The 72089-nt window shown below is 36.5% G+C and overlaps 4 protein-coding genes across 4 annotated transcripts; 1 reads left to right on the top strand and 3 right to left on the bottom strand.

Annotated features, from left to right (window-relative positions):
* Positions 1-1484: 1484 nt before the first annotated feature.
* ihhb (Indian hedgehog signaling molecule b) lies at positions 1485-12776 on the bottom strand. Its single transcript, XM_067374463.1, has 3 exons — positions 11718-12776; positions 5274-5535; positions 1485-2539 (listed from the first exon to the last, which is right to left on the bottom strand). The coding sequence occupies exons 1-3, from the start codon at positions 12015-12017 to the stop codon at positions 1854-1856; spliced, it is 1248 nt and encodes a 415-aa protein (XP_067230564.1). The 5' UTR covers positions 12018-12776; the 3' UTR covers positions 1485-1853.
* Positions 12777-19932: 7156 nt separating this feature from the next.
* Positions 19933-43340, bottom strand: nhej1 (nonhomologous end-joining factor 1). The gene is made up of 8 exons (XM_067374464.1): positions 43015-43340; positions 41951-42143; positions 40713-40931; positions 38359-38497; positions 38215-38273; positions 23979-24174; positions 20762-20844; positions 19933-20182 (listed from the first exon to the last, which is right to left on the bottom strand). Exons 2-8 carry the CDS (start codon positions 42116-42118, stop codon positions 20093-20095), a joined length of 954 nt encoding a protein of 317 aa, XP_067230565.1. The 5' UTR covers positions 42119-42143; positions 43015-43340; the 3' UTR covers positions 19933-20092.
* Positions 43341-44237: 897 nt separating this feature from the next.
* On the bottom strand, positions 44238-54726 carry atg3 (autophagy related 3). The gene is made up of 12 exons (XM_067374465.1): positions 54536-54726; positions 53668-53709; positions 53533-53582; positions 51117-51187; positions 50887-50994; positions 50745-50794; positions 50545-50632; positions 50427-50461; positions 50191-50346; positions 49923-50050; positions 49673-49741; positions 44238-45326 (listed from the first exon to the last, which is right to left on the bottom strand). The coding sequence occupies exons 1-12, from the start codon at positions 54605-54607 to the stop codon at positions 45245-45247; spliced, it is 951 nt and encodes a 316-aa protein (XP_067230566.1). The 5' UTR covers positions 54608-54726; the 3' UTR covers positions 44238-45244.
* A 1081-nt stretch (positions 54727-55807) lies between these two features.
* On the top strand, positions 55808-67792 carry gpr161a (G protein-coupled receptor 161a). The gene is made up of 6 exons (XM_067373879.1): positions 55808-55936; positions 58601-59047; positions 61488-62206; positions 63928-64035; positions 64293-64415; positions 66114-67792. The coding sequence occupies exons 2-6, from the start codon at positions 58689-58691 to the stop codon at positions 66389-66391; spliced, it is 1587 nt and encodes a 528-aa protein (XP_067229980.1). The 5' UTR covers positions 55808-55936; positions 58601-58688; the 3' UTR covers positions 66392-67792.
* The last annotated feature ends 4297 nt before the right edge of the window (positions 67793-72089 follow it).

The following is a 72089-nucleotide window of genomic DNA, read 5'->3' as shown; positions in this document are numbered from 1 at the left end:
GCGCTGAAAAGGTGTGGACTGAGTTGTTTTTGCGTCTGAGCTTATTGCATATGCATTTGTAGGAGTTTCCCTTTCAGATGCAAAATTTATGGGAGGAGAGTATTTAAATGAATCACGCAACGCTATTTACTAATATTTGGTTGCCAAGCCATGTTGACCTACATATACATATACATATATATATATACACAAACATTATATATATATGCAGAACAAGCATGCAGAAGTAGACGTTTCTGAATGACTAGTGTTTTAATTCTGCCAAATCTGTTGCGTTTTTAGGGAATTCTGTGTGCGAAGATTACATTTATATTTATGCGTTGAGCAGATGATTCTGTGTGTGTGTGTGTATAGGCCAACATTGCTTGGCAAACGATATTATATACGTGTACATGTTTGTCAGATTACATGTAACAAGTTGCGCCTGTGTCGACCCACACCTGATAAGAACATCAGCTCTGCTTATTTGCGACCCAATGCTAATTTGCACTGCTCTTGGTAGATTGCGTTGGTTGTTATGTAAATGATTTGACTGCGTCTGTGTTATTTAATTTGTGCGTCAGCAGTAGATCAAAACTTGCCACTACCATTGGCGCATTTGTGGAATTGCGCTCTCACGCTAATTTGCCCCGTTCAGTAAATTTGGCCCTTTCTCTCTTATGACCACCGGAAATAATCACTCTAATTTTTACCTTTTTTGGAACGTTGTGGAAACACTATAGTGGGTTTTTCTTTTGCTATTTGAACGCAAAAATTATATTTGCTGTCAACTCTCGTTCACCACAATACAAGTTTACCCAACTACGACTTTTGCTTCTTAGAACCCTGCAAATGTAAAAAGGGTCCATGGCTTGAGTTTGGGGCGGGATTACTTGCATCAATAGCAGATTACAATTATTTTGCAATTCTGCTTGTAGTTGCAGAAATTACACACTTCACCTTTATTAAAGGGATAGTTCACCCAAAAATGAAAATTACCCCATGATTTACAATGCCCTGGCTCTCCTAAGCTTTATAATGAATAAATAGAGGATGAAATTTTAAAGCCCAAAAAAGTGCAACCATCCATCATAAAAGATAACCACATGGCTCAGGGGGGTTAATAAAGGTCTTCTTAAAGCGAAGCGATGCATTTGTGTAAGAAAAATATCCATATTTAAAACTTTAAACACTTAAATGACTGGCTTCCGGCAGACGGCCATATGCACGTCGACTTACGCCAAAAGAGTAACCCCTTACGCGATGTAGGAGTAGCATAAGTTTTGACGCCTCTCACTGTTCAAACAAATAGGGCTGTGAAACGAACTCAAGCTCCGCTTCTCTTATATCGAAATCCTCTGACATTTTTCTTTAAAAATTCTCATTTACATCATTTGTCAGGTCAGAGTTTACTCTTTCGCCGTAAATCGATGCGTCTGGACAATTATTTTAGTTTTAAATATGGATTTTTTTTTTTTTTTTTTTACACAAATGCATCGCTTTGCTTCAGAAGGCCTTTATTAACCCCCCAGAGCCATGTGGTTATCTTTTATGATGGATTGGTTGCACTTTTTGGACTTCAAAATCTCATCTTCTATTTACTGCTATTATAAAGCTTGGATGCATCAGGATATTTATCAATATAACTCCGAATGTATTCGTCTGAAAGAAGAAAGTCATATACACCTAGGATGGCTTGAGGGTGAGTAAATCATGGGGCAAGTTTCATTTTTGTGTGAACTATCCATTTAAGTAGTTAAAAAGTCTGCTTTCGGTATGCATTGCATCGTAGCACTTAGCACCATCCCCTAAGTCACAAACCCTGAGCATTCAGTCAACTCTCTTCGCCCATCTCTGCGTTTCTTTTCAATCCATCATCTTTCATTTTCTTCTAAGGCCCAAGGGTGGAATAGTTCAGAGTCTAGCAGTAGTGTTCCCACACTGAGTAGGACCTGAGAGTACCAGTGTAAGCCGTTCTTAAGGATCCGATCCGGTCCGGTCCAGCTGTACAACAGGCGCAGAGGCGCAAATGCCCAGTGAGCTAGCCGTTGTTTGTTTACCGCGGCGTAACATGAGGTGACCACGCCATTCACCACCAAAGTCCCATGGGCAGTGAGTGGGGCGTAAACCCCCTGGTCCTCCCGCACCTCCACTCGAGTGATCCGTGAAACACGCTTCCTGAGTTCCCCTTCATCGACGATCAGCAAACACTGCCCGGGCTGGGCATCACTGGCAAATATCGCCCGGAGGGCTCCCGGCGTTGGCCGGCCCCCTCTGGAGCAGTTTCCAACCCAAACAAACAGTAAATGAGCTGCTGTTAAAGAGACGTTGGCCCCATCCTCAGTGCTGATCACATAAAAGTGCTTCTGGGTAATAGGGCTACGGTCCAGAAAGGTGAGGACTTCGCTGTAGACGAGGTCGCCAGTCCCATCACTTCCCATTGAGGCCAGAACAAGATCTCCTGCTCGCAGGTCATGGATTGGTCTATGTGTGCCGTCCTCCATTGTCACCAGAGCCTCTCCAGGGAAACAGCCTCCTGTGTTTATTGCTACTGAGTGATCTGAAGAGAAGATTGAGAAAGGAATGGAAGAGAGGAATGAAAAGATGGAGAAAGAAAGGAATAGAAAATGATTCATTAAGGAAATAATGAATGGATTCAATGTCCTGTTTCTAATCTTCACTTCTGAGTCACTGATATACCTCTGGCCCTTCGACCCTTCATTCATTGGTTGGTCCTACGGTGTTTCCCTCAGTGAATGGTTGAGTTGGTTAATAGGATCAGTGTGGCATCCTCAAAGTGATTGGCCAGGGTGGCAAATATAAGGCCTTTAACGTCCTCTTCATTGGGATGTTGGTGTGTGAGTGCCTCCTAGTGGACTGATTCTGACTTTACTGGCACTGCCAGCAATCTTGCCTCTTTAGACTCCACGTTTTTGTACAAATTACAAGATATACATAACATTATACAATATATATATATAAGCTAGGTATAAAAACCCTGTATTCCTTCTGATCATGTCAGGGACAGCTGACTTGCATAACGGTCTGGGCAGGAAGGACAGAAGAAAGAAGAACAAAGGGCAAGAAAATGGTGGGAAAAGAAAAAGGAAAAACAGAGAAACAGATAATGAATATTAGAGATTTTATTATGAAACTCAATGTATGTAAATAGACAAAATAGTAAATCACACCTGTATAAGAGGTATGCTAAAAAAAAAAAAAAAACAAGAAATAGCCAGACTTATACGTAATCTGCAGACTATTCTAAAGGAAAATCTGCAGATTGGATTTAAACATGGTAAAATGCTTTAAATGTAGATGCTTACTAATATCTTAATTACGGTCTGAAATCTTCAATAAACAAGCATGCAGAAGTAGACGTTTCTGAATGACTAGTGTTTTAATTCTGCCGAATCTGTTGCGTTTTTAGGGAATTCTGTGTGCGAAGATTACATTTATATTTATGCGTTGAGCAGATGATTCTGTGTGAGTCTGCAAATGGCTAATGCATTTCACAATATTATGTTGCAACAAAGTCTGAAAGAGTGAATGAGTTTGAGATTGTTACCTTACATCATAATGATATAATTGAAAATATAACAATAAGATACAGGAATATTAAATTGACAGTCTGCTTCCCCCACAGTTTCCCCCCTGTTAGATTAATAGAAATCACTAAAAAGATTAAATAGCATGTATGCTAATAGCTAAATTGGAGATGCTAAAGCTACATGAAGTCTGTGTAGACTTGCATGGAAATAAGGATCAAGGTAAAGCACAGCTGGAAAAGTAAGAAAGGTAAAGGTAAATGTTAGAAATGGTGAACAGAGGAGTGAGTGCATTCATCAGACGGCCCAGTGCTGCAAGATTGTGCTGTTTTAATCATGTGAAGCAAAGAAATTATACCAAGATGAATCAAACATGGCTCTCTTCATTAGAAAAGCCATACCCCGCAGTGTGTGCTGAAACAGGAATCTAATGCGATTCCTTCTGTATCTATAGATATGCTCTCACAGCCCATCTCTTGCCCTCATTTTCTCACATTACATGGCTGTGAGATGCTTTGTTAGTTTTGGTTAGATTAAAAAAATGTTAAAAGTAACATGAAATCAAACTTTATCCAATTTAAAAATCTACATAAAAATCCTCATCAAAATAATTTTCAGTAGGTCTGGCATTGAAATGACTTTCCACTTTGCTCTTCAATGCATTTATTTGATCAAAAATACTGTAAAAACAGTAATATTGTAAAATATTATCACATCTCTGCATCTCTTTAATTCTTTTATATTTTAAAGGCGCTAAAGAGGATGTTTTGTTTTATACACTTTTGCAATATTACTTGAAACTGTCTTTACTTACTGATAAAAGACTATTTATTAGGTGCACTGAAAGGAATAATATTAATATACATCATCTGTGCATGAGGTAGGGCCTAAAAAACGAGCGCAGCTGCGCGCTCCAGTAACTTTCCACACTCCACAGGCGCCGCATGCAATGTTTTTGTCCGGAGACAACAACTGCAGATTATGAGTTACCTGCAGTGAGTCCGACATAATGAATCCACTAACACGACACAGCGAATGCCGGTGGTAAACACTCATGCTCCGATACTCGTGCACGAGTTTTGGGAGGCATTCCTTTGAAACGAGCTGTGAAGGAGGGGGGTTGTTCTTAAGCATGCGCTCATTTCAAAAACTCAGTAACAGTCTTTGGATTCTCAGTCGACGAAAAGATCCTCTCTATCACCTTTAATATATTGCAATATATTCCTGTGATGGCAAAGCTGAAATTTACACATTAAAGTCTTCAGTGTCACATGATCCTTCTGAAATCATTCTAATTTGCTGCTCAAGAAACATTTCTTATTATTATCAATGTTGAAAACAGCTGTGCTGCTTAATATTAATATAATATTATAAATATAATCTTATATGATACATTTTTTTAGGATTCTTAGATTAACAGAACAACACTGATTTGAAATGGAGATATTTTGTAACATTAGAAATGCCTTTACTGTCATTTTGATCAATTTAATATATTTCCCCATGAATAAAATTAAGTCCCAAAGTTAACACACTTTATTTCTCACTGAATATCCTGTTTAACTCAGAAAAAAAATGTGAATGGTATTTCACGGTGACTTGCTAATGAACAAGTCACATGCTAATATCCCACCATGATTGTTTTCCTTTCTTTTCCCAGCCTTCATTTGTAAGAACTAGTCTGTTTCTCACTTGACCTTTCCCCCCATTCACAACTTCAACACAAACACACAGCCCCTCTCTCACCTGATTTGACACTGCAGTGTATGTGGCCTTTGGATTCGTAGTAGACCCAGTCGAAGCCGGCCTCCACCGCCAGACGGGCCAGCATGGCGTACTTGTTCCGGTCGCGGTCCGAGGTAGTGATGTCAACCGCCCTGCCCTCATAATGCAGAGACTCTTCAGAGTGATGGCCGTCTTCATCCCAACCCTCCGTCACACGCAGACGCACGCCTGGCCACAGGTTCATCACAGAGATGGCCAGGGAGTTCAGCTTATCTTTACAGCGCTGCAAAAGAAAAATTATGAGAAAAATTTACTAGAATGCATACACATGAAAAGTGATCAAATGATTACCAGATAACAGGGTTATTATCGTTAACTAAACTAAAACCATAAAAAATTGGTTGAAATAAAAGATTAAAAAAAACTTGCCATGCAACATTTCTAATTTGAAGTATACTGTACAACAAATATTTTAATAAAAATAAAAACTATTTAGATGTTTAACTCATAAAAATATATATATTAGATCAAGTTTTAGTAATTTTGTTAGAATTTTTTGTCATATTATATATATATATATAATATTAAAATATTAATAAAATCTATCATAGTATATCGAATAACTCTGCCAGGAAGCTAATGCAGCAAATGCCTGAGTTTAAGTATGATCTGTTGTTCTTTCAGGCTAATCATTTACATGCATTTAATGTGAGCCATAAGGAAATTAGTAATGTAAACATTACAGTAACCATGATTACGGTTGCACATTTTTTACATTGTCTGGGAAAACAGCAACTTCTTAACAGAAAAAAGAAAAAAAAATTCACAGTCACAATGTCTCACAACAAAATATATAAAAATGTACTTCTGGTGGTTTATGTAGCGTAAATGACCAGTGTGACAGTATTTAAAGCCAACTGAATACTGAACTCTGATACATAAGTTACCAATTAAACAAACAGAAGGAGGCTTTGCGTGCCTGAGTAAGAAAGAACACAAGGCCATTGTCTTGACTTTGTGAATTTCCTGCAAGAAATATGGATTTTAGGACGCTCATGTCAAAAAGCCTGTGGCAAGTAGTTGCTAGGTGAGAAACGCAGTGAGCAATGGCAAATATAATCCTGACAGCCATTTGTAGAACTGACGCATTTGTGGTTAGCACAAACACACTCTGCCCGTGGGCTGATAAATCCCTGTCTCAACCAGAGGCCACGAGACATGCAAGGTCACTGGATAACCACCAACTAAGTGGTCACAAATTGCTTACTGAGTGACGGCAGAGATTCTTTGATGTCGCCATTCTAAGTCCTCACTACATAGTTGTGCCATCAAACCATCTATTTCTGTTCTCTGAATTGGAGACCTACCTTTCCACTCAATAGCTGCTCTACAAAGCTCTGTGGACTATCTGTTTAAGACTAAGCTCTGTGATTTAATGTCTCTGTGCTATTAGGATCTATCTTTCAGAGCTGTGCTTGGTCTCAATGGATACTGGGCCATCAGAGTCCAGGCTGGTATGAGAGAGGAATGGAGATTTGAAAATATAGTGCTATTGTGTTTGGTTGTTCTGTTGAGTCTCTGAGAGTCACTGAATCCAAAACAAGTACAGGAGCAAATGCTTAGACTACAGTCAAAGCATCAACAATGATAATGCACTCTCCCACACTCAAGTATGCTTACTTTTATGCAAACCTGTATATATATGCAAAGCCGCATGGCTTGCTTTCTTCCATGAAACCTAAAAGGAGGCGTTTTGAAGAATGTTCAAACTGCTCTTTCTCAAATGATAAACGCATTTGGTAAACACAGCAGGGGCTATCGAGTTTCGAGAAAAAAAATAAAAACATCATCATAAATGTCGTCAACTATTCACTAAAAAGTCTAAACTATAAAGTGCTGCAGTAATGAGTTCTAAAACTCAGAGATGAGTTCCATTATTCTGCAGTCAATGGGTTTTTGGCTGAAATAAGGTCTGTGGTGAACACAAGCTCAAGATATGTTCACGTTTTATTCTACAACATAAGAATCAGTAATCAGTAATCACTCATCTACTAACTAGTCCACTTTTACAGCTTATATTCACACTCTTGCAAACTATTATAACTCAAACTTACCAACTTGTAGATTTTAAATAAAGATCAACAGAGTTATCAGAGACAACCATAAAGTCATAACTGTGGTGAACTTTGTTTATAGCTTAACTTTAGCTTTTTACTTCTGACGTTTGTGTTTAGGCAAATTTCAAAATTCAAAATGTTGTGTTCATGTGTAAAGATTTACTTCAAGGTGCAGTGTGTAAATTTTAGCGGCATCTAGCGGTGAGGTTGCGAATTGCAATATAGAGAAGCTACAGTGGCCAACACAGGACAAACATTTCATCATCGTTTGAGACAGCAGAGAGTATTCAGTAAAGCAAACACGCTCTGTAGAGCAGTTTGTCCGTTTAGGGCTACTGAAGAAAATGCCGGCGCAAAATGGCGACTTAACATGTAAGGGGACCGGCGGTGTATGTAGATAGAAATGGCTCATTGTAAGGTAATAAAAACACAATGGTTCATTATGTAAGGTCTTTATACACCACTGAAAACATAGTTATGTATATTATATTGCATGTCAATAGATCCTCCTAAAAATTTACAAATCCACATTGCACCTTGGTTACAGAGCGTATTTCCTGCAATAATCTACATGCCAATGGAAAAATCCTATTGGATTTTGTTGAAGGAATCAGGGTGATGATGACTTCTGGGATGGTCTATACAAAAATCACCCCTGGAGCACTCTATAGATCTCATAATTCATTCATATTTGTGCATATTCAAACTTCCTGATTGGTCATGTGATGTGCGAGAACCAATGCCGTTTGGCATCTGATGTCAAGCCTGGCATGCTTTGTCTTCACCTGCAAGTTTGAATATGCAGACACACAAATGAGAATAGAAGACCAATATTTTCATTATATGGAATAGAGCAGCGTGAACATTCTTCAAAACATCTCATTTGAGAAGTTATACAGGTTTCATTTCTTGGTGAATTTTTCATTAAAGAACAAAACCTTCACTGAAATTTAGGGGACCAAAAACCATTTTGGAAGCATCTTTTTGTCCACTCCACATACAAAAAAGCAGAGCTTAAATGACATTTTAAAAATGTCAAAGGGATATTTCACCCAAAAAAATGAAAATTCGGTCATAATTTACCCACTGTTTTCCAAACTTGTATACATTTCTTTGTTCTGCTGAACACAAAGGAAGATATTTTGAAGAATGTTTGTAACCGAACATTCGCGGGGTACCACTGAACAGGCTTTTTTTTGTTGTTCTCCCATATGGAAGTCAATGGTGCCCCACAACTGTTTGGTTACAAACATTCTTCAAAATATCTTCCTTTGTGTTCAGCAGAACAAATAAATGTATACAGGTTTAGAAAAACTTAAGGGTGAGCAAACAATGACAGAATTTTCATTTTTGGGTGAACTATCCCGTTAAGTTTTCCTCATTCCAAAAGTTGAAACAATGAGCTCCTGGACCTTGAAGAGTTCCAGTGAATCTTTAAAAGACCTAGACTGATAAACTCTAAGACTGTAGAACCGGTTTATGGTGACCTGCAGAAGGAAACGGTAGTTTATGGTTAACTAGAAATATGTGCATTTGGCATCATTTCAGAAATGCCAATCTGAATGGAAAAATATGCGTTTTAGTTATAAGAATCCATATATAGATATTTATGAAGATTTTCCTGAACACGTCTCCGGATTGGATGATAAGAATAGCGTCTCGGAGAGCTGTAATAGATGCCTATTCACATAGCGGTGTGGATTTCAGCTTTTTTCGTTGTGGTTGCAAAAGTGAACTGGACTTCATAAATCACCCCGTGAACTCTGTTAGTTTTGCTTTCAAAGCGTAGATCGACGGGTTTTCAGGAGGAGAGCCTTCACACTAACCGCGGGCTACACAAACATTCACCCCGCGCGCACCGACGGCACGGGGCCCTGAACACTCGCTCCTGTATGAGAGCGCCGGGGCCGCTCGCCGCCGAATCAAAAATAAGGTGGAGAAAAATATGTGTGTAATTAAGGCTTAAATGCATGTGAAGCCGACTATTTTTACACACGTACGCTACAAAAACAAACAAAAAAATAACAGAATAAAAAGGAAAAACAGACCAGAGGTTGTCTCCAGCCGTCGCCGCAGTTTGGCCCTCATAAATCGCGTGAAGGTCAGGTAAACGAACGCAGCGCTCGCCGGAGAGGTGACAGGTAAAGACGGGGTGAGATCTATGAGCCCCTCCTCAGTTCCCACATGGCTCTCCTGGACATTAACGTGTGGGCATTCAGAGGAAAAGAGCTGATATAAATACTTTTAGGTGAGGGGGAGATTGGAGTCAAATAAATTCCACTCGGGACCACATCAACGTCGTAAAAAATATCTGACGCTTCAAAAAGGGGGGTGTATGCCGTTAATCACGAGCGGTCGTGTTTAAGCATACGGGTAAACATTAAAACAGTCACAGGTCATGCTCAATCTACAAGGGCAGTTTTAATGTTTTCTTTTCCAATCGTGCTTAAAACAGCGACGGCACTGTTTTAATTAAACGTTTCAGGTTTCCCTTCCCTTCCATTTTATTGACAGTCACCCCTTTTGCGTTCATTCATTCACATAAATTGAGCGAGAGCCCCGTGGGAGAAAGTTCAAATATGTGGTTATAAAATAACCCGACGACTACCGTGTCTTTAATTTGACGAAACCTGCCCCCATATTCTCTGTCGTGAAGACTGAAGACCCAAAACCTTGAATGAACCCAAGGATTTTCACTTTTGGGGGGGGGAACTATGGTCTCTATCCCCATACATCCACAACCATTTTTTCATCTATGAGACCGTAGTAAAAGAAAAGTGACCTGAGCAAAGGCTCCTCAAAAAGGCCATTGAATGTTGTGTAGTCTGCAAATGTCTGGGCTGGCAAGTTAAGGGTTGTAGGTACGAACCCCACAGTCATAAACTCAACATTCTGCTGACAATAAACCACATGCTGTTCCAGGGGGTCTGTCCCTGTTTTAAGTCACTTTGGATGAAAGTCTAATCTAAATGGCAAATTATACATTTGCAGATTTCCTCAGAATTATCTCAAAGATTTTTAGCAACTTTCCAAAACATAACCCACACCTTTATTGAAATCCACAATAATTTTGACAGTTTGACAATATGGCAGTGCCCTGATTTATTGGGCACAGAAAAAAAGGTCACTGTACTGTCAATTAAATAATGACATACATAGTTCAATAATGATTGAGGATCTGGGCTGGAAACTTGAACCATCACCTGATCCTTCATCACATATTGACCCAGATGTTAAAAGTCACTTTGGTTGAAAGTTTAAACCTGTGTCCAAATTCGGTCCTGAATGGCGACTGTCCAGCAGAGTTCCAGCAACAAACCTGCCTGGAAGTTTCTAGTATGCCTACTACGGTCTTCATTAGCTGGTTCAGGTGTGTTTAATTGGGTTTGGAGCTGAACACTGCAGGACAGTGGCCCTCCAGGAGCAGGATTGGACAACGAATACTTTGCAGACCTTCGATATTCTCTGAATTATCTCAAGGATGCCTACCTTTTCTGATGCCGAATGCAAGTTTTAACCTATGTTGCAGTACCCTGAACTAATGCTCTTGATCTTAAAACAAACTTTACTGTACATTAAATAGTAGCAGTATTATTAGTAAACTACTGCGCAAGTAAAGCAGAGGGTAGTGTAACCTAAGAGCTGTAGGCTCAAACCTGATTGTTCCATGAACTACCACCATTGAACCATTGATTAAAATGCTTAAAGGGATAGTTCACCCTAAAATGAAAATTGCTCATCATTTATTCACACCCAATCTGTCTTTCTTTCTTCTGTAGAACACAAAGATGTTTTTAAAAATGCTTGTAAAGAACAGTTTTGGTTACTTGACTTGTATTTTAAGGACAAAAACAAAAAAACAAACAAAAAAAAAACAGACACTTCTCAATATCTCTGTTTTCTTCCACAGAAGATAAAAAGTAAATCAAAGTGTGAGCGTTTCATTTTATTTTGATGGTCCCTTTAACACATTCTATAAATAATGTTGCACATACATGTCAACCAACTCTCGTTAGAGTTAGTTAGTAGGCTGGTAGGGTTAGGGTTAGAATAAGTTGACATGTACTTGCAAAGTTACGAATAGTCGGTAGAACTTATATGGGGTTAGCATCACAATAAAGAGTTAGCAGATATTAAGCAGACAGTCTACTAATAATCAAATGAGTGTTAGTTGACATGCAAAGTTACTTCTAGTTCAAAAGGGACCGTAAAAATAAAGTGTTTTCATTTTTGGATGAACTCTCTCTTTAACCACAAGTCCTTTTGGATAAAAATCTCAACTGAGTTATAATTGAACAATTAGCCGACCTAAACACTTCTGTGTGAGGACCCCATGTGTCTGCCTCACCTGAGTCATCATGCGGTCCGCACCTGTGTTCTCCTCATCCTTGAAGATGATGTCTGGGTTGTAGTTGGGCGTCAGCTCCTTAAAGCGCTCGGAGCTGCGAGTTATCTTCCCCTCATATCTCCCACTGGCTCCCAGTGTTTTTTCGGCTACGTTTGGACTGAACTGCTTATAGGCGAGCGGCGTGAGTTTCCTTGTAGTCCGTCTCTTGCCGTAACCTCTGCCCGGTCCACAGCTGTCGTACGCAGGCGAGAAAGCCAAGATGAAGCCGGTGAGGAGCGCCGCTGCTGTGGAGAGTCTCATGCCAACCGGTGCAAGCGGGCACTCCAAAAGATGGAGTGTCAAAGATGGTGAAGATGATGGTAAAGCGACCCTCCTCCCCCCAATCTCAGCTTCAGTCCCCGCGCAAGATCACCGGAGGGGGAGGAGGACCAGTCTATTAGGACACCTGGCGCTCACCATCCTTTTACGCACGGAAAGACACCCCGGCAGACGTTGGGATCCTCAGGCGGTTGGTTGACGGAGAGGTTGGTGCCAGCTCGTCAGTCCTCCTCTCAGGTCTGTAAAACTCGCTTTCTCTCAGTCCAAGCGGAGACAGGGGGAATAAATAGAGAAGTTCCGTTTATCTTGGCACGCGCGTTGAGAGTCGCCTGCAGGCGGGTCCTGGTTGCGCAGAGCCGCGGTCAGAGTGCGCGTCCCCGCAGCGGTTTCTGGCTCCCGGCTCGGCTGTTTGACTACTGCGCTGTGGCGCGCGGCTCTCAGTTGAGATGGAAATGGAAGTGACCCGAGCTCAGATGCTACTGAAGCAGCCGCACCCTGCCAGTCCTGCCCTCTGTCTGTCTCTGCCCTCCTCTCCACCCCTCCGGGCAGACGCGCTTTATCAGCCCTGCTGCTGCTCTCCCCCTGTACCGCAACCGGCGGCTGCCAAGACGCGAGACAAACAGCAGGCGCATTACAGGTCTGGACTCTCGGACCCTGATGTGTCCAGTCTTTTGAACCTGTGCAGCAATGCTCTCTACTGCCTGTCAACGGTACGTCAGCACTTAAACAAACACACAAACTATTCTTACACTGAATCTTTAATATGGCAAATTACAAGACAACTGATATTTATATTATACATTTATTATATATATATTAGTTATTATATATATATAATTTTTTATTGATGCTCATTATTAAACCATTAAGTGTATTTACATTAATTCTTAACATTAATAAACGCAATTATTATATTTGTTAGGCCTATTCCGTTTATTTCACTTTTATTTTTCCACTTTTACTTGTGAAAGTAAATTGACCATTTATTTATTTATTTTTTTGTAAACTGATTTGGTTAAGGTAGACCATGCAAAAAAGAAAAAGAAAAGAAAAAAAAATTGTAGTTTCTAAATTCTATAAACAAATTTAAATTTTCTATTTAAAAAAGAATTTGTCAAATTCAAAAAAAAATAATTCTTTTTATTTATGCTTATTATTGAACCACTTAAATTGATAACTTATTTAAAGGCACACTATGTACATTTTTGCTGTTGGAGGTCACCTATTCAAAACAAAGGCGAGATGATGTCGAGATTGAGCGTGAAATCTTGGGAATTGTCATCTTCACCTCACAGCCAGTGGAAGAGAATCGGGACAGGACTCGGGCAGAAATCATGTTCATGGATGAGATTATTAACGTTACTGTAGTATGAAGCAGAGCGGGGCCGAGTGCTGCGGGAGCGGAACGAGGCTGCTGAAGCGATTGCTAATGAGAGAAGAGCGCGACACGGCTCGAGAGCAGCGGAACTTTTATTATGCCACAGTCGCCGCTTCCGCTTCTGCTGGTCAAGCACAAGCATGCCACATGAGTCCTGAAAAGTGAAGCCAAAGCGTCTCGATCGCCCCCAGGTGGCTGGATGCAGTATAGGTCATAAACCCCGACCTTACCATGTATTACAGTGGGATGTGAGACCAATTAAATTAAATTACACTTCAAATATTTTTTTTCCAAAGACAATATCTGTCTCATTAGGCAGTTATCATCACACTGGTGTTAGTTCAAGTGTTCATTCTTTAAATAAGTTTGGTTTTAGTTAGTTATTTGATACTATAAAAACAGGGGTGAGATGTCATGATTGACAGCTGAGGTTGAGCGCTTCTCTGAGTGAAGTAGTCACTGAGGCGCCAACTGACTTTTTTCTGTATTTTCACGAGGTGATTGGAGCCTTAACTTTAATTTCTACATTTCCATAACTATTTCACACCAACATAATGAGTTGTTCTGAGTCTGGGTGGGACTTTGGTATCGTGGCTCCTCTTTGTGCTCACTACTGCGCAGACTCGGGTTTCAAGTTCACTATGCGCAGACTCGAGACTCAAGATGTCAGCGCCATATAGACACTGGCGGCTTCACGTACTACAGTGGAAGAGAGTGAAGGTGCGTCGTCCATATTTTTTCCACAGTCTGTGGTCAAGCGTATGAGGTAACGCAGGATGTTTTCTCATATTAGATACATTTGAGTGTGCTGCTGTGAGACACTTGTTGCACACTCAAGTAATCTAGATCGATTTTAGAATATATTATTGCTGGATGGCTTGTGTTGATAAATGGCATGCAATTAAATACAAACATATTGTATTATGAAGAAAATGTTGTATTACTTACTAAAAATCAAGCTGCATCTGATTATGCTATGTTAGCTACTTGACAAAATAGTGTTTTTCTCTGAGGCATGGTAAAAAGTATGGTACTCGCAGAAAATCAAGAAAACTAGATTTAAACAATAAGACTAAACTGTTGAGTTATATAACAATAATTCGTTTTCTGTCTTTAAATGTATCCAAACGGTTGTTCTCTTTTCTAATAAAACATGTAATATATTAAAGGGATAGTTCACCCGAAAATGAAAATTTGATGTTTATCTGCTTACTCCCAGCGCATCCAAGATATAGGTTACTTTTATTCTTCAGTAGAACACAAATGATGATTTTTAACCCAGTCAAATAATGCGAGTGAATGGGAACTCTATCAATAAGAGAAAATTTGCAAAGACAAATCCAAATTAAACCCTGAGGCTCCTGACAACAAATTGACGTCCTAAGACACGAAACGATTGGTTTGTGCGAGAAAACAAGCAGTATTTATATTATTTTTTATTATCGCACGCTGACAATGATAGTGATGTCTCGCGCATATACTTCAATGAGCGCGAGACATCACTTCCGCTGTCAGAGCGCGATCAGACCTCACTAACCGAGCGGTGAAGGCAATTGGACATTGTGGTGTTTTAGAGGTAAAAAATAATATAAATACTGTTTGTTTTCTCGCACAAACCGATCGTTTCGCGTCTTAGGAAATCAATGTGTCATCACGAGCCGCAGGGTTTAATTTGGATTTGTCTATGCAAGTTTTCTCAACTCTTATTGATAGAGTTCCCATTCACTCGCATCATTTGACTGACAGACGGCAACGGTTGGAGTTAAAAATCATAATTTGTGTTCTACTGAAGAAAAAAGTTACCTACATCTTGGATGCCCTGGGGGTAAGAAGATAAACATCAAATTTTCCTTTTTGGGTGAACTATCCCTTTAAATCGTCTTTGGTGTTTCCATGGTTTCTACAAAATAAAACCGGAAAATCGAGGGTAATGCGGATATGACGTCACTGATAGGTGACACACAGACAGTCGGACACGTCCAGGTCCTGGTTAAAAATTGCTTATTTCTCTGGATTTAAACATTCTTGGAAACATTTCAAGTTAACAAAATATATAACACTGTTCTAGTAGTTTTTGGATATTTTAATCCAACATATTGTGCATTTAATTGATAATGCAATCATGTGAGTTATTTAGTTTATTTCAAACTTTTTTTTCCAGCATTGGATGTCAGTTGATTATTTAATTCTTTTTTTTTTTTTTTTTAACTCATTTACTTTTTATTTGTAAACTGATTTGGTTAAGGTGGATTATGAAAAAGTGGGACAGTTTTTGGTACATTTGTGACAGAACACTTATTTTAGTTAAAGTGGGACAGATCATCAGCAAAAGAGTGGACAGTGGTTTAAAAAATATGTTTGAAATACTCTAATAAAAAAAAATAAAAAAAAATCTAGTAATTTTCTGCTTCTTAAAAATAGAATTTTGCCAAATTAATTATGTCCCTGCTGAAAAAGAAAGAAAAAACCTTAAGGTTGTCAATGTGTTTGAAAACTGGTAGAGGTTTAGTTTTCTGGTGCAAAGTAGTCTCTCTTGAGGTCATTTGCAGCTACACAAGCTTGTAGTCTAACTGATCCATGATTTAAATTAGCTTAGACCTGCTGCTGACCATGGTCTAGCTAGAAGTCATGGTCTACCGTATGTAACATGGTTCATGATGTTAGTGTCCCACCTCTCAGAATGAGAAAGATCATTGTGGCAATTATTAATTATGAATTGACTTGCTTTTTATTACTTTCTGATGTTTAAAAAACAAATCACTCAAGGAAATTATCTGTCCCATTTACCTGATGTCTGAATCCATATTTATAGACATATTTTTAATAAAAAGAAGAAAAACTGATCCACCAGTAGTGACTCACAATGCGTTTTAGCATGCTAGATGTTTTCTATTTAATAAAAAAAAAAAAAACCTTCTCACACATGCAGAAAATTACCAGAAAATAGTCAAGTCTCCATGAGAAGTGCCGTGACTGGTGGTCAATTTTAGTTTTACTGACAGACACTGGAGACATGACATGGTGTGCCGTCCTTCCCAGGAACTCTAATGTCTTTAAAATAACACTAATGTCTTCTCCACTGAAGACGAATCACCAGTTAAATGCCAAAACTATTACCAAAGGATACTGGTAGGAAAATTATGACAGCGCTGTGTCTCCTACATTGGCGTAGACATTTTTTTTTCTGGTCCGCTGTGACCACACTGTTGACAGCTTGAAGATGTTACTGGTATTGCTGAATACATTTTAATTAGAGAGCGTTTTGGCCAGGCAACAGAAAATAATCTGTGGACAGCAAAAATACTACGGTAAAAATACTCTTGTATCAGTCTACAACTAGATTTAAAGCATAGTGTACTTTATATTTAACTCAGTAGGTCTTAAAGTAGTCTTGCAGAGTCAGACTGTACTATTGGCATGATGTCTGGTCCACTTTACAGATTATTCTAACATGGAGGCAGCATCTGGCTAACAGGTAAAACACTTAACCACAATTCGTTTTTCATGTCATGTTTAGGGATGGATAAATGAACAACACTGACATAATAGAAGGGTGTGAAACAAAGTGGCAGCTTATTCTAACAAAGGCACCGCCAAAACCAAAGAAATTAGAGGAAAATGTGTGTTGGGTTTGTGGTTAGAATTTCCTGATGATTTTATGGAACATGACCCGGAAAATTAAGCAGAACGTACATTTGTGCTCAAGGATATCCCATTTACTTCCTAGTTAGGACCTCAAATTAAACTATGAATATCTAATGCCACAAACCTTACAAACTTTGAGTGACTTGTCTTGTCTTCTTTCTGGGAAGCACTAGTTGTAGCAGTCCTGTAAAACACAATGTTGTTTCCCCCAACAGACTGATAAAAAAAAAACTGCATCTTGACTTTCTTCTGCATAGAAAGTAGAGCTGCACGATTCTGGATAAAATGAGAATCACAATTTTTTGGTTTCAAATAGAGATCACGATTCTCCCACGATTGTGAATATACAAACAAACAAAATAACATGTAATTTACTAGAGGTTCTGACAAAATATAAATTGCTGACTCTTAATTGCTGGAAAATGTTTGAATAAATTATATAAAAAAATAGTTTTTAAAGGTGCCATTGAACGTTTTTTTTACAAGATGTAATATAAGTCTAAGGTGTCCCCTGAATGTGTCTGTGAAGTTTCAGCTCAAAATACCCCATAGATTTTTTTTAATTCATTTTTTAACTGCCTATTTTGGGGCATCATTAGAAATGAGCCGATTTATGCTGTGCGGCCCCTTTAAATTCTCGTGCTCTCCGCCCACGGAGCTCGCACTTGCCTTAAACAGTGCCTAAACAAAGTTTACACAGCTAATATAACCCTCAAAATGGATCTTTACAAAGTGTTCGTCATGCATGCGTCGGATTATGTGAGTATTGTATACTGAAAATAGCGACGGCTCTTGTCTCCGTGAATACAGTAAGAAACTATGGTAACTTTAACCACATTTAACAGTACATTAGCAACATGCTAACGAAACATTTAGAAAGATAATTTACAAATATCACTAAAAATATCATGATATCATGGATCATGTCAGTTATTATTGCTCCATCTGCCATTTTTCGCTATTGTTCTTGCTTGCTTACCTAGTCTGATGATTCAACTGTGCACAAATCCAGACATTTATACTGGCCGCCCTTGTCTAATGCCTTTCATAAATGTTGGGAACATGGGCTGGCATATGCAAATATTGGGGGCGTACACCCCGACTGTTACATAAAAGTCAGTGTTATGTTGAGATTCGCCTGTTCTTCGGAGGGCTTTTAAACAAATGAGATTTATATAAGAAGAAAGAAACAATGGAGTTTGAGACTCGTTGCTTGTTATTTCCATGTACTGAACTCTTGTTATTTAACTATGCCAAGATAAATTAAATTTCTCATTCGAGGGCACCTTTAATGAATTCAATTACTCATTAATAAATACTTGTTTCATTGCTGGATGCAGTGTTTTTGAACTAATCATTTGAATGAACGATTCAATGACAAATACATTTTTTAACAGTCAGTTGTCGCCACCTAGTGGAATTAGATGTTGGTACAACCGTTATTTGATGTGCCAAGTTTGTTTCAAAAGGTAGTTTGCTCTATTTTGATCGCTATCGTTGGCATCGGTGTTTAGATGCTAACTTAAATCTTATATCTCAGTACTTCTGTGAAAATGTGAATATTTGTAACACAGAAATAACTAATGTGTGATTCAAAACGGCTCTCTCTGGCTCTGGCAGCATGAACACAGATTTAAACGTTCCGGTGTGATTTTGTCAAAGGTTTAATAAACGCGGGAGAATCGTTGTCATTAATAAAGTAGGATCGCGTGTGTGCTTGGATCGAGATCGCAAACTTTTTATGATTAATTGTGCAGAATAGAAAGTAGCCACTCAGATTTGAACTCGCAATTTGCAAAACACATCTTACAGATTAAAAGGTGGAGTGTCTAAATTTTAGGAGGATCTATTGACAAATGCAATATAATCTACATAACTATGTTTTCAGTGGTGTAGACCTTACATAATGAACTGTTATGTTTTTATTACCTTATGATGAGACATTTCTATCTACATATACCGCGGGTCCCCTTATACGTTAAGTCGCCATTTTGCGCCGACATGTTTCTACAGTAGCCTTAAACAGACAAACTGCTCTACAGAGCGCGTTTCATCACTATGTTTTTGTTGTTCTTCATCATTGGTGTTTTTAGAGGCAGCTTGCATCGTCACTACGTTGAATGCGCACAAAGAAGTAGTAGTAGTAGTCGTCTGGTTTGTTAGAAGCAGAGACCTTCTTTGTTAGAAGTAAGAAGAAACCTCATTGCTTGACTGGCTACTTTCTGCCGTCTCAGACGACCACATCTTTGTCCTGTGTCGGCCACCCTAGCTTCTCTATATGCTTCAAAAAGGGAGGGGTGAGCGGTGGACTGAGCAATTCGCAACCTCACCTCTAGATGGCGCTGACATCAACCCTAGTCTCACCTAGCCAAACCTTCAGACTGACGGCAGAAGGTCTGGACTCCATCGCAGCTTTCAATGGCCAAGGACCACCCAAGAGGCCATCTGACTAACATGTAAAGCAACCAATCAGTTTGTTTTGTTCAGCGTCAAATGTAAGGCGATGTCCCTACAATAACATAATGTCGGGACAATAACAAACTGGCAAAACTCTTGAATGTCATTTAAAGACTTTATGCCGTGAACTTCACATATTTTTGAAAATCCAGCGTTTAGTTGAACTTGATGAGGGGGTTTGACAACACAACGGGAGGGCCGTTAAAGAACGCAAAACACACGTATCCTGGAAATCCTGTAGAAATCTACTAAACAGAATATGACTTCAAACCTCCCCTTTTTTTTTGTACCTTATACATCAGATGTTCAGCCAATAATCCGTGGGCGTGATGTCTGAGGCTGAGACTATATCAACCCAACCAATTGACCAAGAGAGAGCTTCTATTAAGGAAAGCAATATTTTATTCATTACTTTTAAGACACAAAAACTTTAAGATGGGCATACAGAATAAAATCCAACATTAAAATTTACAGATTCACTTACATATCCAACCTATAAAGAATAAAAATGTTTATAAAGCATTCAGAAAATAAAAGGGTCCTTATGTGGTGCTATTTGATTCAGAGGAATGAATTGTCACCGAAAAAGCCCCACTGCTTTCTTCTTCTTCGCCCGTGAGGTGGAACGTTCCTCAGAACCCGCAGCAGTTGAAGGTAATGGGACAGTCTGAAGGAATCATTCAGAATTGGTTTTAGTTCCCTTAAAGGAATATGCTGGGTTCAAAATTACTTAAAAGTTAGCATTCCTGTTAATTACTGCAGAAAATGATTTTGACTCATAGCTTTATTTGTAAATTGGAAAAAATAAAATAAAATTATGGACAGTTAGCACTTAAATGCAAGTATAGGGGGAAAGCATGCAATAGCTGCTCCATAGACATTCATTGTAGGTGCATTTTTGTACACACGTTTTGTATTTAACACAGAAAATTACTTCATATCAAGTTGAGTAACATTTTTGTAGTCAGATTTATGTTAAAATTGCCCTGAAGAACACAGGCCTTTTTGTTGAACTTCCGGAACTTTTAAAATCAAACATAATGGTCAAACTTTACCAGCCTAAGGCTCAGCAATGTTGGGTTCACGGTGCAAAAAAATAATTAAAGAAGCCACTTACATGTTCTCTAAAACACAGGGTTCATGGCACTACAGTAGATTTAATTGAATATTTATTTTGTTACATTTTGGCAAAAATAAGTGTAACGACAAAAAACAACTAACATATGGCAGAAAGAAAAGACCAAACCTGTTTACTGTCTGCCACCAGAGGTCTTCCTGATGATCCTTTGACACAATTCTGTTCTTGAGAAGCCAGTGAAGACGCCACACCTGCACAGCACAGCAAACAAGACAAACACCACTCAAAAATGAAATCTGTCATCATTTATTCAACCTTGTTCCAAACCAATATAACCTTTCATCTGTGGAACACGAAAGGAGACAAAAAGGCTCCAAAACTACAAAAAAAAAGCACCATAAAAGTGTTCCATACAAATTCTGAAGCCATACAATAGCTTAGAGTGAGCGACCGTAATTTAAAGTTGCTATATGTAGAATTCAGAAACCCTTGTTATTAGCGACACCGGTGGCCATTAAGTGAACTGCAGCCAGCAACTTATTACTCATGCTAGCACTCAAATTTAACGCACAAGAGACGTGATACAATGCCCCAATATATTCAAGGTGGAGTACTTTTTTGTTCTTTGCTTCGAAGTAAAAAGAAGTTAATACCTTTGCAGTGATATACTGTTAACGAACATCCTGACGCCGTCCACGATGCTGAGAGCAACAATTAGTTGAATGAGTAAATATCTGCTGCACACTTTCCTCTCAATAACAAAATGATGACAACAAAAATGACAGCAGTGAGAAAAAGTAAGTTAAGAAAGCATATGATTATAGGAATCATGTCGACAGATGAGATTTACACTCTTATGATAGTTTGAATATAAAGTATGTTTGAGAATACAGACAATATAGACCAGGCTAAGTGAGACTATAGTTTGAATTAATCCCTTTACTTTGCATGACGCATAGCTTACAGTACACATTAGCTTTTTCTGCATTATCCTGAATACTGTATAAGCATTTCATGTGTAATAGAACGGAAGAGAGGCGCTCAGGAACGCACATAACTGTCACATCCTTTGGATTCTCCTGTCCTTCACATAAAAATCAGTCTACAGGCTTTTATAGACAACCTAGTGTTGTATTCATAAGTAAATTATATTGTGGACTACTATTTTGAAAAAGGAAGTCTGAACTGTTGTGTAATGATGTAATGTGTGTGGAGAATGGAAGTGAATGAGTAAACTTGATGGATGAAGTTGGCAACTCCTGTCTCGTGTGCTTTGTTACTTATTAAAAGGTGCCATAGAACGTCTTTTTAAAAGACGTAATATAAGTCTAAGGTGTCCCCTGAATGTGTCTGTGAAGTTTCAGCTCAAAATATACCATAGATTTTTTTAAATTAATTTTTTAACTGCCTATTTTGGGGCATCATTAAATATGAGCCGATTTAGGATGCGGCCCCTTTAAATGCTCACGCTCCCCGCCCACGGAGCTTGTGCCTACCTTAAACAGTGCATAAACAAAGTTAACAGCTAATATAACCCTCAAAATGGATCTTTACAAAGTGTTCGTCATGCAACATGTCTAATCGCGTAAGTATGGTATTTATTTGGATGTTTACATTTGATTCTGAATGAGTTTGATAGTGCTCCGTGGGCGGCTAAAGCTAACATGATGGAGAGATTTATAAAGAATGAAGTTGTGTTTATAAATTATACAGACTGCAAGTGTTTAAAAATGAAAATAGCGATGGCTCTTGTCTCCGTGAATACAGTAAGAAACGATGGTAACTTTAACCACATTTAACAGTACATTAGCAACATGCTAACGAAACATTTAGAAAGACAGTTTACAAATATCACTAAAAATATCAGGTTATCGTGGATCATGTCAGTTATTATTGCTCCATCTGCCATTTTTCACTATTGTTCTTGCTTGCTTACCTAGTCTGACGATTCAGCTGTGCACATATCCAGACGTTAATACTGCCTGCCCTTGTGTAATGCCTCGATCATGGGCTGGCATATGCAAATATTGGGGGCGTACATCCCGACTGTTACATTGGTGTTATGTTGTGATTCGCCTGTTCTTTGGAGGTCTTTTAAATGAATGAGATTTATATAAGGAGGAAACAATGGAGTTTGAGACTCACTGTATGTCATTTCCATGTACTGATCTCGTTATTCAACTATGCCGAGGTAAATTCAATTTTCAAGGTCTTGTTTTTTAAGTTTCATTACAAGCTGTTCACACATTGGCAATACAAAAAGTGATTAATGCACGAAAATTCCTACATATAGCCTCTTTAAGCATCATTTAATCACCAAAAATTGCACCTGCCACTGCAACTGTCAAATCTCATTAAAGGGATTGATCACCCAAAATTCATCATTGGCATGTTTGAGCTTCTGTTGTTGCGATATGTGATGTGCTTCATGTATGCAAATCGATCATTGTTTAGATGCAAATATAAAGATACTTAAATGTAATCTGTTTATCATAATCCAATCATATCTGTTCACAAGACTTGGATTAAAGCATTTGATTCATATGGATTGGTTTTACGATACCTTTATGACCTTTTTTTTGTATCTTCTAAGTTTTGGTTACCTGGACTTTCAATGGAGAGACAGAAACCTCTCAGGTTTCATTAAAAACATTAATATTTGAAGATTAACCAAAGACTACAGGGTTTGGACAAGGATGAGTAAATGATGACAGAATTTTTATGTTTGCATAAACTATCCCCTTAGGTCACTGTGATTTTTTGCCAGGTGAGACATGTTCCTAGATCAACATATTTTGTTGATCCTGGAATAACATTCCTGTCCAAAAATTTAGTCCTAACCCTATCCCTAACCTCTACCTAAGTTCAGAGGGAAATTATAGCTGAATAACACAGATTTTGAAGCACATGTAAGCTTAAACTTGACATAAACTGTACACTTGTCCCTCAAATCTGATTGGTCGATTGTAATGTTCCAGGATCAACAAATATGTTGATTCAGGAACAAGTTGTACTTGATGAAATCACGTTCACCTATCCCCTAAACATCGACATATGTCTATTAAAATGTGGAGCCTTTAGAAGGAACACACCAAATTTGACATCCATAATGTTTGGTCATGAGACACAACAACAGCCAATGATATTTGATACCGCTAATGTTAAGCTTGGCCCTACATGTCAACAGGTGCCAATTCTCAGTGGATAATGCAACAACGTAACGTATAGCGTAACAACACTCATTCTTTCACCCATTCCACACTCCTTTTAACAGGACATTCTGGAAAACATTTCCTTTTGTGTTCCACAGACGACAGACAGATATATGGGTTTGGAATTAATTATTTTACCCATGTTTTAAGCTCAGTGTCTATGAGGCAGTAACCTGTGGGGAAATCAGTGATTTGTAGTTTTTCAGGTACGTGTTGTTCAGCGATGTCGTTGCCTTCTAACGCATGGCTGCTGTCAGGAGAGCGTTTACGTTTCTGACCCGTTTTCTCAGAGCTCACGGCCATGTACAGGGCCTGCAACTCTGAGTCAAAACCCAAACTGTCCAGCGTCACACCCATCTGTGGAACAATCTAAGAGACAAAAAAGAGAAAGAATGAGCAAACCATAAAGAAAGACAAGACCTTCAATTCTAATTACTTATTAGTCTCCATAGAGGAACCGTCTTGGACAATTACTTTTTTGAGTAATATTCATTTCTTTAGATGGAAAACTTTTTTTAATGGAAAATTACTTTTGAAAAAGGGATATGAGTGTATACATGGATATGAAATTTAGTGTGTGTAAGAGATTTCTTCTTATTTTAATAGGTTTTAAAATGTAATTTATTCCTGTGATGCAAAGCTGAATTTTCAGCATCATTACTCCAGCCTTCAGTGTCACATGATCCTTCAGAAATCATTCTAATATGCTGATTTGTTGTGGAGATATCAATTACTATTGATGCTCAATTATTTAAAATAGTTCTTAAAATAAAGACTAAATACTTGCTACTAAATACTTTTGTGGAAACTGATTTTTTGATGAATATAATGTTCAATGCATCTATTTGAAATACAAACCCAATTCCAAAAAAGTTGGGACACTGTACAAATTGTGAATAAAAACAGAATGCAATGATGTTAAAGTTTCAAATTCAGAATACAACATAGATGACATATCGAATGTTTAAACTGAGAAAATGTATAATTTTAAGGGAAAAATGAGTTGATTTTAAATTTCATGGCATCAACACATCTCAAAAAAGTTGGGACAATGCCATGTTTACCACTGTGTGGCATCCCCTCTTCTTTTTATAACAGTCTGCAAACGTCTGGGGACTGAGAAGGGAAGTTGCTCAAGTTTAGGAATAGGAATGTTGTCCCATTCTTGTCTAATACAGGCTTCTAGTTGCTCAACTGTCTTAGGTCTTCTTTGTCACATCTTCCTCTTTATGATGCACCAAATGTTTTCTATGGGTGAAAGATCTGGACTGCAGGCTGGCCATTTCAGTATCCGGATCCTTCTTCTATGCAGCCATGATGTTGTAATTGATGCAGTATGTGGTCTGGCATTGTCATGTTGGAAAATGCAAGGTCTTCCCTGAAAGAGAAGACGTCTGGATGGGAGCATATGTTGTTTTAGAGCTTGGATATACCTTTCAGCATTGATGGTGCCTTTCCAGATGTGTAAGCTGCCCATGCCACACGCACTCATGCAACCCCATACCATCAGAGATGCAGGCTTCTGAACTGAGCGCTGATAACAACTTGGGTTGTCCTTGTCCTCTTTAGTCCAGATGACATGGCATCCCAGTTTTCCAAAAAGAACTTCAAATTTTGATTCGTCTGACCACAGAACAGTTTTCCACTTTGCCACAGTCCATTTTAAATGAGCCTTGGCCCAGAAAAAACGCCTGCGCTTCTGGATCATGTTTAGATATGGCTTCTTTTTTGACCTATAGAGTTTTAGCCGGCCACAGCGAATGGCACGGTGGATTGTGTTCACCGACATTGTTTTCTGGAAGTATTCCTGAGCCCATGTTGTGATTTCCATTACAGTAGCATTCCTGTATGTGATGCAGTGCCGTCTAAGGGCCCAAAGATCACGGGCATCCAGTATGGTTTTCCGGCCTTGACCCTTACGCACAGAGATTGTTCCAGATTCTCTGAATCTTTGGATGATATTATGCACTGTAGATGATGATAACTTCAAACTCTTTGCAATTTTTCTCTGAGAAACTCCTTTCTGATATTGCTACACTATTTTTCACCGCAGCATTGGGGGAATTGGTGATGCTCTGCCCATCTTGACTTCTGAGAGACACTGCCACTCTGAGAGGCTCTTTTCATGTTGCCAATTGACCTACTAAGTTGCAAATTGGTCCTCCAGCTGTTCCTTATGTGTTTAACTTTTCCGGCCTCTTATTGCTACCTGTCCCAACTTTTATTGCAATGTGTAGTAGCTCTCATGAAATCCAAAATGAGCCAATATTTGGCATGACATTTCAAAATGTCTCACTTTCAACATTTGACACGTTATCTATATTCTATTGTGAATAAAATAAGTTTATGAGATTTGTAAATTATTGCATTCCTTTTTTATTCACAATTTGTACAGTGTCCCAACTTTTTTGGAATTGGGTTTGTAGTAAAGATATTTATAATGTTACAAAAGATTTCTATCACTTGCTGAATGAAAGTTTTCTCTCTTAAATCTTGTCACATAATAAAAGAAAAAAATAATTTACAAAATATTTAATAAAAAAAATAAATAAAATGTTATATCTAAAGAAAAAAATAGTAATCATTAATATATATAAAATTTATATAAAAATCTTTCAGTTACCTGAAAGAAGCGGTTTTACTATACATAAAGATGGCCACCATGTCAAGATCACATGAACGGTCAAACACTACTTTATCTAAGAAAAGAAATTATCTTTTGCCTGAGGAAAATGAAGCATTTTTAATTAAAAAAGTATGCATTATGATCATGGGAATTTGGAAGTGAAATGTTCTTAATTGTCATGAAAATATGCAGAATGGAAAAAAAAAAAAAATCTTAATGGTAAAGGATGGGTGACACCAAGTTCAACAGGGTAATGGTAAAGATGACTGCATTCACACATTCCCCAAACACATTCTCTTTCACAACAGAGAGGACAAATTCTCAAAATTAGCTCGCCAAATATTGACCTGGTGAGATTGGTGACCACTAGATGAATGAAGGGCCCCTAAATATACGTGTAGACGTTTGGGGTTTACATTGATTTATTTTTATTATTTGTTTGTTGAAATATCATAAAAATAAATGAATGCTTTGAGTTCCTCTTTGGGGACAGAGAGGGCAATGTGAGGAGAGAAGCCACAGTTCATGAGTGTGCACTTCCTGTCTCCCCTGAAATCACTTCTCCTCTCCTGATCTTTGCAGTTTTTCTTCTTGTCATATCAATTGATCAACTAAAGTTTTGTTTTTTCAGAAAAAGCATGAAGCTACACGATCACACCGATACCAGGCCAGATCATTTACACAAACGCAGATATTGAATCATCCACCATCATCTGTGTGCGTCAAAGAGGGGAAGTGTCAGGAAAAAGCGGTTCATGTGTTAGTGCATCATGTTGATACACCTATTCATAGCTGGTAAACAGCATTGGCTGGTTTTTAGTGGTTTGTGAAAGAACCAATAGACTCTAATGGAAGATTCCAGAGAGTGTCCCAGTTCTTGTTTTGTGCTCAGTACTTCTGGTGAAGGCAAGTATGCAAGCAAGCATATACTGCAATTCTGTCAAACCCCTCCTCCTAAAAGATATCCATTACCTCTTTCTCTCAGTTCACCCATTGTCTCATACTCCCTAGTTTTCTTTGCATACTAAGATAAACATCATACTATTATCATACTTAGATTAGGGATTTGAACAAATTTGATCACCAGCATTGGCTCGTTTATAGTGGTTTGTGGAAGAACTCTAAACCAATAGACTTCAATGGAAGATTCCAGAGAGCGTCCCAATTCTTGTTTTGTGTTCAGCACTTTTCTGGTGAAAGGCAAGTAGTGTGTAGTAAGATATTGAGACATACTATCACTTCATAAAATTGCAACTTATTTTAAAACTCACAATTACTTAACCTTTAGGTTCATACATTTAAACAATTCTGAGGTGGTTTCTGCCTTGCATAATTATTTCTTGTCTGAACAACATAAAGAAACTATTATCTCACACTATCTATTCTGTTACTATTATTACAGTCTTATTTATGTGCATTTGGTTGGTACACCCTACTCAAAGACAAATCAGTGCCACTTGATTTTGAATTTGACATCACAGCAGCAGAATTCTTATTAGCTGTTATGAAAAAGACTTACAAAACATGTCTAGATCACAAATTTCACCACAAAAGATTTGTAAGATTATTCTTCTCAACTAACATTATTGTTCTTAACTGCATTAAAGGATTAGTCCACTTTCAAATAAAAATTTCATGATAATTTACTCACCCCCATATCATCCAAGATGTTCATGTCTTTCTTTCGTCAGTCGAAAAGAAATTAAGGTTTTTGATGAAAACATTCCAGGATTATTCTCCTTATAGTGGACTTCAATGGCCTCCAGACGGTTGAAGGTCAAAATTACAGTTTCATTGCAGCTTCAAAGGGCTTCAAACGATACCAGACGAGGAATAAGGCTCCTAATCTAGCAAAACGATCAGTCATTTTTGAAAAAAATACAACTGTATATGCTTTATAAACACAAATGATCGCCTTGCACGTGCTTCCATATTCTTCTTACAGAAAAAGATGAAACTGGCGCCGCATTCGTTCCGTAAGTTGAATAGGGAGGGTGTAGGACATACAGCATAAGCTTTTTGAAGAATACAGAAAGCGGAAGCATGAGCAAGGCGATCATTTGTCTGGTATCGTTTGAAGCCCTCTGAAGCTTCACTGAAACTGTAATTTTGACCTTCAACCGTCTGGAGGCCACTGAAGTCCACTATAAGGAGAATAATCCTGGAATGTTTTCATCAAAAACCTTCATTTCTTTTCGACTGACGAAAGAAAGACATGAACATCTTGGATGACATGGGGGTGAGTAAATTATCAGGAAAATTTTATTTGAAAGTGGACTAATCCTTCAAGCACATACACTACTGTTTGAGGTTGGTAAGATTTTTGAAAGAAGCCTCTTATGCTCACTATATTTGATCAATAATACAATAAAAACAGTAACATTGTGAAATTGTATTATTATGATTTAAAATAACTACTTTCAATTTAAAGATATTTTAAATTGTAATTTATTCCTGTGGTGTCAAAGCTGAATTTTCAGTATTTTTTTTTTTTTACAAAGTAGTTTTATAAATGTGGATGGAAATGTGCTTAAAGGGTTAGTTCACCCAAAAATGAAAATTATGTCATTAATGACTCACCCTTATGTCGTAAGACCTCCGTTCATCTTCGGAACACAGTTTAAGATGTTTTAGATTTAGTCCGAGAGCTTTCTGTCCCTCCATTGAAAGTGTATGTACAAAGAAAAACTGAAATATCACATGGTCCTAAGTATTCAGACCCTTTGCTCAGTATTTAGTAGAAGCACCCTTTTGATCTAATACAGCCATGAGTCTTTTTGGGAAAGATGCAACAAGTTTTTCACACCTGGATTTGGGGATTCTCTGCCATTCCTCCTGGCAGATCCTCTCCAGTTCTGTCAGGTTGGATGGTAAATGTTGGTGGACAGCCAATTTTAGGTCTCTCCAGAAATGCTCAATTGGTTTTAAGTCAGGGCTCTGGCTGGGCCATTCAAGAACAGTCACAGAGTTTTTGTGAAGCCACTCCTTCGTTATTATAGCTGTGTGCTTAGGGTCATTGTCTTGTTGGAAGGTAAACCTTCGACCCAGTCTGAGGTCCTGAGCACTCTGGAGAAGGTTTTCTTCAAGGATATCCCTGCAACCAGTCATCCTGTCCCTGCAGCTGAAAAACACCCCAACAGCATGATGCTGCCACCACCATGCTTCACTGTTGGGACTGTATTACACAGGTGATGAGCAGTGCCTGGTTTTCTCCACACATACCGCTTAGAATGAAGGCCAAAAAGTTCTATCTTGGTATCTTGGTCTCATCAGACCAGAGAATCTTATTTCTCACCATCTTGGAGTCCTTCAGGCAGTCTTTCATGTGTCTTGCACTGAGGAGAGGCTTCCGTCGGGCCACTCTGCCATAAAGCCACGACTGGTGGAGGGCTGCAGTGATGGTTGACTTTCTACAACTTTCTCCCATCTCCGACTGCATCTCTGGAGCTCAGCCACAGTGATCTTTGGGTTCTTCTTTACCTCTCTCACCAAGGCTCTTCTCCCCTGATAGCTCAGTTTGGCCAGATGGCCAGCTCTAGGAAGGGTTCTGGTCATCCCAAACGTCTTCCATTTAAGGATTACGGAGGCCACTGTGCTCTTAGGAACCTAAAGTGCAGCAGAAATGTTTTTGTAACCTTGGCCAGATCTGTGCCTTGCCACAATTCTGTCTCTGAGCTCTTCAGTCAGTTCCTTTGACCTCATGATTCTCATTTGCTCTGACATGCACTGTGAGCAGTAAGGTCTTATATAGACAGGTGTGTGGCTTTCCTAATCAAGTCCAATCAGTATAATCAAACACAGCTGGACTCAAATGAAGGTGTAGAACCATCTCAAGGATGATCAGAAGAAATGGACAGCACCTGAGTTAAATATATGAGTGTCACAGCAAAGGGTCTGAATACTTAGGACCATGTGATATTTCAGTTTTTCTTTTTTAATAAATCTGCCAAAATGTCAACAATTCTGTGTTTTTCTGTCAATATGGGGTGCTGTGTGTACATTAATGAGGAAAAAAAATGAACTTAAATGATTTTAGCAAATGGCTGCAATATAACAGAGTGAAAAATTTAAGGGGGTCTGAATACTTTCTGTATCCGCTGTACACTTTCAATGGAGGGACAGAAAGCTCTCGGACTAAATCTAAAATATCTTAAACTGTGTTCCGAAGATTTACGGGTTTGGAACAACATGAGGGTGAATCATTAATGACATAATTTTCTTTTTTGGGTGAACTAACCCTTTAAATGTGCAGAAAATACAAAAGTACAAAAAATTAATGATGTGTTTTTGTTTTGGAAAAGAGACTTTTAGCCAAAATCAAGTAACACACACACACACACACACACACACACACAAGCACACACAATCTATAGTGAAACAAATAAAGGCAGGTGAAGTCTTAAAAGGGCATCATGGATTAAACCCAGTGAAGAGCTTCATTTTATAGTCCTCTATAAATCTGTCCTCACTCTCATTCAGTCAAACCCCTCCTCCTAAAAATATCTATTACCTCTTTCTCTCAGTTCACCCTGTCTCACACTCCCTAGTTTTCTTTATTAGTGGTGCATACTAAAACAAACAGCCCATTATTATCATACTTAGATTAGGGATTTGAACAAACCTTAGAACAAATTATGTGGCTTGTTGAGGAGAGGTGTGTTTACTTTTCTACATGTCAATAAAATGCATGAGGGACTGAGCCATATTTTTGTCTTTGGCCAATAAGCAACCTCCCAGAACACCCTAGCAACCGCATAGCAGCACACCAACCAAATATCACATAGCAACACCTTGATAACCATGCAAGTATCATGGTAGCAACTTTTTTTGTGGGAGAGCACCTCAACACTTCCTTTAGAAATCATAGAAGTGTAGTAAAGTTATCTCTTTTTGCTATCTATTTTTACATTTTCTATGATGTTTCCATCGATTAAATTTACGAGAGGCACTCGTGTTTGATGGGATGTTACTCTTGCTCTGGCTGGCAGGGCAGCTCTTCTCAGGGGTTCAAAGTAGGCAGAGTAAACCACAGCCCAGCTACAGCTAACTAATTACAGATCCGAGCTCACCCTGTGGAAAACTGGAGCAGAGTTATACGGAGGGAGAAGGAATAACAGAAAGGGAGACATCTGACCTCTTGAAGCTGTCCTGAATGGGTTTCATGGTTATCAGATTGGGGTGATTATAAAGGCCAGGAGCCAAAGGCATTAAGGCATGGAAACCTGACAGATTCTAGCGGCTAACAATAAAACACACACTCAAACGAGTGTAGCAGTTACAGGGGACATGTTTCCTCATAATTTCCCCCAAAAAACTCCTCCCAAAATTCTGCAAAATTCATACTACATTCTTAAAAATAAAGGTTCTTTCTTGGCATTCATGAATCAGTAAAGATCGTTTAAAATGATAGCTCACCCAAACATGAAAATTGTGTCATCATTTACTCACCCTCATGTTGTTCCAAACCTGTATGAGTTTCTTTCTTCTGTTGAACACAAAACAACATATTTTAAAGAATGTTGGTAACCAGACAGTTGATGGTAGCCATTGACTTGCATAGTATTTTTTTCCTACTATGGAAGTCAATGGTTACCGTCAACTGCTTGATTGCCAACATTCATCAAAATATCTTCTTTTGTGTTCAACAAAAGAAAGAAACTCAAACAGGTTTGGAACAACATCGACCAAAACGCATCTTAATGCCAGGTGGAAACAGGGCCTAAGATACAGGATGGTTTTGCTGGTCTTTAGGTTCAGTACGCTGGATGGGCCGGTGTGGCAATGAGAAGGGTAACTCCATCAGTGCCAAACCAAAACTGGTTTCTAAGCTCACCCGGTCAAATTTTCTCTTTTTATGCTTCAACCCTAAAAAAACCAACAGTGTGCGTCATTGAAACACATTCACACAGAAATGTATTCAACCCCAAAAGACCTGCAAAGAGGACAGCACATTCACTAATATGGACCCTAAAACAAGTCTTTGTGTTAATCAAGCAAAGTACATACGCCCACTGGAAACACAAAGTAAACGTTCACACTCTCCTTTCCCCTCAAAAACCTGAGCATGCGTCACCGGCGTGGGGTAGACATTCACAGACTTTTAAACTCAACTTTACAAACTCATGGGAACATGTCTTCGATAAGTTTTGACCGCCAAAAGACAGCATTTCAAACAGGCCTATGCCTATCTATCCATCCATCAAACACACACTCTCAACCAGGCTTCTGCCGATCAGGAATCTCAAGAACGGACTCCATTTTTCCAGAGACTCGCTATGTTTGTTTGGCATTTCAGTGAGACATTTTTCCAAACACACCTCCATTTTAATTCTGACTTGGGTCTTAAATGATTCTTCAGTGTGGAGTGGAATTTCCCATTGTATTGCGAGACAGCAGCAGTCAAATGACTTTGATATGTCCAAAAAAATCAAATAACGTGCAAGCTCACATTTCAATAGACACAACAAGTATTTCTGCTGTAGAAAATAATGGCAAAAGCCTCAAAAATAGGGGAAATAGCCCTGAATATCAAATTCAAAGGGCAAATATTGCCACTTAAAAAATAATATATATTATATATATAATACTTGTCAGTAAGATTTTTTAATGTTTTAAAAGAAGTATCTTCTGCTCACCAAGCCTGCATTTATTCATATATTTGGTTAAAAATACAAACAAAAACAGTAATATTGTGAAATATTATTCCAATTTAAAACAGCTGTTTTCTATGTTAATATACAATAAAGTGTAGTTTATTCCTGTGATCAAAGCTGAATTTTGATCATTACTCCAGTCTTCAGTCACATGATCCTTCAGAAATCATTCTAATATGATGCTCAAGAAACATTCATTATTATTATCAATGTTGTAAACAGTTGTGTACAATTTTTTTTCAAAATTCTTTGATGAATAGAAAGTTCAAAAGAACAGCATTTATTTAAAATAGAATATTTTCTAACATTATAATTGTCTTTACTGTAACTTTTGATCAATTTAACTCATCCTTGATGAATAAAAGTATTGATTAATTTTATTTCTATCCCCCAAAAATAAAAATAAAATTCTTACTGACCCCAAACTTTTGAATGGTAGTGTTTAATGTTACAAAAGATTTAGATTTCAGACAAATGCTGTTCTTTTGAACTTTCTATTCATCATAGCATCATGAAATAAAAATGTAAATAACTGTTTTCAACATTGATAATAATCATAAATGTTTCTTGCACATCAAATCATCATATTAGATTGATTTCTGAAGGATCATGTGACACTGAAGACTGAAGTAATGATGCTGAAAATTCAGCTTTGATCACAGGAATAAATTACACTTTACTGTATATTGACATAGAAAACAGCTGTTTTAAATTGGAATAATATTTCAAAATATTACTGTTTTTGTTTGTACTTTTAATCAAATAAATGCAGGCTTGGTGAGCAGAAGATACTTCTTTTAAAACATAAAAAAAAATCTCACTGACCCCAAACTTTTGAACGGTAGTGTAATATGTTTATAGATTCAATTGTTTCCATGTGCATAATCTGTATGTAGTGTACATTTGTTAATTGAGATCCTCATTGTTTTTATGACCCTAGTATGATATACACTACAGTTCAAATTCTGGGGTCAGTAAGATTTTATACTCAAAGACTGCATTTATTTGATCAAAATACAGTAAAAACAATAATATTATGAAATATTATATTACAGTTTTTTTTATTTTATTTAATAGACATTTTAAAATGTAATTTATTCCTTTGATGGCTAAAATGAAATTTTCAGTCCCCATTACTTCGGTCTTCAGTGTCACATGATCCTCCATAAATCATTTTAATATTATAATTATTATATGTTAAAAAAGGGTTAAAGGTACAGTATGTATTTTTCGCCACTAGAGGTCGCTTAGTCAAAAAAAGGCATAGCTTGACAACGCCGTGAATGAGCGTGGAATCACGGGAGTTGTTGTCTTCAGCTCCACAGCCGATGGAAAGAAATCCAACGGTTTTGAGCAGAAATCATGTTCATGGATGAGCTAATGTATTAAAGTTTTATCAACTTTACTGTGGTATGAAGAAGGGTGGGCAGAGAGCCGCAGGAGTGTTTGAGTGTTTTGAAAGTTCTGTTAACGTTACTCTGTGTGTTCGCTCGGTGGCTGGTATAACCGAGCGAAGACTTGTTGCACTTTGCAGTAATCAGGATCGATATTAGATTGTCATTAATAAAAACTGAATGACTTAAATGACATGCAGTAAGGGATGCAAAGGGGTATTTTTTAGATATTTTGGAAAGTTTTTGGAAATTTACCAGAAATGCTTTGCATCCCTACATGCAATTAATTTAAAAAAAATATATATTTTATGATGGAAAAAGCTCTCTCTGATTATGCTATGTAAGGTACTTGACAAAATAGTGTTATCTCTGAGGCATGGTAAAAACATGGTACTCGTGGTAAATCAAGAAAACAAGCGATTCAAACAATTAGACTAACCTGTTGAGCTTTATAACAATAATTAGTTTACTGTTGATGAATGTATCCAAAAAGTTGCTCACCTGACTATTAAAACAGAATATATTAAAGCGTCTTTGGTGTTTCCATGGTTTCTACTAAAGTAAAACTGGAAATCGAGGGTAACGCGAATATGACGTCAGTGACAGGCGACGAAATGACATGGTCCGTGTCCTGGTTAAAATTGCTGATTTCTCTGGATTTAAACATTGTTGGAAAGGTTTTGGATAATGTAAGTATTGTGTAAGTATTGTCAACAGAATATATAACATTGTTCTAGTGATTTTTGGATATTTTAATCTTATATATTGTGCCTTTAATAATAAGGAAAAAAAAGGTATCATAATGTTAAAAAAAAGGTTGTGCAGCTTAATATTTTTATGGAAACCATGATACATTTTTTTCAGGACTCTTTGATGAATAGAAAGTTCAAAAGAACAGTATTTATTAAAATCGAAATCATTGTAAAATTATAAATGTCTTTTACTTTTGGTCAATTTAATGTGTCCTTGCTGAATAAAATGATTAATTTCTTAAAAATTAAAAAATCTACCTGACTCAGTGTGTGTATATGTTATGTTATGTTATGTTATGTTATGTTATGTTATGTTATGTTATGTTATGTTATGTTATGTTATGTTATGTTATATATAAAGATGATTACCTGATCATCTGATAACAATCAAGCTTTGGAGTAATGCCACCAGTTTAAGGGGCAACTGGTATCTCAGTGTGAGTGTGAGTGGGTGAGTAGACTCATATCCTTTTCTCACACCACCAAGTCAAGCCACACATATCTGACTGCACATTCACCAGGCCAGTGAGAAATACCGGTGGATTCACACAAACACACGGACAGAGATCAAACACGCGCCTATAAAAGGACTCGACTCACGCAGAAAAAACGGCTGCCAGCACAAATTAAAGCTTATGTCTGAATCCAATAAATAACTCAGTGATTCAGCCACAAGAACATTACTCATCAAGAGAACAAAAAGTAGCCCATAAACACAAATATATAGTTCTAGTCTAATTTATGCCTGTGAGGTTTGGCTCCTCCCACTGTGGTCAGTGTGTTTGTAATGACCGTAAGGCAGAGTGGTCAGAAGCGTGATAGACTGGCAATCTTGCTTAGTGGTGGTGTGACCAAAACACTGGTACGAGTAGTTCTATATGAAAGTACACTCTTAGAAAAAAAATAAGGTTCTATATAGACCCTTAAATGGTTCTGTCAGGTGCTTCATATTTAGAACTATTTAGGGGTTCCCATCATGGGACCGTTTTATGGATTTAGTTGTTGTCTGACTCTGCTGACACAATGAGTATTTTTCTGTCCATTGGTCATGCCTTAACTGCAATTTCTATTATTGCATCCTTCTCATGGGCATTTAATAATTTTTGACTTTTCAGTCTGAGTTAAATCTCTTTTTTGGCTCATTTTGCCTGTAAAAGAAAAGCTGCCTAATAATAATGCACACCTGAATATGAGGCGTTTTTCATTTCCAGCCTACATGAACAATTATATATCACTTATAAATGATTAAATACAACTGAATATTATATTATATTATATTATATTATATTATTAGTTATTTATTATTACTAGTTTTTATGTTATCAGTTTTCATTTTTGTTGAGGGTTTTTGTCATTATTATTAATTACTGGTTTTTTTTAAAATATGTCTATATAGTTCTTATTAATTTTTTGTTTTAGTTATTTTAATACATAAAACAGAAAGAAAATGAGAAAAGTTGCTTTGGAACCTTTGGTTTTTTTAAATAATTTATTTAATTTTACTGCAATTAATGTTTATTCTATTTCAAATAACAGATTTTTTTATGGTCAGATTTTATTGCATCCATTAAAGCACAGATCCATCTTTGGATCATTCTCAAGTCATTTGAATGTCTTAAAATCATGTAAACTTTTAAATTACATTTTTCATTCAAACTGTTAAACTGATAAGTTTTTTTATTACAAAATATGTTAGAAAAATATCAAACAGCAACATTTTCAAAAGTGCATGATTTCAGACTTTTGGATCCCACTGTACATCTACCATAGTAAAATGGTAGTATACCATCATATAGCCCAGTCCTAATCACACACGTTACCAAAAAGAGCAGGAAATACCCAAACACACACACACACACAGCTATGACGGGAAAATAAATAAAACTACGGTGGCCGAGAGAGCTCAACGCGCTGCAAATGAGAAAACATCTTCATCAGTTTGACAACACATGCGCTGCAAACTCCACAACACTTACAAATAGTGAAACGCGCTGCAAATAAAGAAAACATCTTCATCAGTTTGACAACACATGCGCTGCAAACTCCACAACACTTACAAAAAGAAAAACGCGCTGCAAATAAAGAAAACATCTTCATCAGTTTGACAACACATATGCGCTGCAAACTCCACAACACTTACAAATGGTGAAACGCGCTGCAAATAAAGAAAACATCTTCATCAGTTTGACAACACATGCGCTGCAAACTCCACAACACTTACAAAAAGAAAAACGCGCTGCAAATAAAGAAAACATCTTCATCAGTTTGACAACACATATGCGCTGCAAACTCCACATGTTTTCTTTATTTGCAGCGCGTTTCACTATTTGTAAGTGTTGTGGAGTTTGCAGCGCATGTGTTGTCAAACTGATGAAGATGTTTTCTTTATTTGCAGCGCGTTTTTCTTTTTGTAAGTGTTGTGGAGTTTGCAGCGCATGTGTTGTCAAACTGATGAAGATGTTTTCTTTATTTGCAGCGCGTTTTTCTTTTTGTAAGTGTTGTGGAGTTTGCAGCGCATGTGTTGTCAAACTGATGAAGATGTTTTCTTTATTTGCAGCGCGTTTCACTATTTCTAAGTGTTGTGGAGTTTGCAGCGCATATGTGTTGTCAAACTGATGAAGATGTTTTCTTTATTTGCAGCGCGTTGAGCTCTCTCGGCCACCGTATAAAACACTATCCAGTCAATAGACGGTTCAGTGTGAGGCAACGCAACAACAGAGCTGTCACTGCAAACACTCTTTGAGTTCCACAAACCACACCACAGCCTAATTATACACTGTGTGTGTGTGTCCGTGTGTGCTGACCCTCAGCTCTGAGTCAAACAGATCCAGTCTCTCTTCCTGTCTAGCACTTACTGTTTTCTCTCCCGTAACAAACCCTAGAAGCAGCACAGTGACCTGGTTCTGAGCAATCATGGGGTCACATGCATGCTAGTTCTGACTGACTAAATTTAGCAGGAGACTGAATGTAAAAATGCTTCGCACCTGCGTGAAGAAGTTCTCCCTGTACTGGTGCACGTCAAATGGCTCTGTTTGTAGTCTGGCTGTGAGGTCAGAGATTTAGATGAGCGTCAGTGAGCTAAAAACAGACAAGAGAATATGCATCAAAACCGCAAATGCAACCGTTACCTCTACTCAGGACAGCTCCGTTCTCCTGATAGTCCTGTATCTCCGCATCCTTCCGAGCCAAAAGAGCAGCCAGATCCTCCACTTGCTGCTGCAGGACTCTACTCACTGCCAGCAGGGGGCGCACCAGCTGCCTGCACACCTGATTCACAAGCAAGTTGGACACCGACTACTTGGACACCGACAGTATCATATTTCATAAATTAATTTCTAAGGGCTCTAACTTATCAGCATGATCAAAACTTTGCTGAAAAACTTTCTGTGCATAATGTACTACATTCCTTCTGTCATCTGATTGATAATTTATACTTTTTTTAAGCAAGAAAAATATAATTCTAAAAATGTTCACCTTCAGGTCATAGTTTGTGTCTTTTTGCTGTGAAATCTTCAGTTAATGTAAGAATAACTTATTGTTAGTTATATTTTTAGTATCATTTCAAGATGAACATCTTGTGGACTTGAGCAACTTAGGTTTGCAACTTAGGCCACTTTACTTTTTTAAGAAAAATCATGTTAAGTATCAAATATGATACAAAAGGTTTAATAGGAACATTTATTTGTTCATCTCTCAGTCATCATTGTATTGCATTGCATTTTATGTTTTGACCCCAACAATAAAAACTACAGAGCTTTGCTCATAAAACTAAGCAATTACTGTAAATACCTTAAAATGTATTATTGGTAGATATAGAAAGACAACTGATATTGATATTCATTTTATGCAAGTAATCTATACTATAATAAAGACCTCACTGATTTAAATTACAAGCAGAATCAGAATATCATCTACATTTTTGGCCATATAAATATCAGCAACTGCACCAAATTTGCATATTTTTGTTTTGTTTGGGCCTCTGAATAAAAATGAGGCGTTTTCCCCTCAAGTATGAGCTCCATGTTCTCATTATATTGTATTATATGAGCTGAAATTGATATACAAACTTTGTTTTAGATTTATTTTTTAGATTTTGTCTAAAAGTTCACTAAAATGTTCTATTTAAAAAATATTTAAATGTTAAATGGAACTGTAATGCGGTCTACACAAACCTGGAACTACTTGATAGATGTGCGTTTACTTGAAAATAACTGCACACCTTAGAACACTCGGCAACCAATCAGAATCAAGTGTTCAACATCCCTGTAGTATAAGTAAGAGATACTCCACGGCTAGCTGTGCATTAAACTATTTTAATGCAAAAACCATCAGACATGAAGCGGAGTGCATTTAAAGGGTTAATTCACCCAAAAATTAAAATTCTGTCATTAATTACTTACCCTCATGTCGTTCGACACCTGTAAGACCTTTGTTCATCTTCAGAACACAAATTAAGATATTTCTGTTGAAATCCGATGGCTCAGAAAGGCCTCCATAGCCAGCAATGTTATTTCCTCTCTCAAGACCCATAAAAGGTAATAAAGACGTCGTTACAAAGTCCATCTCACTACAGTGGTTCTACAATAATTTTATGAAGCGACGATAATATTTTTTGTGCGCAAAAAAAAAAAAAAAAAACTAAATAACGACTTATATAGTGATGGGCCGATTTCAAAACACTGCTTCCTGAAGCTTCGAAGCGTTATGAATCAGTGTATCGATTCATGAGTCGGATCGCGTGTCAATCCGCCAAACTGCTGAAATCACGTGACTTTGGCGATCAGAATCATGACTCGATACACTGATTCACAATGCTTCGAAGCTTCAGGAAGCAGTGTTTTGAAATCGGCCCATCACTATATAAGTCATTATTTAGTTTTTTTTTTTTTTTTTTTGCGCACAAAAACTATTCTCGTCGCTTCATAAAATGATTGTAGAACCACTGTAGTGAGATGGACTTTGTAACGACGTCTTTAGTACCTTTTATGGGTCTTGAGAGAGGAAATGACATTGCTGGCTATGGAGGCCTTTCTGAGCCATCGGATTTCAACAGAAATATCTTAATTTGTGTTCCGAAGATGAACGAAGGTCTTACAGGTGTCGAACGACATGGGGGTAAGTAATTAATGACAGAATTTTCATTTTTGGGTGAACTAACCCTTTAATATTTGGCCGAAAGGGTAAAAATTACAGTTATTTTCATCGGTTGCAGCTCGTTATATCTAGTTCGCTGTTTGCTTTAACTCACAGACAGCTATACACTAGTGTGATAACATTACATTTATTTGCGTAAATTAATTATAGCAAAGAATTATTTATTGAGAGAGAGAGAGAGATGAGAGATGTGTGTGTGCGCTTCAGTGAGAACAGTGATTAAACTGACTGGAATTACTTGTGTATTAAACGGTTAAGGCACACCTTCCAGACAATCTGAAGTATTCAGACAGATCATGGTATAAGAATAGATAAGTAATGTTCATACCATGGATACAGGTGTTGTGGTGCAGCGGAACTCCCAGTAGAACGGCAACCCAGCCAGCTCACTTTTGAGTTTGACTGTTAGATTTTCTCCATGCCTTTCAAGAGCAACGTGTGCAGCAGACGTCTGATCATCATCTTGGCTGGAGAAAGAAGGCCGTGCCACAGAACACAGATGAGAGAAAAAAGCCTTTGTTGGTGCTCTTAGACGCTTATTCAGATCCTATTATACAGATAAAAAGAGAGAATAAATTAGTCTGAAATACTGACAGGCTAAGAATGCAATATATATACACCATCATTATACACTACCAGCCAAAAGTTTGGAATAATTATGATTTTTTTTTTTTTTTTATGTTTTTGTAAGAAGTCTCTTCTGCTCACCAAGACTGCAGTTATTTAATTAAAAGTACAGTACATTTAATATTACAGTAAGATTCTGAAATATGAACAGTTTTCTATTTGATTATCTTTTAAAACATAATTTATTCCTGTGATGGCAAAGCTGAATTTTCAGCATTATTACTCTAGTCTTCTTCATATTGGTGTTTGTGTGTGTAAACCGTAATACACCACCATTTAAAAGTTTGGTGTAAGTAAAATAAGTAAAATATTTTATTCAGCTAGGACGTTTTAAATGTATAATGCTACAAAACATTTCTGTTTCAAATAAATGGGTTTTTTTTTTCTATTCAGCAAAGAATCTTGAAGAAATTGAATTAGTTTCCAAAAAAAATATTAAGCTGCAAAAACTTTTAAAAATTGAGACCCATTATTAATAATTGAGTATTAATAATAACTGGTATTAATTAAGCACCAAATCATATCAGAATGATTTCTGAAGAATCATGTGACACTGAAGCCTGGAGTAATGATGCTGAAAATTCAGCTTTGCATCAGAGGAATACATTATATAATTTACATAAATAAATAATAAATAGAAAACATTTTAAATTGTAATAATATTTTACAATACTAGTTTTTATTTTTACATTTATTTTAATCAAATAAATGCAGCCTTGGTGAGAATAAGTGACTTCTTCCAAAAAAAAAAAAAAAAGTGACTTGACTTAAAAGACATTTCACTGTTATGAGTTTTGCACAATTATATCATTCTAACTTTTGATTTTAGTTAAACAGAGATAATTAAGAGCGCACTGACCACAGTGTGATTATCTGAAGTTTTTAAGTATTGAATTAAATGCACTTCATCTAGATACCAGCAGAGTTGTACATTCTTGCCTGTGCTCGACTCTGGATGTCGTCTGCGTTCATTTCTTCTTCCCACACAGTGCTCAGGTCACTCAGCAGAACCCGGTACTGTGTGTCACCGAACCAGGCTTTAGCCAGGAGATCAGAACCACCAATATTCACCGGCATCCATGGGAGGGCAAACAGGGCTGCTTCCATTTCCCCACAGCACACTTAATACTATCTATTTCATATAAACAATAGCATAGTTTTAAAGTCACCATGAAATCAATATTGACAAATCTTTATGGAATACTGCAGCATTTATTATAAATCATGTATCTGTGCACATCATTATTTTTTTTTTTAAATTCATGTGCATTTGTAAACCTTAATCAAAATATCTTCCCCTCCCTCTTGCAGGGACATCTCTTCTCTGATGACGTGTTTACTGGCGCAAGGGCGGGACAACCTGTCACTCACATGAGATCCACCAATAGCAAACCACAACCATCCAGTTATTCCTCATGGAACTTAAACATTTTTTTCTTGTTCGAGAAGCCGTTTCACTCTGAACAATAGTGAAGAAAAGACTATTGCAACTTCCATTTAATGACGACTTTAACATGTTTAGGCACAGCAACCATACTAGTACCCACAGATCCATGTAACTACTGTTTCTATAAACAAATTATGATTTGAGATGAACTATATTACTTTAAAACATTTGAAAATAAGATCAAATAGATGCATCTAAAATAATCCCCCTAAAATACTACAGTTGGTACACTATTTAATCATGGTACATTTTTATATTAATTCAGTTTTTCTTAGTAAGTTCGATAAAATATGAAGTTGTCGCATTCGTGTCAGAATTTCTGATGAGCCCTGAGCAAATCCAGGCAGCTTTAAAAGTGTTTAATCCAGCGATGATGGTTGAATCTGCATTATTTTGGTTCTGTTGCGTCATGTAACATGTGTCACGCTTCCTCTTATATGTATAAACAACTGACAGCGTGTAAGTACGTTCTTCACATAGACATTCAGTAACAAAATGCATTTTAGAAAGCGTTTTACATTTTTAATGGGTGAAGAATTGACCAGTATCAACTCACCAACAAGGGGGCGGTTTCGACTGACGCACTTTCCCCATAAAACAAACGAGGATTAAAACGTTCCGGGAGGAATAGTTCCGTTGTTCAACAAACAGGGTGCATCCATAGACTGTAAAAAAAGAGGGTGCATCCTACGGGGAACTATGTATTTTCCACTTCCGAGGACAAATGGAATGCGCCATAAGAAGCTGATGAGTTGAATCAGGTGTTTTAATTAGCGAGTATTTTAGTGATCTAAATTAAACATTGCTGAGAAACACTGATATATAGAACATTAAAGCATTATGTAATATCACTAAACTGATAGGAGTATTCATTGCCAAATGACCCATATGTTAACCATAGACTGTAAAAAAAAAGATGTTAACCCATAACCTGCAAACAACCAGAAAAATTAGATAAAACTGTTATCTAACTTAATCTAAATACTGTTCAAATGTTTTAGATCTGTAAGGTTTTTTTAATGTTTTCAAAAGTATCTTTTGCTCACCAAGGCTGCATTTATTTGATCCAAAATACAGCAAAAACAGCAATATTGTGAAATATTATTACCATTTAAAATAACTGTTTTCTATTTGAATATTTTAAAATGTAGTTTATTCCTGTGATCAAAGCTGAATTTTCAGCATCATTACTCGTCTTCAGTGTCACATGATCCTTCAGAAATCATTCTCATATGCTGATTTGATGCTCAAGAAACATTTCTGATTATTATCAATGTTAAAAACAGTTTAATTTTTTTTTCAGGATTCTTTGATGAATATAAATTTCAAAAGAACAGCATTTATCTGAAATTGAAAGCTTTTTTAACATTAGAAATGAAGAAATTAAAGAAATTAATACTTTTCAGTAAGGATGCATGCAATTGATCAAAAGTAACAGTAAAAGCTGTTATTGAAGTCATTTGTTTGCTTTTTTTTTTTTTTTTTTTTTTGCAACAAAGTCTGAAGAAGACCTTGCAGACACAATGACTGTAGCTGCAAGTTTATCGTATTTTGGAGAAAACCACATTTACCATAAATTAGTGATCATACTAAAATCACACTACATCAACATGGGATATACCTGTAGGACCCTACCTTGGACAAGCAGTTTGGGAAATGGATCTATGGAAATCAAACTAGCAAAACGCCCAGCGCTATTTTTAAAACTACCAATTTAATGGTTTTATAGCAATAGGAATCATTCAAGCCACAGAGTAGTCAATACAAAGTAAACCTGCTTAAAAAGTGGGTTTTATTAACAAATTCACATATCTGTATTTGTGCACAGGGCCAAACAATTACTGTTTTTGTGTTTATCTGTGGACAATCCTGACAGAAAACACCCATTAAAGGCATAGTTCACCCAAAAATGAAAACGGTGTCATCATTTACTCACTCTCGTGTTGTTCCAAACCTGTCTTGAGTTTCTTTTTGTTCTGCTGAACACAAAAAGATTGTTGTTAACCAGACAGTTGACGGTAGCCATTGACTTGGTATTTTTTTCCTACTATGGAAGTCAATGGCTACTGTTAACTGTCTGGTTACAAACATTCTTTAAAATATTTTCTTTTGTGCTCAGCAGAAGAAACTCAACATGATGACAGCATTTTCATATGGGGGTGAACTATCCCTTTAAGCTTTTTCAACAGATTTTTCAAATTCAATTTCTTTCGAAGTCGACAATACATTAAAATCCACATATAAAATAACTTTGGTGGAGTGTCAATTCTGCAGATGCAGACTGTTGGATTGTGAATATGGTTTACCACAACAATGCTCTGGATCCAAGACAGTGATTCCAGCATTCAAAGAACAGAGCGTTAAGACAAGCAAGTCGACAGTCCAACACCAGACAAAGCTCAGCTCACACTCACAAAATGGTTTTGATCATACAAATAACACCAACATATTTTGACAGCCATTTATTATTTGCCATGAAAATGGCTTGTTATATGTCGCACAGTTTTTTTGGAAACGTAAATATAAAACAAAACATTTTTAGTTTCAGTACAGCATTAAGAGCAAGTGGCTAATACAGAGATTAAGCTGAAGAAAAGTAGAGAAAACTGGATTTAAATGTGTGTGGCTAACCATCAGACTCGACAGATCCCCTTCCCAGGCATTTCATAGAACATTCCCAGCATCTTTCCAGGACAGTGTCTATTTGAGTTTTATACTGTTGCTGCTTCCTCAACGCAGTCACAATACATGTTGTCATAGTTGTAGGCGTAATGGTGAACAGTAAGTTACATTGTGAAATGCCTTGTGTAATCATATTCTATTGTAGGAATGACAGCTTGCACAAATTTTAGGAAAATCAGAAGATACCTGAAGTAATGAAAGTTAAGGGAAAATGTGTTTTTAAAAAAAGTGACTCATAAACCAACATAAACATTTGTTCATTCCAATAAGAACACCAAGAATAAATCTACAAGACTCTGATAAACACACTATTAGACATACTTGGCTAAATTTGTTTTTCATGACTTTAAAATCCTTTTGACGTGCAGTCAATAAAGTTTAAAAAGCATCTCATGATGTTGGTCTAGGATTATGCCACTAGGGGCCGTGTACTTTTGATAATTTGTTTTCTCGTTTTTGTCTTCAAAACTGAAAAACAAAGAAACCGTTCATTTATACGTTTTTCCATTTGATGAATTAGAACAAAGTGTGATGAAAACAAATTTAAAAAATGAATTAATGACGCAAGATTAGTTTATTACTTCATGAGAAGGGTCAAATATGTAATAAATTATCAATAACATTTTCTTTAGCATTCTTTCAGTTGTTCTTGCCGAGTTCTGATGACTTTACTAAAATGTGGCAAATCATAATAAAAAGGTTTGGGGGACAAGATTTTTCAAAAATAAATTAATATTTTTATTCAGCAATAATTATTATTAATTATTCAGCAATGTGTGTTTAACTGATCAAAAGTGACATTTAAAAAAAGAGATTTATAATATAATATTACAAAAGAATTCTATTTTAAAAGGTGCCATCAAACATTTTTTTACAAGATGTAATATAAGTCTAAGGTGTCCCCTGAATGTGTCTGTGAAGTTTCAGCTCAAAATACCCCATAGATTTTTTTAAATTCATTTTTTTAACTGCCAATTTTGGGCATCATTAACTATGCACCGATTCATGCTGCTGGCCCTTTAATTGCTCGCGCTCTCTCCCGAGCTCTCGACTCTATCGTTGCATAAACAAAATTTAAACAGCTAATATAACCCTCAAAATGGATCTTTACAAAGTGTTCGTCATGCAGCATGTCTAATCGCGCAAGTAAAGTATTTATTTGGATGTTTACATTTGATTCTGAATGAGTTTGATAGTGCTCCGTGGCTAAAGCTAACATTACACACTGTTGGAGAGATTTATAAAGAATGAAGTTGTGTTTATGAATTATACACACTGCAAGTGTTTAAAAATGAAAATAGCGATGGCTCTTGTCTCCGTGAATACAGCAATAAACAATGGTAACTTTAACCACATTTAACATTACATTAGCAACATGCTAACGAAACATTTAGAAAGACAATTTACAAATATCACTAAAAATATCATGATATCATGGATCATGTCAGTTATTATTGCTCCATCTGCCATTTTTCGCTGTTGTCCTTGCTTGCTTACCTAGTCTGATGTTTCAGCTGTGCACATCCAGACGTTAATACTGGCTGCCCTTGTGTAATGCCTTGAACATGAGCTGGCATAATAGCAAATATTGGGGTCATACATATTAATGATCCCGACTGTTACGTAACGGTCGGTGTTATGTTGAGATTCACCTGTTCTTTGGAGGTATTTTAAACAAATGATATTTATATAAGGAGGAAACAATGATGTTTGAGACTCACTGTATGTCATTTCCATGTACTGAACTCTTGTTATTCAACTATGCCGAGGTAAATGCAATTTTCAATTCGATGGCACCTTTAAAGGTAAACTATTTAACCTTTTTGTTCAAGATTAACAATGAGTCGATACATCAACAATCCTTCTTTCGAAACGTATTTTTGTCTTCCTCTGATTCACTATGGTAAGCCTAAGTGTTTATATTTTAGACACAACAAGAAAGAAAGGTTGACATGGAGCATGCTGAATCTCGAATCTTCAGGGTATCACTGGTTTAAAAAAAAAACACCGAACAGAGGAGAGTCTGCTGGCAAAAAGAGAACGCGACAGAGCTCGTAATAAAACCAGAATCAACATTGACTTTTCGGAGATGGTGAGAACAGAGATTTGTAATGTTGTAAAAGCAATGCGGAGATGACATTTTTATTACTCAACAGGTGAGTAAGGTATTTCATTGAAGAGATAAATTGCCATATGTAGCTCTCTAACAGAGTTCACTGTAAAGCACCATCTATTGTCAAAATTTCCTGATAATTTACTCACCCCCATGTCATCCATTTTTGAGGAAAACATTCCAGGATTTTTCTCCATATAGTGGACTTCGGTGGGGTTCAATGGGTTGAAGGTCCAAATTGTAGTTTCGATGCAGCTTCAAAGGGCCCTACATGATCCCAGACGAGGAATAAGGGCCTTTTCTAAAAAAAAAAAAAAAACCTAAAAAAAAAAAAAACCTTTTTAACCTCAACCGCTCTGCTTGCCCTAGCTCTGCGATGCGCCACTCATTACGTAATCAGGTTGGAAAGGCGTGACATAGATGGAAGTACAGAGCAAGTGTTTACAAAGCAAACGTGCAGAGATTAAGTCAAACGGCCAGTACAATAAAAAGGTAAAACAGCGATGTCAGACGTTGGAGGAGAAAATTGTTCAACCTGTTGTACCCCAGTAGAATCCACTATATGGAGAAAAATCCTGGAATGTTTTCCTCAAAAACCTTAATTTCTTTTCAGCTGAAGAAAAAAAGACATGGAGGACATGGGAGCGAGTAAATTATCAGGATATTTCAATTCGGAAGTGAACTAATCCTTTAAAGGTGCCATAGAATTGAAAATTGAATTTACCTCGGCATAGTTGAATAAAAAGAGTTCAGTACATGGAAATGACATACAGTGAGTCTCAAACTACATCATTCCTCCTCATTATATAAATTTGTTTAAAAGACCTCCGAAGAACAGGCGAATCTCAACATAACACCGTGACGCGACAGCTTTAGCCCATTAGCTACGGAGCATAGCCTCAAACTCATTCAGAATCAAAAGTAAACATCCAAATAAATACCATACTTACATAATCGGTTATGCTGCATGATGAACACTTTGTAAAGATCCATTTTGAGGGTTATATTAGCTGTGTGAACTTTGTTTATGCAATGTATTATAGAGTAGGGTTGTGCCGATGGACGATATCATTGTCCATCGTGATGCCACGCCCCCGCTCCGCCCCTTTTATTCCCCTCACGTGCAACCTATTGGAAAGCCCGGATGAGTCATTAGTTGGGAAATAAAATAACCCTTTCGCACGTAAGTTTAAAATATTCTGGCTGACCCCCCCAAGCGTGAGTTTTTCAAGGCAACCATTATTTAGAACGTATCACTTTATTATTTCCATGGTGACGCGTCATTGCTTGTCATGTCACACACCGCAGCGCTGTATGACTGATGATCTGCTTTTATTTCAGTTTTCCTTTTTTATTCAAAATATTCACTAATTTGTTAAATATAACATGAAATATCTGATATTCCGATTGTCAAATATGTGAAAGTGGATGTGTTTTGCTGTTTAAACAACTTTATAATGATTGCGTTAGTTGAGCTATACACTTTATGGGCGTCACCATGTTAGTTTGTGCCGCAGGTTCTGTTGGATTCACAACATCTTATATGTATTTAAACATCCGAAACCTAAAATAAACATTATGTGGTTGAAAACACTGCATATTTGTGATATATGAAAAGTGCTGCGCGCATCCATCTCTGGTTTAGAGATGGACGCGCACATTTGAATTTGGCAATTGATCACGTGATCCACTGCACTGAACGTTCTAATCACACCGGTGTGATCGTACGTGTCAAAGGGATAAATAAAGTAATAAAGTAAAATAATGAATAATAATTATATAATAATGAAAAATTTAAATACAACCCCCACCCCCCCCACCCCCGACGATATCATCGTCCATCACAATGTTTTACTGTAATCATCGTCAACTGACAATTAAGGGGACATCGCCCAACCCTTTTATAGAGTCGCGAGCTTGGGGGCAGGGAGCCCAAGCATTTAAAGGGGAAGCAGCCTGAATCGGCGCATATTTAATGATGCCCCAAAATAGGCAGTTACAAAAATGAATTTTAAAAAAATCTATGGGGTATTTTGAGCTGAAACTTCACAGACACATTCAGAGGACACCTTAGACTTATATTACATCTTGTAAAAAAGTGTTCTATGGCACCTTTAAATAAATGTTGTTCTTTTGAATAATTTCTGAAAAATAAATTTTCCACAAAAATATTAAGCAACATTAGTAATAAGAAATGTTTTTTGGGCAGAAAAAAAAAAATCAGCATATTATAATAATTTCTGTATATTATAGTAAAGACTGGCATAATTCATTTAAACTGTAATCAAGTCACAGTATTACGGTTTTTACTGTATTTTTGAGCAAATAAATGCAGCCATAGTGAGCATAAGAGACTTCTTTCAAATACATTGAATGGTAATGTATATGCTTATACACTATGTTTTTAAAGAAAGGATACATATGGACCCCAAGTTCTCCTCCTCCTTCCGCCACAGTCTCGATAATCTTTTTCATCACCTCCGCATGTCTGTCAAGTAAAAGCAAGAGAGCAGATTATTAGGGCATGAATTAATAAATTATCGAGAATACTTTTTCCAGTTTCCAAGTTTATTAATACTGGTCTTTAAGAGGACTGCACAGGATGATGGATAAATATTTGTGCGACAGAAACATTATTCTTGTTATTTATATTTAATGTTTGTGTTGACCTGCATGGATGCACGGAGCACATAGCAGGTGGGGGAAGGTGAGGGTGATTCTCAATGGTGACTGTTTTTTTAACATGATCCTGGCTGATGTCTTCATACATCTGATCCACCGTTAGAGGCTGTCTGTCCTAAGAAAGAGCACAACATGCAGCTTGTAAACAAAATAAGTTTTACTAAAGAGATGTGAGAAAGAAAGAAAATATAGAGCCACAGGCTTACATCACGTCACATGCTGCCATCATGTCAAAGCATCATAAAGCAAAGTTACCTCATCATATCCAAAAAGCCATAGTCTTGGTGTCTGGTAATATTTGTCATATGTGATGTAAAGATCGTAAGTTCTTGTCTGTAGAATGGCATCTTCCCCACCAGCCTCTGCTTTGGTTTTACTTAAATCAGCCATTTTACTTGTGTCAAGAGTGGCCTGAACAAAGAATATAAATGAATAATTCTGCAAAAGAAAATCCTGATCTTGAAAAACTTGCTTTTAGCACAATTTCTTACATCATCTGTCTCCAAAAGTCCACTTTCTTCATATTCTGAAATACAAATACCATGTATAAAGTCAAACATACTGGTTAACAATGTGTGTTTTGAAAAATAAATAAAAATTCATAGCTACCTTCCATGTCTGCTGGCTCTCCTTCCTCATCATCATCGTCATCACCATTTCCACAGGCACCCGTCTGCACGTTCATATTCATATTGTCCTTCACGTGCATACAAAACGTGTATTAAAAATATTACTCAACTTAAAATCAAAAATTCATTACTTCTATGCAATTTCTCCCATTCTTGAAGTAGTCAACAGTGCTGCCTTACCTTATTATCCAATGAGATTTCCCGAACTGCTTCTGTAACCCCTGTAACACCTAGTAATACAAAAAGAAAAGTCAGGAATGTCTTGTCATGAACGTAAGCATGACAAAGACATGTCGCGGTTTGTTCAGCTTCTGTTCCATACCAGAGTTGTGATAGGTATCCACCCATCCCCCGTCTCCATCGTCCTCTTCTATAATGGCCTCCAGCTCATCAGAGTACTCCATCTGTTTACAGCGCTTGTAACATGGAACTGAGAGCCACAAAACCACCATATTGTGACATTTAGAAAACACAGCTTTACACAACACAATACAGATCATGTGCATACTGTGAGAATGTCCATTTCAGAAACTGAATAAGAGCTTCTTTTACCATTTCGGGTTAATAGAAACTGCTTGTCTTTGGGCAGATAGGGCTTCACCTTTACTTCTTCTCCAGATGCCCTAAAAGTAAAGAAAGTAGATTCTCAACACTGTAAAAAGCCACAAATCTACAGAATAAGTTTTTCTGTATAATAATAATAATAATAATAATAATAAATCCTTTTTGCTTAAAGCAGTGGTTCTCAACCTTTTTTGACTTACAGGGTTCATTATTATTTTTATTTAATTTTTTTTTTTTTTTAATTTCTAACCAATATTTGGAAGATATTTTAGAGCTTGACATAACTAGAAAAAAAAAATAAATAAAAATATATATATATATATATATATATATATATATATATATATATATATATATATATATATATATATATATATATTTTTTTTTTTTTTTTTTTTTTTTTATATATATTATTTTATATATATATATTTTTTATATATATTATTTTATATATATATTATTATTATATATATATATTCATTATAAAAATGCCCATGAATTAGGATTTTATTATTTTTCATGACTTTCCAGTTCTAGATTCAAGCTTTTAAATTTCCCTCATTTTTCCACACCATGGGAATTCTGGTACTTAAATAAAAGTGAAAGTTGTTAAGGGCACAAATATGAAAGAAAGAAATATGTCAGATTACATCTTGATTTTGAATTGTTTTTACCAGTCCAAGGTTTGGACTGTCTAGAATTTGTGTGTCTCCAAACCTTAAAGACACTTTTACCTAAAGGCTTGAGCTTAAATGCCTAAAATTAATAATGCCAAAAGCTAAAATACAAAACATTTATTTATTTGCAAATGATTTGATTTTATCTTTTTGGACACTGAATAATTACTAGAACTCCATTTGTGTCGTTTCAGTTTTTAATCTTTTACAATTATTGTAAAATGTGTAAAATATTAATAATATAGTAGATTATTAGATTGTGTTGCAAACTTTTGACTGGTGCTCTACTTAACCATACTTTGGGAACAACTTTGTAACCAGAAATACGCTATATCTGACAAAACTTTTTAAAATGTAAAGATGCAGCAAGTTCTCTGTTAGGGTTAGGTTATATTATTTATAGTCTCGCATAGCCAGTCCATTGCCTAGTGACATAAGGTCTGGGCTCTGCAATTCACCGTGGAGCGTCAGGAAGAGGACGAATGACTGACATGTAAAGTGACCAAACTATCGATATTTTCATGTTTCAATTAAGATATTCCCTCCTTAAGCCTTCTTTCCACTGATATTACCCAGAACAATTTTTTTCCCCAGGAACTTTTTCCCCCAGACCTGTTGCTGTCTGCGTTTCAATCTTAGTCTTAAGTATGATGAAGATTAGGCAAATTAGTCCGGTTAAGTAGGACTGTGTGTGACTTTCCATTTCCCACTGGATTTCATCCTCCGCATATAAGCTTAAAGTGTAGCCATTACGCCCCTTTTACAAGATGTAATATAAGTCTCTGGTGTCCCTAGAATGTCTCTGAAGTGTCATTGTGACCATTCAGAAATGACCAGATGCATTCTAAAAGTTGTAACTTCTTCCTGAGTCTCTCCATCAGTGTCCGACTCCAGTTTGAACAATGTAAGTCTGAACACTGTTACTGACAATCCTCATTTTGGCTGCGTGAGATTCTCCAGCTTTGTTGTTGTTGAGCCACCGAAGCGTGAGCTGTTAAAGCTCCGCCCTCTTCTGGAAAGGGGGCCGGGAGCAGCAGCTCATTTGCATTTAAAGGGACACACAAAAACGACGTGTTTTTGCTCGCACCCAAATAGGGGCAAATTTGACAAGCTATAATAAATGATCTAGGTGTTATTTTGAGCAGGGACTTTCTGAGGGGGGAATTTTTTACCCAGAACTTCATTTAGACCCTGGTTCCTGCGGGCGAGTACCAACCCAAAGTCCCAGTTCCTGGGGAAAGTTCCTGCGGTGGAAACGTGACTTTAGTACTTCACCTGATCTTCCATTATAGATGTGAGAGGGCACACAAATAATAAAATGGGATCACTTCTAATACTAAACTAATATTTTACGGTATCCCATTATCAGTAAATATACGTACACATCTCTTTAAATTCAACTAATTGCCTCAGACAAAACGCTTGATATCTAAAAAGTGTCTATGCAGTGAACTTTTTTCAAATCCAGTGTTCAGTTGCTGCTCTAAAGCGTTTTTAAAGTAAACTTTTAAAGTAAACACGGCTTTGTCTCCTGGTGGACCATTAAAGATTGCGGCACATTAGAATACCTGTATAAGTCAGAAAAATCAGATTTAGACTTTTCTAAAGCATTTCCAGTTTTGTATGCCACATTTATCAGACGTTGAGCGTTAATACAGTAGAAGTCTATGAATGTCCCCATTTAGACAGCCAAGTAAATGTGTGTTTGTGTGTGTGCGCATTCTTGCCATTTCCATGTGGGGCAGTGATGAACCAGATGATCTCCTGCTGCAACAAACTGCACAGAACACAAAACAATTAATAGTGTAAATCCTATTAAATTGCATATTTTACACCATAACAAAATCAAAACACACACTCACCTCCTCTGGAGTTATAACCCCAGTTTCTTTAAATTTAGATTCCTGGAAAAGCGAGACACATGATATAAATAACATTTAAAAATGTTCTCTTTTTCACACTATTGAACAATAGATATGGGCGTGAAAGTCTTGCCATATCAAATATCAGTTGACAAACTGTCCCTCGCCCTTAAAGATGTATAGTTTGCTAACATGTGGTTCATAAATAGTTTTGCACTGTACAGTTTGTCACAGTTTCCAGCAAATATGCATGTGTTAACTTTTAGTGGTCATGAAGTTAAATGGTAACAATAAATTTGAGCATTTGGAAAATTTTCAGTTTTCATTTCAGTTCATGCATGTTATATTATGTCTATGCAATGTGATCTAATTCAATATAATGTCCATCTATTATTGCAAGTTAAAAATCGAATACATTTTAGTTTTGACAAAGTTTACTTTAAATGGGAGTTTATAAAGAGATTAATTAGAATTCATTCACCGTGTTGTTCATTAGACACAATTTTGACTGATTTGGCATCATATGCATCACTCCACGAAGAAAACATGACATGCGAATGGCCTAAACTACATGACATTTCGCATTCCAGGCAATTCAGATCTTTACCTTATTATTTTTCCTAAAATGCAGTGTGTTTTCAGCCAGCAGTGGCGTCTACTGAACTTTGGGCCATCTGACAGGTTGCATGTTTTCTTATGTTTTGATGCCTGTTGGTAGTATTGATCTCTACTGACATCATCATAACATTGGTTCAGTAATTTCTCCTTACAGGTCCATGCTCGAATTTTTCACACTTATTTAACCTCATATTTAATGCTGCAGCTGCTGGATAGAGACTGCAAATCATGCTAACACTTCTCGTCTTACCTTCAAAACTGGCGTTAAAAACTCTGCCACCCCCAAAGCAGTTCCTTTCACCGAGTTTATAACGTTCTGCATGCTGGAAGAAGAGTTTCCAAAACAGATGAATTCCTCGTAGAGATTCAAATGAATTATACTTGACTTACACTACACACTGTTTAGAAAACGTCTAATCGAGCTAAACCACATGACCTAAATCATCTGACAATCACTTCCGCATTTCAAATATCGCGATATTACACGACACGCCCATTCTTTTTGACAAGCAAAGCATCTCAAAAATTCCGCACAAATAAAGCCTGTATTATATATTTGATTTCTATAACTGTTTTGTGGATTTTTATACTATGCACATAGAAATAAACTTTTGAGAGTCATTAACCTTTTCACAGTCATTAAATAATTTTGGAATATACAAACAAATCAGATTTGTTATTCAGCCATCGTATATTGTGAATAAACAATCTATTAATAATTAGGACATTCAGTAGAAAAATAATGTTTGTTTACACATGTTCACGAGGGACAAGAAATTACATTTTTTAAATGATTATATGAATTCCTTCTAACATGAATCCAGTGACCTTTGCACAGGTGTGTTGTTTGTTTATTTGCTCTTTGATTACTTGTCATTACGTGGAAAGTCTTTCAATTTCGATATTGCCATAAAAGTGCTCGCGGTTACAGATATGCAGATACCGCAGATACCAACAGAGAGGGCATGTTTCTTCTGTTTACTATTGAACCATTATCTTTTATAATTTTTTTTAATTAATTTATTTTTAATATTATTTTTTTGCATACCAACTTGTTCTGTTTGTTAATATTGCAATTAAAACAAGTAAAAAAAAAAAAACAAACAAACAAAAAAACAGAGAGGGCGTTTGCAAATCGTTTATTGGCCAATCGTAGTCACGTGACTCTGGTAACGTCACCTGCGGGAATCTTTAATCGTCTTTGGTGGTCCAAAAGTGAATTCCAGAAGAACGAAAATAATAATAATACAGTATTGCAAATCAAAGTTAAACGCGCACTACTGTTTTTATCACTGAAATATCTAAACCCACTCCACCGTCTTGTTACATGTGTCAAATGAAAACTTTTTGTCAATAGTAAACTGTTACATACAACTTTATGTGTATCACATGATGTTCAATCATAAGTTTCGGTTATACATTAGATTTTAAACCGTCTGAGCTGCAGCTGAACCTTTTTACTTGTGTAGATAAAGTCACCAGCTTAAGACAGACCACACACAGACACACACAGCCCGAGAGAGACGGGGAGACATTCGCTTTCGCCGCCATTGCGGTGGTAGTTTCTGTGAATCTCATCAGCGTCAAGCTGTAAAGTCACAACACGACACTCTACTTTCAAAAGAGATTTAATACCATCTGAAGCAGCGAGGTGAGTTGGCCAGTATTTGTCATTAAACTATATCTCTCCGAAGTAAACTTTTCTTACTAACATTGGAAGTTGCGTTTAAATAGTGGTCTTTGTTCAGTCAGAATTGGTAGATATATTTTTATCTATACTGTATTGATTCAACCTCACAAATTATTTGATCATTCTAAACTATACTAAAGTTTTTTTATTGTTGGTTTACAGTTTGGAGTTTTAATATATCAGTTATAACGTTATATCAAACTCAACTTCTAAAGAGTTGCATGCATGCCTATGATTAAATGTCTAAAAGTCAATCACTTTGATTTAATGGTACGATGTTCATATTTATTGCATGGGACAACTGTGTATACGTTTAGCGTAATGACAAGAGGTTTTTGTGCTGGTAAACGCTTTATTACCTTTTGCCTTTATTACCTTCTTGTCCATGTTTAGCTGTAATAACAGAGTGCTGTAAGTTGTCGTCTTGTACCTTAGTCAGCACCTACAGTTGCACTTGATTTATCAATTATGTATGTAAAATTAAAGAATAGTTCACCGAACAATGAATATAGTCACCCTCATGTTGTTCCACACCTGGAAGTTTTTTTTTCCGACAATATTTTGCAGAATGCCTAGCTCCTCTTGTCCATACAACAAATGGGAAATTGAATGCTATGAAAACAAATATAGTGAATACTATGCTATATATTATGAGCAAAAAAGTGTTCAACATTACATTCTAAAACTTTCCCACAGTAATAAAGAAAATCAAAATGCACAGACTAAACATTACTCATCTGAACAAATTATTTTACATTTATACCCAAGTACAATAGCCCTTTACCAATTACTGCTCTCATAAAAATAGACTTGTGTTAAATGTAGCTTTTTAAACCTACATTTAGCTTCTTACAAAATACATATTTAAAGGGTTAGTTCACCCAAAAATGAAATTTCTGTCATTAATTACTCACCCTCATGTCGTTCCACACCCGTAAGACCTTTGTTAATCTTCAGAACACAAATTAAGATGTTTTTCATGAAATCTGAGAGGTATATGAATATGACTCGTCCATTGACAGCAATATAATCACCACTTTCAAGGTCCAGAAAGGTACTAAAGACATTGTTAAAACAGTCGACGTGACTACAGTGGTTCAACCTTAAAGCAGAACTAAGTAACTTTTTTTTACCTTCATAAGTAGTTTTCTAAGTCCTTACGATGGTTAATTGACTTGTAGTGGTGTGTTTGAGGCGTGCACTAACCTCCTCTGGCACGTCTACGCCAGAAAACATCACTTGCAAGTTGAGCTTCGCCGACCCGAAACAATCTCGCCTCATGTTCACGTTCACGCAAGAGTGACAAAATGCTTTACGGTAATTAAAAAACAATGTATATATTATGACTTTATAAGACAATTTCAAAAATTACCCACCTCCATCGAGATTTTTTGTACTGTATTTGCAAAACTACTGCGCTGGTGAACGTTGTAGTCGTTGTAGTCCAGAGCTGCGCTTGGAGTATTTACGATAGTGTGATTCACTGAAGGAACCTGTAGGGGGAGCTTCGCAAATCTTACTGAGTTCCGCTTTAATTTTATGAAGCGACGAGAATATTTTTTGTGCGCAAAAATAATAATAAAAAAAAGACTTTATTCAACAATCTCTTCTCTTCCCTGTCATTATCCTTACGCAGTTGTCACTGTAAGCACATCTGTGTTTACGTCCAAATACCAGCTCAATATTGGCCAAAGCTGATCATGTGAGCAGCACGACGCATGCTTGTGATGCTGACGCAGGAGCCGGCAAATAATGATAGAAACTGGAAGCGCTGGACGTAAATAACATATGAAAATGACAAAGAGAAGATATTGTTGAATAAAGTCATTTTTTGTTTTGTATTTGCCCACAAAAAGTATTCTCGTCGCTTCATAAAATTAAGTTTGAACCACTGCAGTCACTTTGACTATTTTAATGATGTCTTTAGTACCTTTCTGGACCTTGAAAGTGTTGATTATATTGATGTCTATGGATGAGTCATATTTGGATTTCATCAAAAAATATCTTAATTTGTGTTCCGAAGATCAACAAAGGTTCTGGGTTTGGAACGACATGAGGATGAGTAATTAATGACAGAATTTCCATTTTTGGGTGAACTAACCCTTTAATGCAGAAAAATGTAGGCCTGTATTTTACTCATAATTATTGTTCTTCCTTTCTTTGGCTCCTTCAATGAAGTCTGTGAAGTTTAACAGAAACTTGCTTGCTGTCAGGACAAGCCTTTATGCAAAATGGAACTATGTGTTTTGACCATAGAAATGCATTATTCACTACTGTAGACGTGATTAGCAGATGTTTTCTATGCAAAGCACACAGGCACAATTATTTAGCAATCAAATTTATTGTCAGTTATTTTTTAATTATCGTTTATTATCAGTTTTATCAATTTGTTGCAGCAGTGCATGAGTCATAAAATCACATTTTATGGTGGTTTTGCCATTTTTTGGAGATTGAGAGCTTCAGAAAGGATCAACTTAGACATTCTGCAGAATATCTCTTTGTGTGTTCCACATAAGAAAGTAATTCATAATTTTTTAATGGCATGAGGAAGTTCACTTTCATTTTTGGATGAACACTTCCTTCAACAATCATAATCAAGTGTTTTTCTGTTTTAAACTTTCTAAGACATCTTGGTGAGATGATCAAGCGATGGATCTATGGATCTCTGCAAACATATCCTTGGTCTGCATTTGGATGACGTAGCGTGCTTATCATGAACACCAGCAGCAATGTAACCTTACCGGTGAACGGCACAGACGTGGGAGACAGCTGGGCCTGGATCGTGGAGTCTGTTGTCATATTAGCCATTGACTTGTTTGTCTGTCTGGGCAATTTTCTTGTTGTGTTGACCCTTTATCGGAAGCCCTACCTCTTAACGCCAAGCAACAAGTTTGTCTTCAGTCTGACGCTTTCAAACCTCCTGTTGTCGGTACTGGTGCTGCCATTTGTCGTTGCCAGCTCTCTTAAAGGAGAATGGCTGTTCGGTGTTGTATGGTGCAACTTCACGGCACTGTTATATCTGCTAATCAGCTCTGCCAGCATGCTCACGTTGGGAGCCATTGCCATTGACAGGTAAGGAATATTATTATTATTATTTTTTATCATGCAAACTCATCTTTGGCACTCAAAATGAGCCAAACACCATCCAATCAGGACCAGGATTTTAAAATCTGTATCCTGTAGCTGAAGTACAAATGAATGGTTACATTGTTGTCTGGTTTGTTGACCCTTGCTGCCTTGATTTTTACACTTGCTTGGTGTGTGTGGATATGGACAAACTATTAGAAAACATGCTAAAACAGAATTTTTATCAACATGAATAGCATCTTAATCTAATGCTTTTGTATATTGTAACAGCTTACTGTTACATCATCATTTATTCAACCTCATGTTGTCCAAACCTAAATTTCCTTTTATGACTTTAAAATTTAATTGAATACATGTGAGTATTAATTATGTGAGTCTAATTATTATTTCCAAATAAAGCTTTAAATATTTTTCATTATATATATATATATATATATATATATATATATATATATATATATATATATATATATATATATATATATATATATATATATATATATATATATAATATACATTGAACAAAATTATAAACGCAACACTTTTGTTTTTGTCCCCATTTTTCATAAGCTGAACTCAAAGATCTAAGACTATTTCTATGTACACAAAAAGCCTATTTCTCTCAAGTATTTTTCACAAATCTGTCTAAGTGAACTCTTCTCCTTTGCCGAGATAATCCATCCACCTCTCAGGTGTGGCTATCAAGATGCTGATTAGACAGCATGATTATTGCACAGGTGTGCCTTAGGCTGGCCATCAGGCAATTGATATATGAACAAACCCCTCTGTAAAAAAAACACTTTAGAATGTAGACAGGAATAATAAAACTGGAAATTGTGGTGTATATTAGTGCTACTGAAGTGGAGATTTCTGACTCGGTGCAGGAAAAGAAAAATTAATTTGAAGAAACTGGCCTTTATGTACTGTCATTGAAATCTAGATATATACAAATAAATAGATAAAATCCAATAAAATAAACACTTAAAGGTGCCCTAGAATCAAAAATTGAATTTACCTTGGCATAGCTGAATAACAAGAGTTCAGTACATGGAAAAGACAAACATTGAGTCTCAAACACCATTGTTTCCTCCTTCTTATGTAAATCTTGTTTAAAATACCTTAGAAAAACAGGCGAATCTCAACATAACACCGACTGTTACGTAACAGGGAGAGCGCGATTTAAAGGGGCCGCGCGCTGAATCGGTGCATAGTTAATGATGCCCCAAAATAGGCAGTTAAAAAAATGTATTAAAAAAAATCTGGGGTATTGTGAGCTGAAACATCACAGACACATTCAGGAGACACCTTAGACTTATATTACATCTTGTAAAAACTGGTTCTAGGGCACTTTTAAAAGTGTATTGGAAAAAGTGGATGTTTTCTTTCTACTAGTCTGAAACATCACATTTTGAAAAGCCAAATAGTCCAAAATTGACCGGTGAATACATTTTTTTTTTTTTTTTTGCCTGTAGTGTCTTGAAATCAAGCAGTGTTGTTCTAATTACAGCAGAAATATCCAAAGAAATATATTAGCCTATATTGGGGGGGGTCATCAATTATTGCTGTCTTTAAGTAAAAAAATGTTGAGAACTGCTGTTTTAGGTGCCTCACATCAGGTTTGACATCAATGACACTGATCACAACACAAAGCTGTTTGATGTTGTTGACTGTTCCTTTAAAGGAACACTCCACTTTTTTTTGAAAATAGGCTCATTTTCCAACTCCCCTAGAGTTAAACAGTTGAGTTTTACCATTTTCGAATCCATTCAGTCGATCTCCGGGTCTGGCGTTATCACTTTTAGCATAGCTTAGCATAGTTCATTGAATCTGATGAGACCAATAGCATCTCGCTCATAAAAATGACCAAAGAGTTTAGATATTTTTCCTATTTAAAACTTGACTCTTCTGTAGTTACATCGTGTACTAAGACTGACGGAAAATGAAAAGTTGCGATTTTCTAGGCCGATATGGCTAGGAACTATACTCTCATTCCGGCGTAATAATCAAGGAACTTTGCTGCCATACCATGGGTGCAGCAGGCGCAATGATATTACGCACAGCAACAAAAGTTCCTTGATTATTACGCCGGAATGAGAGTATAGTTCCAAGCCATATCGGCCTAGAACTTTTCATTTTCGGTCTTAGTACAAAATGTAACTACAGAAGAGTTAAAAAAAAATATCGAAACTCTTTGGTCATTTTTGAGTGTGATGCTAACAGTCTAATCAGATTCAATGAACTATGCTAAAAGTGGTACAGACAGATCCGGAGATCGGCTGAATGGATTCGAAAACGGTAAAACTCAACTGTTTAACTCTTAGGGGAGTTGGAAAATGAGCCTATTTTCAAAGAAAGTGGAGTGTTCCTTTAAGGTCAGACTTAGATCATCAAAATCTAATTCTAATCGAATTTTGTGTCCTCTCAGGTACTATGCTGTGCTGTTTCCGATGGTCTACCCTATGAAGATCACAGGTAATCGTGCAGCAGTGGCCATTGTCTACCTGTGGCTGCATTCTCTGGTGGGCTGCCTGCCTCCTCTGTTTGGCTGGTCCACATTTGAGTTTGACCATTTCAAGAAGACATGCACTGTGGCCTGGTATCGTGACATCAGCTACACTGCATTCTGGGTTGTGTGGTGCTGCCTGATTCCACTGTTTGCCATGCTGGTGTGCTACAGCCTCATCTTTCGTGTGGCACGGCACAAAGCTCGCAAGGTGCACTGCGGGACAGTTGTGGTGGTTCAAGTGCCCGCGTCCTCCAACAGGAACGGACGAAAGAACTCCACGGCCTCGGTTTCTTCCATCGGGAGTCGTAGAGGTTTGATCTACGCTGGCAGCCAGTGTAAAGCCCTGGTCACCATTTTGGTGGTGGTCGGCACCTTCTTGATGACATGGGGGCCGTATGTGGTAGTGATCTGCACTGAGGCGGTATGGGGCAGAGGAAGTGTGTCATCTGGACTGGAGACGATGATGACCTGGCTGTCGTTTGTCAGTGCTGCCTGTCATCCTCTCATATATGGGCTGTGGAATAAAACTGTAAGGAAAGAGCTGCTTGGCATGTGCTGTGGTGACCGCCACTACCGGGAATCATTCATTAGCCGCCACAGGAAGTCCCGCCTCGTTAGCATCTCCAACCGAATCACAGGTGAATGTTACATAATGTCATGGTCATGTCTGGTTATGTAGGGCTATGATGTTGCTAATCAGTCTTTATTTAGCTATTTTTAATAACCAATAGGTTGATGTATATGGGGCCTATATAGATGGAGCTTCACATAAAAAGGCTGAGAACCACTGCATATATATATATATATATATATATATATATATATACACAGTACAGTCCAAAAGTTTGGAACCACTAAGATTTTTAATGTTTTTAAAAGAAGTTTCGTCTGCTCACCAAGGCTACATTTATTAAATTAAAAATACAGTAAAAACAGTAATATTGTGAAATATTATTACAATTTAAAATAACTGTTTTCTATTTGAATATATTTGACAAAGTAATTTATTCCTGTGATGCAAAGCTGAATTTTCAGCATCGTTACTCCAGTCTTCAGGGTCACATGATCCTTCAGAAATCATTCTAATATGTTGATTTGCTGCTCAATAAACATTTATGATTATTTTCAATGTTGATTCCTTGATGAATAGAAAGTTCAAAAGAACAGCATTTATCTGAAATACAAAGCTTCTGTAGCATTATACACTACCGTTCAAAAGTTTGGGGTCAGTAAGAATTTTTATTTTTATTTTTTTTAAAAGAAATTAAAGATATGAATACTTTTATTCAGCAAGGATGCATTAAATCAATCAAAAGTGGCAGTAAAGACATTTATAATGTTACAAAAGATTAGATTTCAGATAAACACTGTTCTTTTGAACTTTCTATACATCAAATAATCCTGAAAAAAATATTGTACACAAATATTTTGTACAATTGTACATATTAAATGTTTCTTGAGCAGCAGATCAGCATATTAGAATGATTTCTGAAGGATCATGTGACTGGAGTAATGATGCTGAAAATTCAGCTTTGCATCACAGGAATAAATGACTTTGTGAAATATATTCAAATAGAAAACAGTTATTTTAAATTGTAATAATATTTCACAATATTACTGTTTTTACTGTATTTTTAATTTAATAAATGTAGCCTTGGTGAGCAGACGAAACTTCTTTTAAAAACATTAAAAATCTTAGTGGTTCCAAATTTTTGGACTGTACTGTATATACATATATATATATATGTATATATGCAGTGGTTCTCAGCCTTATATATATATATATATATATATATATATATAATTTTTTTTAACCCAGAACAATTCGATTAATTTGTAATATTTATTTAATATTACAAATATTAATATTTTTTATTTGCGCTGTCAATCGATAAAAAAAAATTAACGAATTATCTCTATTACCTTTGTTCTTTGATTAACATTAATGACAGACATCACAGCAACTGGTTTATTAGGCTACTGTCACTTTAAGATCTGCTGCTATAATGTAATGGCAGCCAAATTATGACGGAAAAAACGGATGCTGCGTTAATTGTGTTAAATATTTTTAATGGGTTAAACTGAAAAAAATTATTGCATGCATTAACGCATTAATTTTGACAGCAATAATATATATTAACCACATAATTTAACCATTTTAACCATTAACCATAACCATTAACCATTCATGATTACAAAAGATTCGAGAACGTCTGGAAAATGATGTCAGTTTCAAGAAATATGATTTCAGTTTATATCATTTCATGTTTTCTAGCATTTTAATTTAGATTATATTATTTAAATATATATATATATATATATATAAGTCCTGCCCTTAATCAACATCTTTCTGTTCCAGATCTTGGTATGTCTCCACACCTGACGGCCATGTTGGCTGGTGGAGGCCAGCTTTTAGGTGCTGGTAGTAGCACAGGAGACACTGGCTTCAGTTTTTCTCAGGACTCAGGTGTGTGTAAATAAAATTGTATACTTGCACAACCGTTCAAAATAAGTCTCTTATGGTCACCAAGACTGCATTTATTTGAATAAATATACAGTAAAAATGTGAAATACCATGATACTTAGAATTTGTTTAATATTATAAATGTCTTTTCAGTTGCTTTTGATCAATTTATTGCTTGCTTGCTGAATAAAAGTAATAATTAAAAGTAAAAAAAAAACTCCTTTATTGTTACCTAAAGTGTTTTGTTTTGTAACTGTCAGGTACAGATATCATGTTGCTGGATAACTGTTCTGAGGAAGCAGAGAGCTCACACTACAGTGCTTTATTCAACAAGCGCAAGAGTTCAGTAATGTTTGAGGACCAGGTGGAACAGCAGTCTAAAGGTATAGTCAACTCCCTCTCGTAAATAAGTGATTAAAAGGTCAGAATTTCACAAAGCTCCACTGCACCTGAAAGCCAACTTAAAGAAGTTAGTTCACCCAAAAATGAGAATTCTGTCATTAATTACTCACCCTCATGTTGTTCCACACCCGTAAGACCTTCGTTCATCTTTGGAACACAAATTAAGATATTTTTGATGAAATCCGTAAGGTATATAACTCGTCCATAGACAGCAATTTAACCGAAACTTTCAAGGTCCAGAAAGGTACTAAAGACATTGTTAAAATAGTCAGCATGACTGCAGTGGTTCAACCTTAATTTTATGAAGCGACAAGAATCCTTTTTGTGTGCAAAAACAAAACAAAAATAATGACTTTATTCAACAATCTCTTCTCTTCCCTGTCATTTTCCTTACGCAGTTGTCGCAGTAAGCACAGTGAAAGCTTTTGTGTTTACGTCCGAATGCCAGCTTAGTAAAGCTGATCACATGAGCAGCACGACGCATTCGTGTGATGCTGACGCAGGAGCCGGCCAATAATGAGTCGGCGTTCTGACGTAGAACCTGAAAGCGCTGGACGTTAACAATGAATGAGAATGACACAGAAGAGAAGATATTGTTGAATAAAATTATTTTTCTTTCGATTTTGTGCACAAAAAAAGTATTCTCGTCGCTTCATAAAATTAAAGTTGAACCACTGCAGTCATGTTGACCGTTTTAACAATGTCTTTAGTACCTTTCTGGACCTTGAAAGTGTTGGTTAAATTGCTATCTGTGGACGAGAATATACCTCTCGGATTTCATCAAAAATATCTTAATCTTTGTTCTGAAGATTAACGGGTCTTACGGGTGTTGAACAACATGAGGGTGAGTAATTAATGACAGAATTTTCATTTTTTGGTGAACTAACCCTTTAAAGTTATTGAAGTAAAATGGGTTGCAAATGTTTTTTTCCAGGTTTGATACAAGCTAAGCTCAGTCGACAGCATTTGTAGCATACAGTGTTGGGGAAAGTTACTTTTAAAAGTAATCCTTGACAATATTGTTAATTCCTAAAAAATTAACGAATTTCATCATTTACACAGCGCACACAACACCTGTGCACTTACTCCCGATTCTCTCAATATGGGGTCAGAAGAGTTGTCAGTCAATAAATTGGAGAACAAAGTAACTTGTTACTTATTTAAAAAAGTAACTCAGATTGTTGCGAATTTAAAAGTAATGCATTTTGTTTAAAAAAGTAATCTGATTATGTAACTCACATTACTTGTAATGCGTTACCCCCAACACTGATGTTGATTACCATGACAAATACATTTCTATTTGTTCCTCTTTTCTTTAAAAAAAGGAAAATTCTGGATTACAGTGAAACGGTTACAATGGAAGTAAATGAGGCCAATTCGTAAATGTTAAAATAACCACTGTTTCAATAGTACAGCCACAAGACGTAGATAATATGTGTGTTAACATGATTTTAGTGTGAACAAAATAGCTTACTAAGTTTTCTGTGTAAATTGTGTCCAATTTTACATCAACACCATAAACCCTAAAACGCAAACCCTTTTCCTGTCCTATTTCTCATTGCTGCTATCAAATAAAAGACCCAAAAACATAATTTTACACACATGTACATCTCCTGCAGTTGTAATTTGATAATGTAGTCATTACTTATTTCTAATTCTGTATTTCCTTTGTTTTCCAGCTGGTGAGGATCAGTCTCAGCACCTGGTGAAGGCGGAGATACACCAGGTGATTGACAGCTTTGCGTCCAGTATGGCAAAAGCCATAGAGAGCGATGCCAAACTTCTGCTGTTCGGTACGGAGTCTCTGACTGACAACATTTCATCGGTTCAGCCCGCACAGAGGGGCTCACGCTACCCAGATGGCCAGAGGATCCGTCTGGAGAGCATCGATGAGGGAATCGTTAAAGATGAAAAGGGTGAAGATGATGAGGATGAAATCGAGGAAATATGTGCATAAATTTATCTCTGTATGGTTGATATCTGATGCTCTCAGTGAAGCACATATTCTGACTGTATTTTGGAGGCCAAAAATCTCCAAGGTTCATGACTATCATTAATTCCACAAAGACGTCATGATATTCATTGTAAACTCCTAGTAAAAGCTCAAAACAGGTCCGTTTAAGCTCTTTAAGGAAAAGAGCTCTCTTGGAAATCAGTTTCTTTTCAAAACAATTTTTAAAAAAAAAATGTATATAATATATACTGTAGGGCAGACTGGGGCTGGTTGTCACACTTTTTGCATCAGTGAATATTTCTCAGAATAGGTTTATTTCTGAAGTTCATTTTCTGTTTAGAAACAAGTCTTTCGACAAAAAAAGCATTTTCACTATTAGTACCCAGGAAAAAAATCTGGACATATTATCACACTACATGTGGTAAGTTGTCACAATGAGATCCTGCCATTAAATAGCATATTATATATAGCATTTTTAAACTGTTAAACAGTTATGAAGTGCAAAGTAATTAATGGAACAACAAAAATTCAAAACTTGACAAACAAATACCAAACCATTATTTTGGCCAACAGAAAATTACATTAATAAAATTGTGACCTGACATTTTTGAAAAAAAAAAAAAAAAAAAAGTCCTAAAAACAGTTCAACATTTAGGTTGAAAATATTTTCTTTTAATATTTACCTAAAATTTTAGATAGAGAGAGAATTCACGAAAAAATTTTAATTTGAAAGCTTTGAACAAGGTGTTTAAAACCAGCGAAGGTAAACGGGCATTTATGCAACTAGATGTCTGACTCAAACCCCTATAGTTACTGAGATGCATATCTCCTTTAACTCTAGTGACCTCATTATTCAATATAAATGAGCTGTGTAAAGGTGTTCAGTGTGTAATGTGTTTGTGGAGATGCAGGGGACCCAAAGGAAAAGTAATCTTTTGTGTTCGTGTGTTTAGAAGTTTAAATATTTATCTTTGTCTGCTTTTAAAATATTGCGATGTTGCCAGCACTGCATGTCTGAATACATCCATGAATAATGTTTAGACCTACCAAAATATATATACCACTATCCATTATGAGTGCAAAGTGTTGCTGTTCTCAAGCACTGAGCTTATAACATTGTAAAACTACATTGACAACATTTAGTCTTTTATTCAAGTCCGTGATGCTCACATTAAATATTTCTACAGTAAAAAAAAAAAATGTTGTAAAATATTTGTAATAACAAGTCTTATACTTTAAATACCACAGATTATACAGGTAGGAATTGTTTATGATCTTTTGGAATATAGCTGTCTTTGTGTTGGATTTTAAGGTGTAAACATTTTGTAATTTAGTATTCTTTTTTATAAACATTTAAATTATGAATTACCTATTGTCTTTTATATCATAACTGTCTTTCTGATAATAAACAGCACTTGTATTTCTAAGTGTGTTTTCACAGTGGTCAGTAACCCTTAGAAAAAGAAGTTCATTCAAGAGTGAAATTACAAAATTAAGAGAGTATACTCAGAAATATACTTAAAATTACACAAGTATACTTGACTTATACTGACAGAAAAGTCTACATAATTTTGGCCAATACTCAAGCTTTTGATCTAGATAAGTATAATTAGGTATTCTAAGTATACTTGGCTTGTAGTTGTTCACTCTTTTGATTGAGTATCCCATCACATACTTTTTTCACATTGTTTTACATACTGTCTTACACTTATTGTTATTGATTTATAAAGAAAAAAGATATTCTAGTTCGGAGTGTGAATTTTTGTGCAGTATACTGGTAGTGTATATAGGAATTTACTTCAATTACAGTTAAAAGTATATTTCAAGTATAAAAATCAATAGCTATGAAACTTAGTAGTATACTTAAAGTGCAAAAATAATATATAAACAGTAAACTATAAGTATGAAAATGAAAATTTGATGTTTATCTGCTTACCCCCAGGGCATCCAAGATGTAAGTGACTTTGTTTCTTCAGTAGAACACAGATTATGATTTTTAACTCCAACCGTTGCAGTCTATCAGTCATATAATGCATGTCAATAGGAACTCCATCTATAAGAGTCAAAAAAAACACACACAAACAAATCCAAATTAAACCCTGTGGCTCGTGACGACACATTGATGTCCCAAGACATGAAATGATCGGTTTGTGCGAGAAACCAAACGATATTTCTATCATTTTTTACCTCTAAATCTTGCGCTTTGCTTCAATGAGCGCGAGACATCACTTCCGTTGTCAGAGCACGTTCAGACCTCACTAACCGGATGTGGAGGGCAGTTGGACATAGTGGTGTTTTAGTGGTAAAAAATTATATAAATACTGTTCGGTTACCGATCGTTTTGTTACTTAGGACATCAGTGTGTCGTCACGAGCCTCAGGGTTTAATTTGGATTTGTCTGAGTGTGTTTTTTTTACTCTTATAGACTAATTTCCCACTGACAAGCATTATACGACTGACAGACCACAACGGTTGGAGTTAAAAATCATCATTTGTGTTCTACTGAAGAAACAAAGTCACCTACATCTTGGATGTCCTATGGGTAAGCAGATAAACATCAAATTTTCATTTTTGGGTGAACTATCCCTTTAAGTTCACCTAAAGAAAACTTACAAGTACTGTATACTTGCAGTATAAATCTACTAAACTAAGGCTGCCTGCATTCCACTCCAATTTTAGATACACACTCGTGAACTTCCATAAGCACTTCCCCTCGGGGGAATCCCAGCCGCCATTTTAAAGTGCGTTCCACTTCGTGTATATATATTGTGTATGTATATATTTTTATATATAGCTTATGGTCATAAGCTGGTCCAGGACCAGCATGGACCAACATAGGACCAGCTCAAACCAGCATACCAGCTTCAAAACCTACCATATACAGCATGCTGTTTTTTTCAACAGGGTTGAGAATTAATCGCACAATAGTCTATAAAATATGAATTATGTTGAGATTCAATCGCATAATACTTGTAATACTATTGATATTTTGTGTCATTTTATTTTTCTCCAACAGCTCATATAGGCTATCTATATTTTTTTATATATTTTCTCCAACAACTTATAAGCATATAGAATGGTGCATAAAACAAATTCATAAGTAGAAAAGGGGTTTAAATAATAAATCAGCTCCATAGTGAATTCCAAGTGATCAAGGGCTTAGTGCTTTTCATTTAAACCTTAGTCAGTAGTGTGCACTCGTGCAATGTAAGCAATGACGCACATCAGAGTCCACGAGACTGAGGGAAGTTAGCGAGTGAAGGGCATAAAAAATTGGAGTGGAACGCAGAGAGCATGCTTCAAAGTGCTTTTATAAACTAAAAATGTGCTACAAGTATTTAACTAGTAAACTATCAATATTAGTTGTGTATAGGGTGACCACCATCAAACAAACCAAATGTGGGACGATTAATAAGTTTGTGTGGGACAATGTGGGACATGTTTCCAACACTAAAACATAACCTGAAGCTGTTATATAATGTCTATCTAACTTAATAACAACATTTTTATTCTGTCTTTTAGCTGATAAAAATACTTTGTTCTTTAGTCCCTTCCAGAAAACACCATTATGTCACAATGTAACATAACATGTCTTTATTTTACATGTCATTTAAATTCAACATCACTGACCATAAAGACAGCAGGCATCATGCAGATAACTATTTTTAATAAGGTGACCAGATTTCTGAAATGAAAACTGGGGACATTTCCTTTTTTAGGTGAACAAAAATCTCATTTGTTAAGGGACAATACATTTTTTTATGTTTTTGTTTTTAATTGTTGTGGGTTCCTTATATGAAATATCTTATCTTATAATCTTATAAACGTTATCTTATAAGCTATTATTACATGAACAATTATGATTTAGTTTTATTATTAGGATTTTTGCTCTGGTTTAAATACAACCAACACGATTAATAGTAACCACTGTAAAAGCAGTTCTAAACAATACTGTTATAGCCTAACATTCGTGTGACTTTACAAAAACATATTACATTTCAAAAATAAAGCATAAATAGGCCTATAAGAAGATACATATTTAACAAATATGTTTTAACATTATTGAATTTAATATTTTAATTTTCACATGCTATAGGCTACAGAAATTAGGCTACAACTGTTTTAACTTTTAACCAATTTTAACTATTATTTTGCATTTTAGACTTATTTTAAGCACAAAGTATGTGTATTATTTCATTTTATTTTTTATTTATTCATATCTGAGTTTACCTTCACCACGTAGTTAAGACGTGTGTGTGGAAATTGCTGCGTTAATGCGGAACTTTTGTGTACGTTTAAAATTGTGCAAAACAATCTCGCACCCTGTTGAGGCCCTGTTATAAAACATACAAACAGTTTGAATAGGTAGTAGCCTATGTTACTAACCTCGAAACTGATAACGATGTTTATTTTGATATTTGACGATAATGGCGCTTTGCTTTGCTCTGGTCCAGATCCAGATTACGTTCCTCATGAAGTAGCGGCGCGTGCGCGACCAAGTGTAGCTGCACAGCCCCCTCTGTTGGAGAACATGATCACTACACAATTGCTCCAGGCTGCTGTATGCTCGTCGGAACAGACTGATGAAAATGCGGGACATTTTCTCAATATGCGACGTGCGGGACAAGGATTTAAAATGCTGTGCGGTACAACGCAAAGCGGGACGGGTGGTCACCCTAGTTGTGTACTCAGTTTATTATTGTTACACTTAAATGTATACTTTTACACTAAAAAGTGGGCCAACTTAGTCCCAACTAGTATTGAAATAGTACACTTACAAGTATACTACTAGTCAGGCACGTGCACAGGTAGGGCTCAACCTGTGCAGAGCACATGCCCTTTTTGTCCTTACACTCCGAAGTGCCCTTTTTTTGGGAGGTGTTTTATTTAATTTATTTATTTTCTTGAATAAATAATGGTATTGGTCACCCTTTACGTCTGTATGTCTGATTTACAAATATATTTAGCCTAATAAAGGTATTAAAAAGAGCTTGTGACAAAATCATTTTGGATCCGCTCAAACTAACTGTCAGTCATACCTCTTAACTCCGCCCCCTGAGTGCCCCCTTCCACAGCAGAGCAGCTGAACGTCATGCAACGGTAAATAAATATCATCTTGTTGTTTGAATAAGTAGGCTACAACGTTGTCTTTACGAAAGAAATATTGGTATGTCTATAAAGTTTCACATTTTATGCATTTGAGGCCTGAGACCGGTGGCAGAGAGATAGGGAGGGGAATTGTTTTGTTTTGTTTTTTGCCGCACCAAAAATATTCTCGTCGCTTTATAATATTAATATTGAACCACTGTACTCACATGAACTGATTTAAATATGTTTTTAGTACCTTTATGGATCTTGAGAGAGGAAATGTCATTGCTCCCTAGGCAGGCCTCACGGAGCCATCGGATTTCAACAAAAATATCTCAATTTGCGCTCCGAAGATTAACGAAGGTCTTACGGGTGTGCAACGGCATGAGGGTAAGTAATAAATGACAGAATTTTCATTTTTTGTGTGAACTAACCCTTGAAAGGTGCTACAGAGGATGTTTTAGACGATTGAGAATCCAAAGACTGTTAGTGAGTTTTTGAAATGAGCGCATTCGTAAGAACAACCCCCCTCCTTCACAGCTCATTTCGAGGGAACGCCTCCCAAAACTTGTGCACGAGTATTGGAACACGAGTGTTTGTTTACCACCGGCTT

The sequence above is a fragment of the Chanodichthys erythropterus genome, chromosome 21, assembly GCF_024489055.1.
Source record: "Chanodichthys erythropterus isolate Z2021 chromosome 21, ASM2448905v1, whole genome shotgun sequence".
Lineage (NCBI taxonomy): Eukaryota > Metazoa > Chordata > Actinopteri > Cypriniformes > Xenocyprididae > Chanodichthys > Chanodichthys erythropterus.
Note: the sequence above shows the minus strand (reverse complement) of the source record. Positions and strands in the feature narration are given on the sequence as shown.

Bases quoted from the DNA above. Each gene is read 5' to 3' on its own strand.
- nhej1 (XM_067374464.1), bottom strand. From the start codon at position 42,118: ATGGAAGCAGCCCTGTTTGCCCTCCCATGGATGCCGGTGAATATTGGT. The intron at 38,498-40,712 runs GTATGAACATTA...CTTGTGAATCAG, and splicing joins CCACAACACCTGTATCCATG to GTGTGCAGGCAGCTGGTGCG. The intron at 20,183-20,761 runs GTTTGGTCTTTT...TGATTCCTTCAG, and splicing joins TGGTGGCAGACAGTAAACAG to ACTGTCCCATTACCTTCAAC.
- gpr161a (XM_067373879.1), top strand. From the start codon at position 58,689: ATGAACACCAGCAGCAATGTAACCTTACCGGTGAACGGCACAGACGTG. The intron at 59,048-61,487 runs GTAAGGAATATT...GTGTCCTCTCAG, and splicing joins GGAGCCATTGCCATTGACAG to GTACTATGCTGTGCTGTTTC. The intron at 62,207-63,927 runs GTGAATGTTACA...TTTCTGTTCCAG, and splicing joins CATCTCCAACCGAATCACAG to ATCTTGGTATGTCTCCACAC.
- atg3 (XM_067374465.1), bottom strand. From the start codon at position 54,607: ATGCAGAACGTTATAAACTCGGTGAAAGGAACTGCTTTGGGGGTGGCA. The intron at 50,995-51,116 runs GTAAAAGAAGCT...TGTGGCTCTCAG, and splicing joins GTTTCTATTAACCCGAAATG to TTCCATGTTACAAGCGCTGT. The intron at 50,462-50,544 runs GTAGCTATGAAT...TTTGTATTTCAG, and splicing joins AGAGCCAGCAGACATGGAAG to AATATGAAGAAAGTGGACTT.
- ihhb (XM_067374463.1), bottom strand. From the start codon at position 12,017: ATGAGACTCTCCACAGCAGCGGCGCTCCTCACCGGCTTCATCTTGGCT. The intron at 5,536-11,717 runs GTGAGGCAGACA...TTTCTTTTGCAG, and splicing joins CGGACCGCATGATGACTCAG to CGCTGTAAAGATAAGCTGAA. The intron at 2,540-5,273 runs GTGAGAGAGGGG...TCTTCTCTTCAG, and splicing joins ACACTGCAGTGTCAAATCAG to ATCACTCAGTAGCAATAAAC.